A 72089-nucleotide genomic window follows, 5' to 3' on the forward strand; every position below is an offset into this window, starting at 1 on the left:
ATTTTTTGAGATGCATCTTTAATTCTATATTTTAAGGTTGCAACCCTATATAAACTTTTTATGTTTTTGATAAATAACCTTATATAAACTTTAAAAATATAGCAAATTCAAAAATCTTCATGCCGGGGAGCGTGCAATGTCTTGCATTCCATGTAGCATTGCAGAAACTAGTGAGGAGTGCTCCTCAAGATATCCCTGATCTGCTCAAAGATGAGGACATTTACTTAATCTCCTTTTATAATTATGTCTTTTTCTTCACACTAAAAAACCAACACCTCCTGTAATAAGCTCTGGCCTTTGCTCAATAGCTAAACAAACTGGCAAGGGTCCACAGTCTATCAATTTGACAGTGCCATTTAAGTCGTTGATTACCCTGCCTTGGATTACCCATTGAACTACGGTCCAAATTGAGTCCAATGGGTATTCCTGGTTTCTGATCTCCGGCGTAATCGAAACACCTTTTATATTTTCCAAAGCCAGCCAGTCAGCTGGGTTATTTGTGAATATAAGAACTTTTGTAGATAAATAGCAGACACACTTGGGAAGAAAGATTTTTGGAAAAGTATACATAAATGCTATTTATTTTTAGTATAAAGAGGTCACGATCTCTCTCGTCAATCAAGTTTTAAATCATGTGGTTGCAAGTGTATAATTAACTAGACTCAAAGCTTAAAAGAGTATGTTCTCGAACTTCTTGACAAGCCCTAAGTGATCAAATATGACATTTAATGGTTAGGAGTGATTGTGACATCCTTATAACAATCTTAAATGTTTTCATAGTATATAATCACAAGATTTTTATTCCAAAAAACACGATGGGAACTTACAAAAAAGTGATACTGATTAGGGAAAACATAAGTAAATGAACGATAGAACAAGCTAAACGCAAATACACATCAAAATATAAAGTACATAAACAGTAGACCAAGCTCTCCATAAATTGAAATGTCAAAATTAAGGGATAGTTTGGTGGATGATGAATCAAAGTGAGTTCAATTTGATCTTTTTAAGACAAGAACAAAATGATTCAGCTTCTTTTTCCCTTCACTTCAATAGCATGTCCATGACTTTCTCTCCAAATTGATATTTGATTAGGGGCTCTATCGCAGCTCGCAACATCAATGCTCAGTCTTTTTCCATTCTTGTTGGCTTCCAATGGAGCTATTCGTTTTTGTTCGAAACGTGAGATTGTAAATGAGCCTTCTTTCTTCAGCTCTTCCTCAACTTCTTCTGCAGATGAACCTAGTATGGCAAATGAAAAGAATGCAGCTTCTCCTCTTCTACAAATCCCTGCATCAACACACTTTCAAGAGTTTAGATGAGGCGACAGACATGTTCCAATAAGTGTTTGCACATTCACAAAATGCTGCCACTTTGTAATAGAGATGAAAATCACAGATAGCTCTTTTGTTCACTACTCACAAATCTCCGGCTTTTACGACTTCTATTTGTTCACTTCCCACGTTCACAAAAAAAACACACGTATAGCTCTTTTTTTTTTTTTTACTTGTCAGAAACACAAATATAGCTTTGTCCTAGAAAGTACCATATAGAACACGAAGATATGGGGGAGCACCTGAGAAACCAGATTCTTTATAGCTTGACTCATAGGTGTCCATAAATGGCCACCCTCTTTATCAGCAGCTTGCTTTGGCCTTCGATCTAGAAATATTAACACCAAGTCTCGGACTACCTCTTGTGAACGGAACTCGAGAAATCGAGAAAAGTCGTTCTGGAATTGGCGAAGAAAGGCATGTGTTACACTTGCTGGGCTATCTTCAGTTATTTATATATTGCCTTTGTTAAGGGGCTTTCCATACTCATCAAAAAGTCCAGGAGGAACCTGCAAAGACCTTATTATTAGTTACATAATTGATTTAAAATTTTAATATTTTTAGAGATGATTTTGAAAAAGAAAATCGAATTAGGTTAATATAAAATTACAAGATTAGATAATTAACTATTGATATTTTTAGGGATTAGCATACTTAAATCATAAAATAAATACGAACTAACTCAAATTTTTGGAACTTAAGTTTTTCTTAATTTTACCCAAAAAAAAAATCCTCGTATGTATATCTAATATTGTACATAAATTACAATATTTAAAAGACTAGGTGAGCCCATAGATCAATATGAATGAACCAAATATGCAGTTAATAAAGTTTTGGTCCCACAAATAATCCGAACTTATTCTAGCGCATGTCGGAAAATGTATATGTAAAGATGAACCTAAATTTATTTCATAAAGTTTCGGGTCAAATGATTCCAACTTCTGGGTTTTTGACCATGTTGGAATGTATATTTGGACATGCGGGACCACCACATATGCCTTTGGATTACATTTTTATCTACATTTACGATAAAATACCATTTGACGTTGGTGCAAGTGAAACTAGGGCCGGTAATCGGCCCGAACCGGCCCTAACTCCTTAAGTAACCGGCCTTAACTGGGCAGGTATTGGCAGGGTTAAAAAGGGTTAAATTTTTTTTTTTTTTTTAAATTCTCCAAATCTCTAAAAAGCCTAAAATTATGTTTAAAATATAATGAAAAAAAAGTACATTCAAATGTGATTCTAAAAACAAGTGAAAAAATGGATTTTAAAAAATCAATTTGTGCCAGAGTGTTTTAGAAATATTTCAAAAAGGAAGAGAAATGTAAAATTAAGTATTGAGATTAATTACAAAAAGACCATTTATCTTTTATATAAGGATGTCACAATCATTCTTGTCTCTTAGATTTCAAGATGGGTGGTTGTAAGAGTGTAATTAATTAGACGCAATGTTCCAACAAAAATTCACAGACTTCGTGACTCACCCCAAGCCATCTAATTTGACATCTAATGAGTGAGAATATTTGTGACTTCATTGTACCAAAAGTAAATAGTCTCTTTGTAGACAATCCCTTTAGTATTTATTGCAAAAAATCTGATTAATCGTTTTCAAAACAATAGAATTCATTAAAAAAGATTACAAACTAATTTCTTTTTTTTTTGGGATGTTTTATGGAAGAAGTTTATATACAACCTATGCTCTAAACAATCAAATTAGAGCCTACCTCAAAAATTTCACTCGAAGGGGTTGTTTTGATGCCCAAATATCTTCAAATTGATCATCTTGACATTAAGATGCATGGACATGAGAAAAAAATGGATTTCAAGTTTTGGAAATAGTCCATGTTGTAACGTATTTTTGGACCGTCAATTTTTTAAGATTTTGAAGTTTTCATAGATCTGCTCAATTTACACTATTTTTGAAGCTTTACATTTTATAATTAAAGACAAAAATATATTTTAAGGCTATCACAAAGATTTCCAGTTTTGAAACCACATTTCTCGACTTTACTTCGATTGTTTAGGGCCTTGGTTCTATACAAATCGCAACCCTTATTTTTTTTTTATTTGTTTTCCTAAAGTTCTTGACTTGAACACCTTAAAACTGGGAACTACCACGACTAGTGCCTGGATGGTTCTGTTGTGTTCGAAAGCTCTAAAACTGATGGGATGATTTTTTGGCAAATAAAGTACGAGAAATAAAACCTTAAACACATACCACAGAAAACAAAGACTTATGTGGTTCACCGAAGTAGGGATACATCCATGGGCACGGTAGACATAAATCCAATATACCAATGAAAGTTACATCAAAGATTTTGGAACAAAGAGTTACCTCTCTAAACCTCGACAAAAACCAAGTCGAGCAAACCCTTTTAAACTTGCTCTCTCAAACGACACCACTGTGGATCTCTAATATTTATTCTATAACTAGACCACTATCTAGGAAGAAAACTTTGAGAGCCAATGAGACTTTATTTCATTTAAAGGGAAACCACCCAAAATCTATATAAGAACTGCTTTTGTACAAAAAACCAACATTTCACTTTGTAGGAATCTTCAAGAGGCATCTTACGTAGCATGAGTCTTCAAAGGGCACCATCAATGTTTCTCATTGTAAGAAGCTCTCTTCACTTAGAGGACCTTGTATCTTATGCACACGAGGCTTTGCCCCCCACTTTCTTTAGAGAAACCACCATTTTTGAAACTCTCTTATCTAAAAGGACCTTGCATCTTATGCACAGGAGGTTCTGCCCTCCAATCTCTCTACCTGTTTGTATAGAGCCGAGGCTCTAAACAATCAAATTGGAGCCCACCTTTAAATAGTGTCGAGAAATATGGTTCAATGCGGAAAAGTTTTGTGATAGCCTTAAATTATATTTTCATCTTTAGTTATAAAATATAAAGCTTAAAAAACAGTGTAGATCGATCAGATCTATGAAAACAAGGAAATCTGAAAAATTGACCGTCGAAAAATGTGTTACAGCGATGCACTATTTTCAAAACTTGAAATTCCTTTTTTTCTTATGTCCATGCATCTTAATGTCGAGATGATCAATTTGATGATATTCAAGTATCAAAACAACTTTTTCTAATGAATGTTTTGAAGTAGGCTCCAATTTGATTGTTTAGAGCCTAGGCTTTGTATAAATTTTTCTATAGATATATATATATATATATATATATATATATATATATATATATATATATATATATATATATATATATATAAGATTAGGAATGTAGCTTTCTATGGATGTTCTATATATCTTAAAAAACCAAAAGATATATCCGAGAGTCCTAATCATTTTTGGATTTTTATTTTCCTAAAAAAACTTATCAATATCAATCTCGATTCTACGTACTAGGAGAATATCTCAATTCTACATAATATGAGAATATCTTAATTTCACATAATAAGAAAATATATCTATTCCACGTACTATGTGATTTTTTAATGTGGTTGATTTTGGATAGAATCAAATCCAACATATTCCAAGTCGACTTAGCCGGTTCTGCAAATACTAGATGAGAGAGAGAGAACTTGATCACTTTACTTGTTCGATAAAAAACTGCTTACTTGTGATAGCCAATGCAGACGGTAAGAAGAATGAACAAAGTGTAAACTATTTGAGGGAAAGCTCGTACAATACAAAGAACTCCCAACAGCAGTGACAAAGCAAGAGCCTGAAACTCTTTTCTCTTTCATCATCTCATAGAATGAAGGGAGTGCTCTGAAAACGAGTTGAAGTCATTTCCAGGCAGGTCATTAAGGTACAATCGCAACTCCAGCATTGGCACAGAGACTTGCTGATATGTGGTGCACACCACTTCGATGATGGTGATTAAAGCTAAGAATGTGTTAGGGCCAAAAGAACAGCCGAGATCAGCAATCCCTAAACTCTCGGGGAAATGTGTAGAGAGCATATTCATCACTGCCTCCTTGGTTATAGGTTTAATCACCTCCAATCCATGACTCTGCGTAGAAACCCATCAATCATAGTGGCATACAATGGCATCGAGAGAGAGAGAAAGAGAGGGTAAATAGGGTGTATAGAGAAGAAGATGAGAGAGAGAGAATATAAGAGTAGAGTAGAAGAGACAGAGTTCATGTATATGAGGACACGGTTTCTCTGAGTCATGTAGAAATGAGTCTACTCTTACAAATCTATTTTGAGGTGAATTTTTGGACTAAAGTTTTAAGGACATGTAATGTCTAACAAGGAGATCATGAATATAAATAAATAAATAAATTTTAAGAAATAAAAATAATGATTTTATGAAAGAATTTCAAGCGGTTAGATTCAATTCTTTCTAGATAGACCACCTATTTGCATCTATCTTTAAGATGAAAGCTTTGTACCTTGAGACCACATATCGTAGAAATGCGGTCTAGCCCACATGAAACAATTTTCCTTTATTTAAGAGTGAGGTTTCTATAGGATGCTCACTTTATACCATACAAGTACAGGGATATCTAACTTTTTCCATAAAAAACCATATAATGGCTAACTATAAAATTTAAAACTAAAAAAATGGTACATATTGAGCATATTTATAGACTCTTCAAAATCTTGAAAATATACAATCTAGTTAATTCATTAAAAAATGAAGTATTTTTAGGGACTTAAGATTCTTTTATTTTTTCTGAGTGAATTACATATGGGCCTTAAAATTTTAGATTAAATATGAAATTGCCCCTCAGTTAATCCACATTTTTTATATTTTTTTTAAAATTGCCCCTCAGTCAACCCAAATTTTGATTTTTTTTGGATTTTTTTTGGATTTTTTTTTTTATTGGTAGGACAGTATCCCAAACTTTAAGGTACTACCCTACTAACGAAAAAGCTAAAAAAAAAAAAATCAAAATTCGGATTGACCAATGGGCAATTTCGAAAAAATAAAAACAAAGTGGGTTGACTGACCATCTTTGTAATTTTTACCTATAAATGGAATATTTCATATTTTATCTATAATTTTAAGGTCCGTACATAAATAGATTTTTTTTATATTATACCGTACATCTCTAAGTAGAGATGATCAATTAGAAGGTTTTCTAATTGGTTTTCTAACTTCTAAAGCAGAGATGCTGTACTTGTAGAGTTTGGTATTCACTTTTGGGACTTTACTCGTATGTTTCATGGGGAATGCACAAGGGAATGCCATTGATGGGGGACCACAGCTTTCGTTTTGTGGTCCATTTTAGGTTTGACGTCTCAAAATATACTGCGATATTCGTGACCGCAAATTACTCGTATTGATTGAAGGTGTGCTCTGATCATGGTAGTACCACCTGAGCTTTAGCTAAAGGTCACAATCATCATTATTATTGATACTTTTAAAAAAATGAACTTTTTTCAAAATGGTTAGGCGCTTGTAATCCCCACTAATTTACTAAAAGAATGAAAAAAAAGAAGAAGACAAAAATCATTATATTGATAAATGCAAAACAAATACAACAATGTCATGATTGCTGTGACTTTCTTCATGCCATGGCTGTTCGAGTTTCTTCATGATAACTTATGTGAGATTATATGTATTATTTGGTTATTTAGATATCCAAATCCGTTATTTTGGAGCAAATGGGAAGGCTAGTTATTCTAGGCCGAAAGACCCTATATCGCCTAGTTTTTTTTTTTTTTTTTGAAGTTTATCAAAATATCCACAAGAGATGAATTATTTAACAATTTATCCTTTTGAAACTATTTCAAGTCAATGCCATGTGTTATTTTATAGGTATTTTGAAATTAAATCAGAAGTCACGGGAAAAGCATTAACTTTGTTGGAAAAGTATACGATAAGATCATTTACCTTTGGTACAAGGTGGTTATAATTAATCTTGACCATTTGATGTGGAATCAGATGGATGCATTTTTTATTTTATTTTTTTGAGTAAGTTGCATTTATTCTATTGACTTAGCTCAAAGTTCAAAAGAAATTTTATCAAACTTTGTGATATATCTAAGCCATCAGATTTCACTTCGGAGGGTTATAAGTAATTGTGACCTCTTTGTATCAAAGATAAATTGTCTCATTGTATTCAAACCCTTACTAAATTATTTGTCATAGGTAATTTGATAAACTTGCCTTTATTTTTAAATAGCTCCTAACTGACTCGACTAGGGAATCACTCGAGTTAGATATGAGATTCAAACTCGAACACTCGTTTGGCTCAAATTTTTGAATCACTATTACTCCATGGTATTTTAATATGAGTTTTTATATTTTGGCATTTTAGATATTACTTTTTATATTTTGGTATTGTTGAATCTCCCTCTCTCTCTCTCTCCCCTATATAGATGTTAGAGAGAGAGGTTTAGTAGACAGATAAAGGTGTTTTTTTTTGTTTTGTTTTAGGTAAAAAAAATGAACACTCAAAAACAGTAAATTGGGTTCAGAGAATTAAAAGATATATTTTTTAGATAACCTATACTGCTAGAAAGTTTTCAAAACCCGAAGTCTATGGGAAAATAATTCACAAAAATAAGATGCATGGAGATATTTTCCATTCATTTAAAAGGTGACGTTTTACAATACAATCGTGCTTCCATTGATCAAAATTTACTTTCGGAGTTGATGTTAACGTGATATAATATGAATAAACAATGGAAAATTATGCCTACATCATTATATTTTAGCGATATAACAGTATGGTCCATAAATATGTAGAAATTACACGGAGGCCCTCACTCAACAGTATGCAACCCGATGTCTAAAATATCGAATTGCTCGTGACGTTAAAACAGGTGAAGGTCGGTGCAATGTTTGATGGACTGCCACACAAATAGGTTGGATGTTTTACATGTTGTACCTCTTTATGAGTTAAAAAAATTGAAAAAGTAAAAAAGTTATTATACGCTCAAATGTTTGAATCAGCGTTTTAAAAATCGCCGAGTCGAACCGGACTCGCCCGGTTCGACTCGGAATTCACGAAAAAGGGACCGGATCGGTTCAAAAACCGGGAATCGTCCGGTTCTAGAGAGAACCGGACGATTCCGCACAGTGACTCGCCGATTCACTGTGCGGAATCGGCGAGTCCGTGAAGAACACGGGTTGCACAGTGTTCTTCACGGATTTTTTTCAAATTTGTCATTTTTTGATCATTTTTTTTGTTTTTTTCGGCACGTGATCTGTTTTTCAGGCTGTAAAAAGCTTTATTCAGCTTTTTTAACGATTTAATGGTGGAAAAATTGGTTGTTTTTGGATCAAGAAAAATTCGGGGTTTAGGGTTTCCGCCATTTTTGAAATTTCATGCCAAATAGGGCATGAATCTTTCAAAATTTGTTGGCATATTGATCTTAAAGCTGTGAATCAAAAGATTTTGTTACTAATTTGTGAAAATCGTTGAGAAAAACAGACTTTTTTGGAGATTGAAGGCTTCGGTTCACAAAAACAGGTAAGAACTTTGGGTTTTTTTGTTTTTCCGCCATTTGATTTATTTCATGGCATATTTTGAACAAAATGAGTTCAATAATTAGGGTTTTTAATCTTTATTGTGTCTAGTATGATTTAAAATTTTTAATTTTACGTAATCTGGTCAATTACAGCAAGAAATTTGATATGAACAGTGAGATGCCAGGGGAAAAAAATTCCGCTGTTTTTTTTTTTTTTTTCCGCCTTTTGATTTTGTTTTCATGATATATTAGAAATAATGTGTTAAAAATTTAGGTTTTTGATTCCTTATATTGTTGTTTATCAGAAAATATAGTCAATTGGATGTAATTTATTCACTTGGAGGTGAATTTTTGAGTTAAAATCGCTTATGTAAAACGACTCTGTGAAGAACAAATATTTTTTTTTTTTTTTTTTTTTTTTTTTTTTTTTTTTTTGTAGCCCATGATAGAATTTTTTGTAATCTATGATCGAATTTTTTGTAATCCATGATCAAAATGTTTGTTTTTTTTTCTTGTAATCCATGATCGAATTTTATTTTTTATTTTTTATTTTTGTAACCCATGATAGAATTTTTTGTAATCCATGATCGAATGTTTTGTAATCCATGATCGAAATGTTTGTTTTTTTTTGTAATCCATGATCGAATTTTTTGTTTTTTGTTTTTTATGTAACCCATGATAGAGTTTTTTGTAATCTATGATTGAATTTTTTGTTATCCATGATGTAATTGTTTTTTTCTTTTTTAGTAATCCACGATCGAATTTTTTGTTTTTTTTTGTTTTTTTTTTTTGTAATGCATGATCGAATTTTATGTAATCCATGAACGAATTTCTTGTAATCCATGATAGAATTTTCTGTAATCCATGATCGACTTTTTTGTAATCCATGATCGAATTTTATGTAATCCATGATCGAATTTTTTGTAATCCATGATCGAATTTTCTGTAATCCATGATCAACTTTTTTGTAATCCATGATCAAAATGTTTGTTTTTTTTACTTGTAATCCTTGATCGAATTTTTTGTGTTTTTTTTTTTTTTGTAACCCATGATTGAATTTTTTGTAATCCATGATGGAATTGTTTTTTTTTGTTCTTGTAATCCACGATCGAATTTTTTGTTTTTTTATGTTTTTTTTTTTTTTTGTAATCCATGATCGAATTTTATGTAATCCATGATCGAATTTTATGTAATCCATGATCGAATTTTTTGTAATCCATGATCGAATTTTTAGAAAATTTATGAATTTTTTTTTTTAATCCATGATCGAACTTTTTGAAAATTTGTTAATTTTTTTTTTAATCCATGATCGAATTTTTTGAAAATTTGCTGTACTTTTTTTTTTTATTTCTTTTTATCCATGATCGAATTTTTTGAAAAATGATGATTTTTCGAAAAGATGTGAAAATCGTGATAAAGTTTTGATTATCATGATGTATTAAACATTTAAACCTAATTTTTAATTTTTATTGTTTGAGTTTGCTGTAATTTTTTTTTTTTTTTTTTTCATGATCGAATTTTTTGAAAATTGATGATTTTCCGAAAAGATGTGAAAATCGTGACAAGGTTTTAATTATCATGAGGTATTAAACCATATTTTAAATTTTTATTGTTAAAGTTTTTGTTGAAAAAATTGTATGTTGATGGATTATTTATGCAAAAAAATGCATGTTATTATATTTTCAATACAAAACTGTATTTTTTTTATTTGTTGTTCATGGATTTTTAAGTTGGAATGACTGATGTTAGCCGGCTCTTTGAAGAATTGTTTTTATTATTAATTTTTTAATGCAAAAAATGTATGTTCTTGATAATTGAGTTGTAGCCATGTTTGGAGCTTGCATTTTGTATTATTCTAAATGTTTGTAATTGATATGTACGAAATATTATTGTCAAAAAAGGTATTTTGCAATAACAAATAACAACGAATATGACTACATGAACTACCGCAACATATTATCACTACATATTGTGATTATTTTTCTTTTTGAACTGTCAGGTTAATTTAAACTTTTTACATCTTAAAACAGTTGAATCATGTCAAGATCTATAGAAGACCCTGCATGGCAACATGGGGTCAGACTTGATCTCAACAAGAAAGACAAAATTATTTGTAATTACTGTCAAAGAGTGATAAGTAGTGGGGTACATAGGTTCAAGCAACACTTGGCAGGGGTTAAGGGAGAAGTTTCTGCATGCACTAGTGTCCCTAGTAATGTAAAAAAACAGATGGTGGCAATTCTTAATGCTAGCAAAGGTAAAAAAATTGCCAAACATAGGACATATCAATATTCGCATATTCATCCAAAAACATGAAAATTCTTAATGGAGTACCCTCATTTTTTATTGAATTCCTAAAAAACAATATTTATAATGAATTTTAATAATTTTTTCGGATTTTTTTGAAGCTTTATTCTGACCGATTCACCCGATTCCGATCCGGACCGCCGATTCGCCGATCCGGATCGCCGATTCGCCGATCCGGATCGGTTTTTGAAAAGCCCGATCCGGGTCACCGATCCGGTTTTTAAACCATTGGTTTGAATTATCGAACCGAGAGCAAACTTAAAGAAAAACAAAAAATAAAAAGAAAAAGAGAAACCGACATGCTAGGACGTATATCTATAATATAAGGACAGATAATTTTCGAATAAACAAACTTAACATCCGATAACTCCTACCAAAATGTTTTCCCCCCAAAGATGAGAGAAAGCATTTACAAATGAATCCATGTCAAAGTCTTTTTGAAAAGATGATGTCAGGTGCCACACGTATTGTTCTTTTCAATATGATCCTTGTGCTCAGTAAACAACACTACTATGTGGATCATGTTGTTACACGTCAAAAACAAGGGAAAGCTTTCCATGTTTCCCTACAACCTAGAAGTTATTTCTTCCACCTTATCCAACCCTCTATTTTTGAATGGAGGGTTAAGATTGTTTCAATCACAATGTCATGTTTATACACTATTTTATTTTTAATTTTTTATCTATAAACTGTCTTGATACCAAATTTTGGACGTCTATTCCTCTATTAAAGTCGCACTAATGAAAATATATATAAAAAATATTTTTAATAAAATAAAATGACTAAAATACCCCTGAATGATTCAAGGGGGATTTTAATCATTAAGTTTTATCGAAGAATTATTGTTAATATTTTTTATAGGTGCGCGTGCCCCAATGAGAAGATAGCACGTAGCAAATTTCATATTCAAAAAAATTGTATTAAGAAAACTAAAAATAAAATATTTTGAGACGTCGGATCTAAGATCAAACGGTGAATGGCTCTCTTGACAAAAAATGGACTGCTGGATGGTAGAGGGAGGATAGAACTTGTATAACATAGGGGTAACATAGAAAGCTTTCCCCAAAAAATGGGTTGGACAGCGATGAGGGAGTAGTTGCCATGAATCATGTTTTTATTTCAATTGTACCTCCAATGTTCCTAGTGTCTTTGTAATGGCGTTCATCTTTTTACTACGACAAATGATCATGCTGCATTTCTCCAATGACACAATGATAAAAATATGTTCATTTTCATTTCAAAGAAGGGAGGTTTCTCCCTTGACAGAATGCATAAAATGGAGCTCAATTTCATTTCAAAATAGTATTTTAAGAGAAGACAAAAAAAAGAAGAGAGAAAAAAATAATTTCATTTATTTAAGAACATACCCAGTTTATCCAAGGAAAAATTGTGAATAAGCTGCCAACCTAATACTATAGAAGTGAGGTGCACATTAAAAATCTATTCAATTATTTTGTTTTAGGTGCTAGAAAACTTCCCAATTGAGTATCATGACCTCGAGATGCTAGATATGAAAAAGAGGGGAGAGTTTAGCGAGCTGTATTAAAGAGTACGCATTCCCTTTCTGGCCGGTGGATGATGAGTCAAAGTGCATGAACAATAGAACAAGCTCAACACAAATAGACCTCAAAATATAAAGTACATAAACAGTAGATCAAATTCTCCATAAATTGAAATGTCTAATTTAAGGGATAGTTTGGTGGATGATGAGTCAAAATGAGTTCAGTTTGATCTTTTTAAGACAAGAACACAATGATTCAGCTTCTTTTTCCCTTCATCGATATGCGATTGAATAAGTTCAGCATTTTCTTCAAATAGAATGTCCATGACTTCCTCTCCAAATTGATATTTGATTAAGGGCTCTGCTGCAGCTCGCAACATCAATGCTAAGTCTTTTCCATTCTGGTTGGCTCCCCATGGAGCTATTCGTATTTGTTTGAAACGCGAAATTGTAAATGAACCTTCTCTCTTCACCTCTTCTTGAACTTCTTCAGCAGATGGACCATAGTATGGCAGATCAAAAGAATCCAGCTTCTCCTCTTCTATAAATCCCTGTGTCAACACGATTTAAAGAGTTCAGAAGAGACAAACTAAAATGCAATTCGATGATGGCACATTCATGGTTAGAAATTATGTGAGCATTTTTTTTTTTTTTGAGTTTTAGAATGCGACCCTTTTAACCACACACAAGATTCTGCCACTTTGTGAGATAAAAATCGCAGATAGCAGGTTTCCTCCTACTCATAAATCCTCGGCTTTTATTTGTTTGCTTCCCACATGTTGAAAGAAAACACACACATAGCTCTCTCCTAGGAAGTGTCAAAGATTGGATAACTATTGCAGACAGAGATATGGGGGAGCACCTTAGAAACCAGATTCTTTATAGCATGACTCAAAGGAGTCCACATGAGGCCACCCTCCTTATCAGCTGCTTGCTTTGTCCTTCGACCGATAAATACTAACACCATGCACCGTCTCGAACCACCTCTTGTGAACAGAACTTGAGAAATAGAGAAAAGTCGCCCTGGAATTGTTGAAGAAAGGCATGTGTTACACTTGGACTATCTTCAGTTATGTATAAATTGCCTTTGTTAAGGGGCTTTCCATACTCATCATAGAGTCCAGGAGGAACCTGCAAAGACCTTATTATTAGTTAGAGAATTTATTCAAAAATATTTTGAGAGATGATTTTGAAAAGGAAAATCGAATCAGGTGAATATGAAAGAATGAGATTAGATAATTAATTATTAATATTTTAGGGATTAGGATAATTAAATCCTAGAATAAATATGAACTACTTACTCAAAATTTTGAAACTTATAGTTTTTCTTAATTTTTCTCAGATGAAAAATCCTAGTATATATATATGTGGTATTGTACATAAATTTTAGTGTTTGTAAAAGACTATGTGAGCTCATAGATCCATATTAATAAAGTTTTGCTCCCACAAATCATCCAAACCTATTCTAGCCCATTTCTGAAAATGTATATGTAAAGTTGAACCAAAGTTTTAAGTTTATTTGATATAGTTTCACGTCAAACAAATGCTTCCAACTTATATGTTCTTGCCATGTTGGAATGTATATTTGGACATGCGCGACCACCATATATGCCTTGCACTAAACTTTTATCTTCATTTATGATCAATAACATTTTATGTTGGTGCAACATGTAAAATTTCTATGGTCTTTCTAACAATTATTTCAGTTAAACCTGTTAGTCTGATAGAGGAAACCATTAGAGCATATCGGTACTGCCAAATTTGGAATGGACCTATAATAATGGAAGCATAAAAGGGTATTGTTTGCATAAGGTTGAAACCTTAAACAATCCACTTAAGGTGCACCTCTAAATTTGATCATAAATGTAATTTTGATATAATTTTTTTTTAAAATGGCTTGATAATCTATTTTTATCTCTAGATATAAAATTTTAAACTCTATAAATGGTTCAAATCAAATAGATCTATAAACACATGAAAATCTTGAAAATGGACTGTTCAGAGAATGTGTACTAAGATACACTACTTCACAGACTTGAAGCTTTTTATTCTTTTCATATTCATAAATCTCGATGTCGAGATGAACAATTAGATGGTTTTCCAACTCTAAACAACCTTTTATGTTGGATTTTTGAGGTACACCTTTAACTCTACATTTTAAGGTTGCAACCTTGTCTAAACGTTTTTTAAAATAAAAAATTACATGTGTTCATAAAAACAAATGAAAAAGTATAGAAAGGTACATATTTTCCCACCATATACCTTCGCCTTATGTTATTTTATTTTCCCAGTTTGCCTGTTGCTTTTTATTGTGTATTTTTCATTTTAAATTTTTTATTTTTTTTATGAACATAGGATTGTGACCTAGGTGTATTAGGTTACTTCGGGGCCAGTTGATTTGATGTCAAAAATATTGGACAGGGAGATTAACGCTAAGTTTCAAACTAGTCTGATGTCTCCCACATCGAACAACCCACTATAGGGAAATTCAATATTTTAGGCATCAGACAAGCCCCGAAGTGACCTAAAACCTAGGCCATAACCCTATGTTCCAGAATATTTTTTTTAAAAATTAAACCAGCTCGATGTTGATAACATCAGACCAAGTGGAAAATTGGAAAAATTTAAAAAACACAAGGGGACCAGATGTATGCATAATATTTAGGAAAATATGGAACTTTCCATATTTTCTCATTTATTTTTGTGTGCGGATGTGAACTTTCATATAGTTGAAAACCTGAAATATAAATATAAATTCTGTCAACATTGGAAAATATCACTGATTCATGGGGAATAGAGACCTTATAAAAAAATTTATTTATTATGTTTTGTAGACATCCACTTGAAATTCTCGTTAAAGAGAATTCCTAAAACATTGATTTTAAGTCTAAGGGACCACATAAACCCTAAGAGACCACAGACAACCTAAACCCAATAAAATTATCCCAAAATTATCTGAAACTTATCCCAATTCACATTGTCAACTTAGACACCCATGAACCTTGTGAATCCAAAAAAAATGACCCAAACATTGATCGAACATTTAGAAACTTGAAACCGAGACCCTAACGGCCTTGTAAACGCTTCAAAAGTATATCAAATTTAGTTTCAAATTATAAAGGAGGTTGAAAGCTTTCAAATGGTCCAAGAATCACTTATATCGGATTTATAGTTAGAAAGTTATAGCCTTGAGGAATTTATTAAAAAACTAACAATTTAGTCCCTGTTGTGTTGGACATGTGTCCGTGCGTGACGTGCTGCACGACCCAATGGGTCAATACATGTTTTAAGCCTGTTTTGACTTATTTTGGGTCTGTTTTTTACCCGAAAAATATGGAGCACGAAAAACTTAACCCCTCAATCTTTAAAGATCTTAAGAGTTCCACTTGAGCCACCCTCACCAGATTTCCTCAAAGATCTCCCTATTTGGTATGAGGAGTTAAGCCTAAAGTAGTTAATCAGACCGTTCTCTAAATCCAATCCATAAGAAGTAAAGGCTCCAAATTTGATCATTTCTAAAGATTCAACACATTCGCAAGAGTTAGAACCCCTAGATGTTCTAAGGGGATCACTTGGGAAGCTCTCACAAGTTTTCCTGGATAATCTGTCTGTCTGGAATGAAGAATCTCAAGACGAAAACAGGGACAATGGGCACGACTCCACTACCTGTGGCACCTCATATTCAAGAAGATTTAAACCCTTGAAACCTAAAGTGTAGATGAAAAATCTAGTAGGGCAAATCCCATCCACCAGCCAGATAGGGATCATCCCATATGATTAAAATGGCATAGAAGCAATTCCATCCAACATACTTATAGGAACAATCTCATTAAATGGAGAAGACCCTACATGGGCAAGCCCACAACTTGTTAGGGGCACTTCCATCCAATAATGAAAATATAGTAAGGGCATCCTACAACTCCCAACATGCCTCAAGGCCATATACTCTTGAAGTGCAACATGAGGTTGCAAATGAGCAAGATTACTGAGAATGCATGGAGTGATCACTTGCTCATCCCTTTCAAATAAGCCAAGTGGGGCATCTACGCTCTACTTAGGCATCTTAGTCCATGACATTAGTAGCCTAAAGAGTTAGTTAAAAAAAAAAAAAAGCAAGAGAAAATGAAAAGAAGAAAATGAGCTTAGCCAACCAATTAAGAGATTGAAGGAAAAACAGAAAAAAATAAATAGAAAATGAGCTTGGCCAACCAAACAAGAGATTGAAGTGCTAGGAAGCTGAGAGTGACTTTGAGCTTGAAGACAAAGCTCAAGTGAAGCAATTCAAGGAAGGAAGAGTCAATAGGAGTGCAACAACCACTATCAAGAAAGTACTGCATACCAACTAGGGACATGAAAAATTTGAAGATAACCAAGACTAAAACCTCCCGGCCACTTGGAGAAAGGAAGGCTGATCGATTTCTCAACTAGATTAAGTGCCAAGAGGGAAAAGTAGCACTGACTCTTCTTCTTTTCCTACTCTTTCTTTATCTGCTTCAAAATTAAAAAGAAAAAACAGAAAAGAAATTCCGCATGGGTGAAAATCCAAAAAGAACCCTGAACATTGGAAAAAAGGCCATCGCGCTAAACACCTGAAAGGGACCCTTGGGGGCAATCAAGAAAAAAATAAAGAAAAAGTAAAAGGAAAAACAAAAAAATTTCTGTCGGGCTGAAAATTCAAAAGGAGCCTCGAGCATTGGAAAAAAGGCCACCGCCACCGAGTTGAACATCCGAAAGGAGCCCCCAGGAAAAAAAAAAAGGAAAAAAGAAAATAGAAAAAAGAAGTTTATCGGGTTGAAAATCCAAAAAGAACCCCAAATGTTACAAAAAAGACCATTGGGCTGAAGACCTGAAAGGAACCCCGGGTTGACAGAAAAATAAGTTTCTCTCTCTCATTTCGTCTCTTCTCTTCCTAAAGTCAGAATGGTGTCAGAAAGGAATGTAAAGACATCGGTACGAATAAATCTAAAGAGGCTCGACTATCTGAATTTCAAAGGGTTGACAATAGAGGGACGAAATTGGAAGTCCAAGGAGATCCCGAGTACTTTGGGGCAATATCCAATATTATCCAAGACACCGGTTTACTAAAAAACTTCAAGAAAAACTCTCCCTTGAGTTGCATCACAAAGAGGCAAGATTGGAACATGAGGAAGCACCTGATGACTCCTTGTCCTGAAAATCCTAAATAGAGGCTCGACAAGCTCATGTTGGAAAAGAAAAAATAAAAGGAAAAAAGAAGAAAGCTCAATGGTAGCATGAGCCTAACACTGCTTACCAATGTTGCTTTTCTAACTTCTCACCTATCTTCCAAATTTCCCTAATATGTTCATGTGAAGTTTTCAAAAACCCTTAAGTTGTTTATTTAAAATCGTAACTCGGAACTCTGTATTTGTTTCAAAATCCTACAGATCTTCAAAACCTTCTAAAATGTTTTTTAAAAATTGAAGGAGCTTCAAGGAGGCTTGGACATAATGTTCCACCGCCACTAACACCTGGATGTCATGCTTACAAACCCGTAGGAAAAAAAACTAATTCCTAAGTTCCCAAAACAAAAGCCCGAACATGTGACCCCAAGAATTAGAATTGAAGGCAAAAAACGAAGTTCAACAAGCCAGAATTCATTATTCCATTATTTCTTTTAAATTAATACATCATTCGATTGGAGAACCAGACCCCCAAGAAAAATGGTCTAAAGCCTAAGATGATTACACTGGCATCCTAGGTAATATTAGGGTGACTACAACAAGGAGTGTTACCTGCTCAAAGATAGCACGGTATGTGTTCACTATCACTTTGGATCCCAATTGTCAGAGATATCTCAATGACACTAGTTCAAAGATAGTAGTATCAGTTCGATGTCTTTCAGATAAAAAACATCCATCAACATACTATTTGCCCAAAGGGTAATTGTCATTCAAAAGAATTACTCATCGAAAAAAGTCTCATTTTCATCGTGTCCTAGGTATCTACTTCTTTGCCATTCACCTGTTCCTAAAAGTGGGGCAATTGTAGACACTAACATCAAAATTATGGCTAAAGAGAATTCCTAAATGCTTGATTCAAGTCCAAAGAACCACACAAACCCTAGTAGACCATAGGAACCTAAACCCAGTAAAATTATCCCAAAACTACCTAAAATTTATCCTAATAACTTCACATAGTCACCTTAAACATCCATTCGGCTTGAACCCATAAAACTCACCTAAACACCGATCGGACGTCTAGAAACTTGAAATCGAGACTCTAATGTCCTTATATATCCCTCTCAATTGTTACAATTTCGTTTGAAATTATAGAGGAGATTGCAAGCTTTCTAACGGTCTAAGAATCATTTGAATCAAACTTATGGTTAGAAAGTTGTGGCCTGGGGAATTTGTACGAAAAAATAACAATTTAGTTCCTGCTGAGACTGGACACATGTCAGTGTGTAACTCGCCACATGGCTCCACGGCCTGTATGCATTTTAAGCCCATTTTGACTTATTTTAGGCCCTTTTTTTACTAGAAAAATTCAAAACAAAAGTCAAGAAAAAGTCTAATCATAATCCTAATTGAAATAATAGATTACAGCAATTAATTTCCACCCTAACCCTAGCTCAAACTAATAAATAACTCCCTTCAAACTAGACCAAAGAAAACATAAAAAATAACCCAAAAAATCCCCAGGAAATTCTCAAAAAATTCCAAATAAATGGGAAAATCATCTAGGAAAATTAGGAAAAGTCCTAAACATCCTAGGAGAGTAGGATATCCTCTCCAAATGTATGAAAATCCATAGAAAATGGGAGAAAATCCCAAAATAAGAAAAAATACCAAAAAATAGGAAAAAAATCTTAGAAAATTCATAGAAAATTTGAAAAAATCCTAAAAAGTATCTAAAAATCACCACGAATCCCGAAATTCAGATTTTATCTTAGGAGGTCAGGATACAAACTAAGGAAATCCGCCTCCAAACCCAAAAAAAGCCTACCTACGTAGACCAGACTAAAAAATCTTGAGCTTTTCCACAGCCTTAGGAACCCTAGATCCAAGTGAAAAACATTCAAATCTACTAATTGTAGCGAGCAAAGGTATCCAAAAGGAGATGATGGTGCAAATCAGACGAGCGGCTTAATCCAAGCCTGAAATTCCAGGTTTTGGGTCTCTAAAAGTTAATAATTTTTTATTTGCTTAATTTAGTTTATTTTCATCATTTAATTCTCTATTTTGTTTTATTTTTCTGAAATTTTTTTTTTTATTATTAGATTTAGTTAAATTTTAAGAAATGTTTTTTTAAAAGTTCAAAATATGGATTTGGAGTTGGTGCTTCCAGTGAACTCAGAAAAAGGCTAGATCTGTATAATTCTGTGATGTTTTCGAGCTTATAATTTGAGTGACCGTCTCTATCCTCTTACAAATTAACTAAGTTTTGCAAAGATTTGAGTTGATCTCATCTCAGAGATTGGTGCAAATCAGAGCATAAACATGTTTCTACATTATTGAAAGAGAAACACAAGGGTAAGAGAAAACAAAAAGAATTCTTTAATGTTTCAATTTGATTTGGCTACCCCAATTGAAATATATATGAGCAGTATTAGAAACCGCATCTGGGGAGCATAAATAGGCCATGGGCTGAAACCGGTCCGGGTAATTGGCAATAACCAGGCAGGTCCTGGCAAGGCTAGAAAGGGTTAAAAAAGTTTAAAATCTCAAAAATCACAAAAAGTTCGTTTAAAGTATAATTAAACAAAATACATCCAAATGAGATAAAAAAACTAGTGAAAAAATGGATTTTGAAAAATGCTGGAGGATGTTTTAGAAATAATTGAAAAAAAGGGAAAATGTAAAAATAAGTATTTATGGTCAAACTACTTCCCTATTTTTTAAAACAATAGAAAACAATAAAAAACTATTGCAAACAAATTTCTTATTTTTTTATTTTTATAATTTTTTTTTTTTGAAAATTTTCTAAGTTCTTGGCTTGAACACTTTTTTTTCTAAATTATGGGTAACCTGGTCGGTTCCGGGTCAACCCAGCCGGTTCTGCAGACACTAGGATAGAATTACTTTGGCTGTGCAAATTGGAATGGAGAGAGAGAGAGAGAGAGAGAGAGAGAGAGAGAGAGAGAGAGAGAGAGAGAGAGAGAGAGAGAGAGAGAGAGAGAGAGAGAGAGAGAGAGAGAGAGAGAGGGAGAGAGAGAGAGAGATTATACTATAAGGGTGAGGTTTCTATAAGATGCCGACATTATACTATTCAAGTAAGGGGATATATAAATTCTGTTGTAAGATGTAGCTCCGGTGCCAACAACCCTATGATGGCTAATTATGAAATTTTAAACTAAAAAAATGGTACAGTTTAAGTGTATTTATAAACGTTTAAAAATCTTGAAAATAGGTGATCCAGATAATTTATTATAATATTGTTTACGATGAAAATATGACAGATCTTCTGATGAAGATCTCTTGAATTTTAGCACCTTAGACTAATAAAATATATGTAAATAAAGTCGAGAGAAAGTGAGTCTGATCGAAATTAGATTTGAGGCCAGATCTACCCAAAAATGAGTAGATTTACTATCAGATCTATGGTAGAGCCACCATGATCCAAAGCATTAAAATACGATTTTAAGACAAAGTTAACATATCAAAATAAATAAAAACAGAAAAAAAACAATAAAAGAATAAAAAAGAGAGAGGAAGAAACAATACCAAATCGCGATGGATGACCGGGGTTCCCGAGCCTTCGAGGGCTCGCCCGTATCAGAACCGGTCCTCTTTGCCTCTCTGATTCAAATATTGGTCAGTAGATCTCCGTTGTAGAAATGTTAGATCTAGGGTTGTTGTGCCCTTAGTCTAGTTTTGATCTAGGGTTATTGTGCCCTAGGTCTAGGTTTTCTCAAGCTTAGGGGTTAAGGTCTCAGGAGGTTAGGGTTTCTATCTTTCTAAAGCTTTAAGGTTTCAATCTCTATCTGTTTCTCTGTATTTATCTCAGGTTTAGAGGAGAATTTCTTTTGTTTTCTAAGGGTTTTGTAATCTCCAGAGGTTGAAAATGAATTATGAGATTTTCTTTAATTTTTTGGGATTTTTGGAGATTTGTTTTCTATTTTTAGGAATTTTCTAAGGGTTTTTTCTATTTTAGGTATTTTTGGGTAATTTTCCTAATTTGAGAAATTTCTAAGGCTTTTTTTTTTCTCTTTTTCTCTCTCTTTTTGGATTAGGGAGATGGGGTATTTATAAGATTCCATTGGAGTTTTTTCTTAAATTTTTTGGATTTTTTTCGAAATTTTTTTGATTTATCTTGAAGTTTTAACCTTATATAATTAAAGAAAACGCGTTTACTACATCATCAGATGCATTGACTGCATCATTAGCCCGCATCTAGTCCTGTCGAGTTCGTTACAGTCCGGCCCGCAGCCTGACAGCTCGGTCTCATAGGGACTAAATTGTTATTTATTATATGTCTTTTTTCGTAGGTCTGATTCAGGCGATTCTTGGATCGTTGGAAAGCTGTTGGGCTCTATGTCAAATTGGGATAGGATTTGGGTAGTTTTTAGGTAACTAAATTGGATCTATTAGGATAATGTAATCCTAAGACTTCAGAAAACCATAGAATTTGCTAGATTTTAAATGGTGTTTAAAGTTGGCACTCCCTGTCCTTCGAAGAACAGGTGAGTGGCAAAGAAGTAGACACTTTAGCATTCCCTGTCTTTTTGAGGGGTAATGAATGTCAAAGATAAAACAGACATTTTCAATTTCTTCTTGAGGTCACGTGGTCAGGGGGCACACCAACTATCCCTCCAAGTCATTGTGCTCATTGAGCTTACCCACCTAGGGCATTTTTCCTCCTAGCATTTTCAGCGTGAGATATCTATGAGTTACACAAGCTTGAAACTCGAGTTGGATTTTCTAGCCATGCCACTTAACTTTAGGGGTTTTGTAGTTTGAATTTTTAACTCTGACATTTTCTTTGATCTCCTTATGGTTTCTTAAGGCTGTCTATAGGAAAAGGCTTTCTATAGGAAAAGACTTGTCTAGCCAAATTCGAAGTGAGAGACGAGGCAGCAACACGACAATTGTGGCAACGCGGTAATCATCATATACGGGTGTCCAAGCTCCTTCGTTTTTTTAAGACTTTATTTAGAATTTTTGAAAGTAGGGGGAGATTTGAAATATAACCCTCAGCAAGGACAGGTTATGATTTTAACAAAAAAAATTAAAGTTTTTGGAAAACACAAGACAATATAGTGAAAATTTTGAAAAGAGAAAGATATTTCGAAAAACAAGGTTGGTTAGCAGTTTTAACTGCTGCCCGTCATGCAGCAACGGACCATACACTCGACCCTTTTACGTCAATACGGGGATAGATGGAATCCATCGAACATGGTTGTCATGCCCTAGATACACCCGACCTTTTTGCGTCATATGGGGCTAGATGGTACCTGCCTCAGCTCTTTTACATTGCATGAGTTTGACGTTTTTCATCGAATAGGGTGGTGGTGCCCTGGATACACCCGACCTTTCACGTCAAACATGGATAGACGGTACCTGTCTCGGCTCTTTTACGTCGCACGAGTTTGACATTTTTCCATTGAACAGGGTGATTGTGCCCTGGATACACCCGCCCTTTCACATCATATTGGGATAGACGGTACCTGCCTTGGCTCTTTTACGTCGTACAAGTTTGACAGTTTTCCATTGAAACATGGCGGTTGTGCCCTTGATACACCCGACCTTTCATGTCATATGGGAATAGACGGTACATGTCTCCGCTCTTTTACGTCGCACGAGTTTGATGTCATTCTATTGAAATAAGGTGGTTGTGCCCTGAATACACCCGACCTTTCACGTCATATGGCGTTAGACGGTACCTGTCTTGGCTCTTTTACGTCGCACGAGTTTGACATTTTTCATTGAACATGGTTGTTGTAACTTGGATGCACCAGACCTTTCACACATACGGGGCTAAATGATACTTGTCTCGGCTTTTTTACGTTGCACGAGTTTGACATCTTTCTTGTCTCATCTCTTTAACGTCGCACGAGTTTGACGTTTTTCTTGTCTCGACTATTTAATGTCACATGAGTTTGATGTTTTTCCTGTCTCGACTCTTTAACGTCGCACGAGTTTGGCGTTTTTCATGTCTCTGCTCTTTAACGTCGCATGAGTTTGATGTTTTTTTCCTATCTCCGCTCTTTTAGGGTCGCATGAGTTTGACCTTTTTTTCCTGTCTCGGCTCTTGAACGTCGCACGAGTTTGACGCTTATCCTGTCTCAACTCTTTTGCGTCACACAAGTTTGACGTTTATCTTGTCTCGGCTTTTTTACGTCGCACGAGTTTGACGTTTTTCTGAATTGGACTTTGGGACATCATACGCACACACGGGGATGAGCTTGCCTTATTTCGCCTCAGGGGATCCAATCGAGAGAAAAATGCTCCCAGACTAGCCAATAACATCATTGGCGAGGTTAACCCATCTCCGATATGTGGTAGTTGGTAGTTATACTCATACAACCATGGAGTGCTTGACTAGTTTCAAACCTTCATAACAGGCGTAAGAAGGTAACTTCAAGAACGAGGCCAGATCGACTAACAATTTAACCTCTTGTAGTGATGGAGGAAGTCCTTCTTAAAAGGATTTTGGAAATGAAGGGTTTTAACAATCAGATTGAAAAAGTGCTTTTAAAAGGACGGGCCTTATAGTTTTGCCACCTGTGGCCCCTTTGGTGGTCCTTATGTGAGCATATCGGATCCTTGCTTGAATCTTCTAGACGAGGAATCATCGAGTATTTCTTTATCTTCAAACCTTAGCTCTTGTATTGCAATTCAAGGAGAGTTCTCTGGAGTTTCGAGCAAGACAAAGTATTGAAAATACAGGATACCGCCCCTGGGTGTTCAGAATCTCTTTGGATTTCTGATTTCATTCCTCCACCACTCACCTTTCGAAGTTTCAGACGATAAGATTATGAACAATGTTTCGTCAAGCTAATATTTATTGATATTCTTTTAACACCACTTAGACACAGGGGAAGGAAGAGAAGATGTTTAGAGAGAAAAGAACTTGGAGTGTAGAAGGAAGGAGAGAACTTCTTCTTTTTCATTGCCTCGAGGTCCCTTTCGGGTGTTCAGTCCGGTAGCGTTTTTTTCCAACGCTTGGGGTTCGTTTCGGATTTTTAGCTCAGCAGATTTTTTTTTTTTTTTTCCAGGGTCCCTTTCGGGTGTTCAGCGCAGTAGCCTTTTTTTTTCCAATACTTGGGGTTCCTTTTAGATTTTCAACGCAATGAATTTTTTTTTTTTACTTTTTTATCGCTCCGGGGTCCCTTTCGGGTGTTCAGCCCTGTTGCCTTTTTTCCAACGCTTGGGGTTTCTTTCGGATTTTCAGCTCAGCAGATTTTTTATTTTTTATTTTGAAGAAGAAAACAGTGACAAAGGAAGAGGGGGAGGAAGAATAAGAGTCAAAAGGTGCCCCCCCCTTTTTTTTTTTTTTTAGCAACTCACCTTAAGATTATGTAAGAATTCGATCATCTTTCCCTCCTCCAAGTGACATGGAGGTTCAAATATCGGTCTTCCTCTGTTTTCCTTAACCCAGTTTGGCATCCAAAATCTCTTTGACAATGAATGCTTAGTCTCCATTGAGCTTGTCTTTTTAAACTGCTCCACTTGAACCTTGATTTTGGGACTACAAATCACTCTCAGCTTCCTAATCCCTCAGTCTTCTGTATGGACGGATACGCTTGTCAGGGTTTTCCCATTAATGGAGTATTTTATGTTACACATTAGGCATTAATGCCTTTTGAAATATGAGGCATGAATGCCTCATTTGGTTATTTGAAAGCGGTGAGTGATCACCCAACTCCTTTTCGATAATCTTTTTCATTGCAAATTTAGAATTGCTTTTTTGAGGTTAACTCCGTTGTAGGCTCCTGCTCAGTGCTCGAACTTAGGTGAGACTTTCGCCCCAGAAGAGTGATTAAGTTGGTATCAGTTGTCCTTATCGCATGTTGGGAGTCAACTAAGAAGGGTTCAATCTCATTAGTTGCCCCTATTGTATCCTCTTCATGAGAGGAGTTTGCCCCTATTGAATATTTTGATGGGGTTGCTCCTGCAGGGCTTTCTATTATGTTGGGAACTTGTTCTTCACATAATGAATTCTCTTGATATGGTGGTGTTTCGATTTTCAGAGTTGTGCTCATGTTGTTAATGACTTTTAGAGAGCCTACCTCTTGAGGAGGTAATATAGTTGGATTTCCAATATCCAATTCTTGATCCCAGATTGGTGGATCATTTAAGAAACCTTGTGAAGGTGGTTCAGGTGGGCTTCTTAGAATTTCTAAAGGTTCGAGCTCTATCAACTCAAGTGAAGATGTCAAATCTTTGGGAATAGTCAAATTTGGGCTCTTTGCTTCTCCATCATCTATAACTAGGTTCACCTCAGGAGGTGACTCAGTTAAATCTTTTAAGCTTGGCTCCTCATCCCATATAGGTGGGTTGGCGAAGAAGTCTGGTGAAGGTGGCTTAGGAGGGCCCCTTAGAATTTCCAAAGGTTTGACTTCTTTTGATATTTGAGGTGTTAGCCCCTTGTTTGGAAGATGATCCCTTCTCATTGATCTAGATCACATCAATTTCTAACACGTCGTCCTCATTATATTGATTCCTCTTTGATGGGTCATCAAGGTTGTGGGGTAAAGGGCTTCATTTTAGCACTTGCTCATTTGCCCCCTCACGAGTTATTGTCCCAGAATTAAGATTTTTCTTATCGTCATAGGCTTAAGAATCCATAACTTCAAAACTTTGGTTGAGCTTATGCTAGAGTTCATATTGCTCTTGCGAGTTTGATTTGTTACCACACAGGTGTGAACCCTTTATTGTGTTAACTTGGTGGGTTCATATGCCCTAGTGTGGCTCTCGATGATGGGGAATTTTTGTGCCACTTTTGGGAGTGTATATTGGAGTGGAATTCCATACGCGATACCCCTGTCTTTCTCCTTTTTTCGGTTATGGGCTTGGAGCTAAGATCATCCTCGCTGATTTGATATTTAGTCATTAACTCTTGGGTGAGGTTATGCTCGTTTTGTTTTTCATCTACTGGACTTTCTAGTTGATTTCTTCTTGTACTCCAAGTCCTTTTTGGATGGTCTTCGGGTTTGGGCACAACTTGTGATTCTCTTGAGTTAATCAGGTTGACATCAGATTTGTTTGTCGAAGCATCTAGAGTTTCTAGTTTTTTTATGTCATCAACCTCTTTATTTCTAACATTTATCATACCATTATCAATGAGGTCCTGAACTTTATGTATGAAAGCTCGACATTCCTCAGTGTTATGGGCATAGTTTTGATGCCAATCGCACCATTGAGATGTATCGCCTCCATAGAAAGGAGGAATCTTGGCTTCTGTTGGTAATTCTATGAGCCTTGCCTTAAGCAACTTCTTCATGACATTGGTCATAAGCTCATCAATGAGAGTGAATTCCCTTGGTGTAGAAGTTTGCATTCTCCATGTGGTAGAAATAATTTTAGTCTTTCCCTGTGAATGGTTTGCAAAAGGATTGCTTCTCTTGATAATGTTCACTTCTCCTTCTTGATAGGGTTTTTCGGCTACGGCCTTATCTTCCTTAGCTGGCTCATACCGCGATACTCTTTCAAGAATAACATTAAATGAGTAAGGGACTGCCCCCATACTGAAGAACGTGGCATATTCTGGAGGCATGTTCTCTAATGGCAGGCTTACCTTCGCGGCTTAAGGGAGTGGAGTTTCGATAACCCACATAACGGCCTCTCTTAATCTGGTTATAAACAGGGAAAGAGACTCGCCTGACTTCTGTTTGGTAGAAGTTAACTCACCAAGGGTGAGGGGTCTTGATCTTCCTCCATTATAGCAGGAGAAAAATTTCCTGAATATTTCGTCAAGAGTTGGTTGAGGGTCATCTTTCATGAATCTTCGGTGTCACATCAAGGTTTCTTCTGATAAGCTATGTAAGAACATGACCTTAAGTTGGTTGGGTCAGTCTGGCAGTGTGTGGACCATCAATAAACAGGTGTTGATGTGTGCCTCAGGATCCTCTTTTTGAACTATGACATCACAAATCCCACTAGTAGATCTTCTAGGTGTCCTAGAGTTTATTGTACATAAGCTTTAGGAGTTGAGAAATCCCATATTTTCATTTTCTCTAAAGAGTCTTGAAGGTGTTTCATATGAGCGAATTGAGCCATCATTATAGCTGTGAGCTGGCTCGATTGTATGGCCTGTTGAATCTGACTTTGTGGTATGTGGCTCGTATAAACTGGCTGAGGTTGAACTTGAAGTGCCGATTGTCGGCTTGTAGACTCACCCGAGCTAAGTTGGGTCAGAGCATACCCATTCACGCAAGGACGTCTGTGGGATAGGATCACCATTTAACTGGGATGGACGACTCAAGCTGCTATGACGACTAGACCTCTGACCTCGGGTGGCTACGTTTACTTGACTCTAACCTTGGTTGGATGATCTATCCATAAGGTTAGGGTATTCTCTAGCCTCAGCACTAGACTGAAAGAGTGAAGGAATGTCATAACTACTGCCAGATGTAGTTTTTCCTCTAGGTAGTCTTGGGCTCGAGTGATGATTAGAACTAGACCTCTGGCTTGTAGTGGATTGGATTGGCAGGCTAACAGCCTTAGGATTATCTTGATTTGAGCCAAATGTTGGACTTGGCCTAAGGCTTGAGCTTCTGACCCGACTTTCATGGATTGAGTGCGCTGTATGGTGTATCCTCTATTGAGTAGGTATTGAAAGTAAGCATGCACTTTAGGATTGTCTTTATATCTAGTTAGATCAAAACTCTGATCTTCATTAATGATGAGTTGCTTTGGTAGACTTTCCCTAATTGTATGTGAACCCAGTAGCTCATTAACTGGCTGATTGCCAAGACTGGAATGTTGGGCTACTACTTGACCATCAGGGTTCACACGGCTGAGATCGGCTGACTCAGTGATTTAGGTCGGGGCCTTATTCTTGTTGTGCTGGCTGGATTTGAGGTTAACCCCTATGTCTTGGAGGATCGGCCTGACCCTATTCAGGGTATTACGAACGTTATCAACCTGTTGGCTCGTGACTTCTAAAAGGTGGCCTTGAAAGTGGCTTAGATGGCTAGGTTTGGTTCAATGTGAGTCAAGAATCGGCTCACTGACACGAGTGCTATAGATGATTTGCGAGGGAGCACTATGACGGTGCCTCTCGGACTGACTAGGTTCACTAGATATAGACTGAGCTAGGGCCATAAGGTTGGACCTTGCTCTGTTATGATCTTGGTTCATGATTCCTAAACTCGGTGAGATCTAGACTTGACGCCTCAGGGTAGACCTAGTCTGACTCTAGGGGAAAAAACCCTAACTAAGACGTAGGCTAAGACTAGACTGGAACCTAGACTTGCTAGATTATGCTATTTATTTATTTATGTTTTTACTTATTTTAAAATATGATTTTAAGACAAAGTTAAAAGATCAAAATAAATAAAAATAGAAATAAAATAATAAAGAATAAAAAAGATAGAGGAAGAAACAATACCAAACCAAGTCGGATGGCCCGGGGTTCCCGAGCCTTCGAGGGCTCACCTGTATCAGAATCGGTCAACTTTGCCTCTCTGATTCAGACGTTGACCAGCAGATCTCTGGTATAGAAGGATTAGATCTAGGGTTGTGCCCTAAGGTTTCAATTTCCATCTGTTTCTCTCAGGTCTGGAGGAGAATTTCCTTAGTTTTCTAAGGTTTTGTGATCTCCAGAGGTTGAATATGAATTCTAAGATTTTTTCTAATTTTTTTGGAATTCTCCTAAATTTTTAGGAATTATCTAAGGTTTTTTCTTATTTTTGGTATTTTTGAGTAATTTTTATAATTTCAGGAATTTCTAAAGCTCTTTTGGTCTCTTTTTTTCTCTCTTTTTGGGTTAGGGAGATGTGGTATTTATAAGATTCAATTGGTGATTTTTTCTAAATTTTTTGAAGTTTTTTCGGATTTATCTTAAAGTTTTAGCCTTATCTAATTAAAAAAAACGCATTTACTGTATAATCAGATGAGTTGATTGCATCATCAGCTCGAGTCTAGGCCTGTCGAGCCTGTTACAACTCGACCTGTAGCCTGACAGTTGGGTCTCACAATGACTAAATTGTCATTTGCTATATCTTTTTCTCAATAGGTGTGATTCAAGTGATTCTTGAATCGTTGGAAAGATATTGGGTTCTACTTTAAATTGGGATAGGATTTGGGTAGTTTTGGGGTAATTAAATTGGGTTTACTAGGATAATGTGTTCCTAAGAGTTCAGAAAACCATAGAATTTGCCAGATTTAAAATGGCGTGTCTACAAATATGAAGTATATTTAGGGATTTAAGATTCTTTTTTATTTTTTCCCCTTCTTACTATATATCTCGAGATCAAGATGATCAATTATAAGTTTTTCCAATGTTAGAACACTTTAGCATTAGATTTTTGAGGTGAGCCTTACTTGTATAATATTTCCCCGTAGACACCATTTGATGGACAAATGGATGTTGTTAGAGATTGTGCCCGCTAGAACATGACATGACTGTGGGTTTAATGAGTTTTAAATTTATAATGTAACATGGTTTCATAGCGTTGCAGCCCTATCAAAATAAGTAAAGCCTCACCTCATAACTTATCAATAATTGTGATTCAAACATTGAAAAATATTTACATTGATCATCTTGGCTTGAACATTACGGTTATAAAAAACAATTAAGATTTTTCTCTAAAAATGAAAGAATGCATATTGTAACAAATTATCTAGACCATCCCTTTCACCCAAAAAATAAGTGTTCATAAATTTCCAAAATCTATATCCTTTTTTGAGTTTCAAATTTTATTGTCGGTGTTGTAAATTGATGTTAGAGCCATCGTAGAGATTTATATGGCTGAAAGTGCTTTTCAAACAAGGATTTTAGGTGGGGCTTTATTTTGTTTTCATAAAGCCTAGGCCTTATAGAAACTTCATCTGTTTATATTACGGACAAACGATTTTGACCTCATTTGATATGAAGATTGGATTTTTGAAGCAGCAAATATGAAGATTGGATTTTTGAAGCAGCAGAAAATACGCTGCTTCTTTGTATTTGCACACACACAACTTACAACACAAAACCATAAGCGAGAGAGCACGAGTGTAAGAGAGAGAATTAAAGGAGTAAAGGTAGAGGGAGAAGGAGAGAACTAAAGTGATCAGGGTAGCAGGTGCCACAGTGTGACCTGTAGTTCCATTGCCATCAGGTCTCACGTCAATATTCAAAAAAAATGAAAAGGTAATGCTAGAGATTAGTAATTACTTGAAGCAATGAATTTTGTGGATAGCTCAGCTTCCGTGCACCTTCATTCTATGTGCAGAACATTTGGGACTTCCATCACTCTCTCTCTCTAGACTGCAACACTGCCTGAAAATTTTTGTTTAGGCCAACCGTATGGTGGAAATGGGGATGAATGTGAGATCCTACATTTGTACAGGAGTTTGGGCTTCACTTTTGGGACTTTAGTCATGCGTATCACGTGGAATCCATGAGGAAATGCGATTATTGGGGAACTAGAATGTCACTAATAAGACTTGCGACATTCACAACAACCAAATACCCAGTAGGGTGGCAATGGACCCCATTAGACCCAGGACTCGATGGGTACGCGACCTCAGGTCTGGGTATAGGTATAGACGCAAGCGCAATCAGTACCCGCAGTCATAGAGTATATGATGGCAGTCATGTGTTTTCAGGCGCGCTCCAGATGTTCATATTGTCACAATATTGGTAACATTTGCAATATTATTGGCAAAAAAGTATGAAGCTCATAATCATAAGGTATATGATAGTGAAAAAATGAAGCTCGTAATCATAGCGTATGTGATAGCAATATTATTTGCTTGAGAATAGGGTTTGGGTCGTAGTGCTAGTTAAAACTTAAGGCCTCCATTGTCAGTAACATTTTAAAAAAATTAGCCCTTTTTTAAAAACAAACAAGAGCATGTAATTGCCAGATGTACCCAAAAAAAAATGGAAAAAGTTCATATAAATTTCACACCTTAAAATGTAGAATTAAGGCGCACCTTTAAAATCTTTCGAAAAACTGTTTTTTTGATGATGGAAAAATATCTAATTTATCATTTCGACTGGGAGATATATACATAGGGAGAAAAAAAAAAAGATTTCAAATCCTAAAAATAATACATTTTGTAACATATTATCTGGATCATTTATTTTCAAAATTTCAGACAAGCATGCTTGATTTGAACCATTTTTAAAGTTTAAAGTTCAATAATTAACGATAAAAATAGATTCTCGCACTATCTTAAAAATTTTCGGCACCAAAATTGCTTCATACCAAATTTTTGTTGTGAGCCCTAATTTACTAAGTTTATTAGCATATGCAAAAAAAAAAACAAACAAAAAAAAAAAAAAAAAAAAGGAAAAAAATCTGTAAACTCATGGTCTAAGATTATGTCAGGTACCATACGCACTGTTCTTTCCAACATGGTTCCTATTCACTACTATGTGGATCATGTTGTTACACGTCATAAACAATGGATTGGACGGCAATGACGGAGTAGTTGCCATCAATCATGTTATTATTTGTTCAATTGTACCTTCAATGTTAATGTTGTTCATCTTTTTATCACGACCAATGATCATGGTGCATAAAATAGGGTTCATTTTCATTTGAAGATGGGATTTTAAGAAAAGAAGAAAGAAACAAATGAGAAAAAAAGAATTTCATTTGTTTAAGAACATACCCAATTTATCCGCGCTATATATGGTGCCAACAAATAAAAAAATTGCCTAAACTAGACTCCCTTATTTTTACCTTGCCTCTCTCTCCTCTATCCCACTAAAATAGGGGCTCTGGTACTATGTAAGTGTGGTCTGGCAGTAGGGATCCAGTACGGCGTAAAGTGCGATAGGGCTACTACACTGTGTGAAGTGCAGTTCGACAGTATGGCTCCAGCACTGTGTAAAGTACGGTTCCGCAGTTGCAAAGAGCGGTTAGATAATTGCAAAGGGCAGTTTGGTAGTAGATGTTATTGGATTCCAGGGCTCGAGCAATATGTAAAGGGCGGTCCGACAGTACTAAGTTTTAGTCAAGTAGTTGTCTTAGGGTGGTCCAGTACTTATGTACTTCAGCAATGTGATGGTGCACTTCGGCAATGTGCTTCTGGGTCCCAAAGTCAACGCCAAATCTGGCCAAAATGATTTTTGTATACAGGAAGAGCCTTTCTGTCTAAAAAATAAACTTTTTCCTTTTGGGAGGGTATTTGCATAGAAAGTTTGTTTTGAAGAAAAAAGTGAGAAAAAAAGTTAGGTTGGGGTAGGTTGCATAAAAAGTGTGGCCTTGGGGTTTTTTTGTAATTTTTTCATTAAAAATCTACTAAAAAAGATTATTAGGGTGCTAAAAAACTTGTCAATTAAGTGTCTTGACCTCAAGATGCTATATATGAAAAACAAGATTTGAACTCTAAAAATAGTGTATTTTGTAACATATCATTTGGACTATTTATTGTCAAAATTTTCAAGTGTTTATAGATATGCTTGATCTCCACCATTTTTGAAGTTTTAAATTTGATAATTAGTTGCAAACATGGATTTTGGAAGGGTATGAGTTGGGGGCCACACGGAATATTGAATGAAGGTTTGAATATTTCGATGAGGTTTTCCTAAAAGGCCAACCCTGGATATTTTTTGTGATTTCAATGTCAATCAATATTATACTTAGATATTTTTGATCGATAAAAAATTTATTTATTATTAATTTATTATTATTATTTTTTAAAATTTTTATAATTTATAAAAAAGTCTATTTTAAAATTAAGAAAATAAATTTGAAGCCTTCACTTGAATTAGCTGAAATGCCAAATTGCTTTATTTTTTAAACTAAATCAAAGCAAAGTTCGAAGCGAACTTGATTTAAAGTGAGCGCCTTACGCAAACCCCACCCTTTAACAAAAGAATCATGGCATCAAGGAAAATAAACAGCAAACATTACCTAATGCATGCCCAGTTACTAGTTCATCTGCTACACTAACTATGTGAAACTAATTCAGCAACATCACGATATCACATGGAAAATCCGCATTAAGATGGCTTTAATTGATAGCTCCAAACAAAGAGCAATAAAAACATTTACATGGAAAATGGAAATGTACAATGGTTAATTAAAAATCCATCTCTGAAGATTTTACCACTTTGTAATTATGATTATTGATTCCTTTGGAAGTTAATGCAAATTGAAATCCGTGGGACACAATCAGATTTATACTTGTGATGTTCTAAATGATAGGCACTACTAAGGAGGAGCGGTTCATCGCGTTTAACTTTTAAGGGGTCTCACCGGATGTGGCTTTTTTTTTTTTTCTAAGCTAATGTGAGACTGTTTTTTTGCTTTATATACAATGAGATTATTTATCTTTGGTACAGGAATGTCACAATTACTTATAGCTATCTAATGTGAATTTTGGACATTTTGTACAATTCGAGAATTTTTTTTTGAACTTTGAGCTTTGTTAATAAAAATAAATGTGGCCACCCAATTTCACATCCAATGGTCAAGATTTATTGTGACCACCTTATACCAAATGTAAATAGTTTTATTATATATTTTTCCTTAAAAATTTAAGTATATATATATATATATATATATATATATATATATATATATGAGGATCTATACAAAAGGTCACTAATGCTCTTAATTGACATGTTCATTTGGTGAGGATATTAGCAGTTAAAGAGGTGGGTTCAGAGGCAGTACGAGAAACCTATCATGATGACCTATACTTCAAGGACATAATTGAGATGTGCCAAGCAAATAATGTATAACCAAGTCCATATGTCGGATCATTATTTATTTTATGATGCTCATTTATGTATGCCTAACACTACTTTAAGGGAGTGTCTCATCAAATCTCATTGATGATTTGCATTCGAGTGGTCTCGATGTACACTGTAGAAGGGAATGTTAAAGATAGGCATTGCTAAGTTCCATTAAGTTAGAAGTTCTATTTATTAGGAGTCCTATTAGTTGGACAATTATTAGACAATATTTAGAACAAAAACCAATATACCCATAGAATGAGTGTAGTTTAAATGAGGATGTTGAGATGGATGAGTAGCAAGACAAAAAGGGTTCGAATTCGAAATGAATTCATTCAGAAAAATTTAGGTGTGACGTTATTTGGCGATAAGATGAGAGACAGTAGACTTCGGTGGGTTGACCATGTGTAGCTCTTGCCTAATTCAATACATGTTAGGAGGTGCGAGTTAGTTCAATTAAAATGATTGAAAAGAGCAAGGGGTAGGCTCAAAAGATTGGGGTTAGAAGTAGTTAAGAAGATGTGAGGACATATGGCCTTACTGAGGATATAGAATTTAATATAGCAGATTGGTAGGCCAAGATTCGTATAGTCGACCCCAAATAATTAAAAAAAACTATGATGATAATGATGATATGGGATCAAAATAAATCTATTACCAAAGTTATCTTATTGGAGTTCTATTGTAGGCAAAACATAAGGGTATACCTAATCCTATTAAAAACAGGAAAAGTAAAAAGTGCTATAACAAGGTGGTGGTAGATAGCATAAGGGATATATGGATTTTTAAAAGAGAGAACTGGATGTATCAAGAGGGAAAGATGGGCAATGTGCGTGATTGGGCGTAAGCGCTAGAGAGACAAAATAAGAGGCCATTGAGGTTAGAGACAAATTGTAGGAGAAAGAGTGCGTAACATCCCAAGGCGGCCAAATATTTTTGAAATAAAAGTCTCTTTTGCAGCGGTCTTTTCCTTGTGCACATCAAATCGTGTCCGTCAATATTCAAAGCTGTCTTGTGTATTTTCAACAAGGTATCATAGCAAGTTTTTTAAGATTCAGGACTCAGCAATTAGAAGTTAGTTATTCTTTCCGATATTTAATTATTTTTTCTTTAGTTGAATTTTCATTAAAAACAAAAAGGAAGAAAGAAAAAAAAAAAAAAGGAAAGAAGAAAAGGAGAAAAACATTAAGTACCATTGTTCCCGAAGTTCTAACCATAAAGAATTATAGAGACTAAAAAGTGTGGTTGATAAGCTATTTGATAGGGCCAGATCTATGGGATGTAGTCGATGGGATTGAACCAAGACCAATTGCACATGACATACTTGTATCATGGAAGAAACAGAATGATAGGGCTCTACATGCAATTTAGATCTTTTTTTTTTTTTTTTTTTTTTTATGTTTTTTTTTTGGATGAATCAATGGGGATGTCATGCGGCTACCCATTTTATTCAAACAAATAAGAAAGAGTTGCAAGACAATCCTTTTACAACCCTCGGGAAGGGGAATGGGACATTGGCAACATCAGGTAAAAGAGAAGCATTAAAAAATCTGGGGGGAGTGCAAGTCAAACCCTTGCTTTGACTTTGGAAACTGCCTCTTTGCCCAAGAGATCAGCAGTCATAGTAGCCTACCTGAAGGTATGTAGGATTTTCCATTGATGGGCTGCAACTCAGATCTCAGGTAAGCTAGTTATGTTCTACAAAAAAAGCCTGGGATCGGTTAACTACTGTGCACAAACAGGTGAGTAGAATGAGGAAAGGCATTCCTGGAAGCAAAAGTTAACGGCAAGTAAGCAAAAGTAATGGCTCGATTGTAGAATTTTCTCATCAAGCTAAGCATCTATGTGATCAATTAGAAGGAATTGGTGTTAAGATGGAGACTGACACTCTGAATTGCCATCAACTATGAAAATCTAAGGACAATTTGATGCAATAAGGGTGATGATTCAAAACCAGGCCATAAGCCTATAAGCCTATTGCTTCAAGAGGAAGCATAACTTGAAAGAACGAAATTGAAATCAAACAATTATCCCATGAAAGTAAAAGACGGGAATGAGGCCTTGTTTGCTAATTCCCATGGAAGCTCTCGCATCTCCACCATCAATAGTTATTAGGGATGTGTTCATAAGCATTAATCTTCTTATTCCTAGGCCAACTAGGCCTCTAGCAGTATGATTTCATCCTAGTTGATGAGGTGGTACTTTTTTTTTTCAACCAGATTTGTTTCATAAGGTTTATTTATTTATTTATTTTTATGTTTTTGCTATCTGACAAGGATGAAAAATAAAGACATAGTTATGAGGAGGGTCTCGAACTCCGATTCTATGAGGATATCTGTTTCCAATCTATTCCTTCCTTAAGCCAATTGATTTTTGACCTCAATTTCCAGTATACTTCCACCCCCCAACTAGTGATATTGATGAGAAGCATTGAACTCTGGCCATTCCCTTTTATAAGCATGTGTAAAACCTTGGAGTGTTTCCTTCTTCTTCTTTTTTTTTTTTTTCAATGGGGGAAGACCAGTGTTCGCAAATCTAATTGGAAATAAGTTTGGAAGCGGTTTAACCGGCCTAATTGGTAAATTGGCTGATTCAACCACTCTAACCGGGCAAGTCCCAGGTGGTAAAAAAAGTAATGAAAAGAATAAAAAAGATACAAAAAAATATACTAAAATATGAAAACCATATAAAGAATAATTAAAACAAAACACATTCAAATGAAGTTGAAAATTAATGAAAAAAAATGAATTTTAACGCATTTTATATTTTTTCTAGAGTAATTTTTAAATTTTTTTTAAAAAGATGGGAAAATATACAAGTGAGTATTAATGACCAAAAAAATTTTCAATGTTTACCACAATGTAAAGAATATTTATAAATGAATTACAAATCAAATTCTTTATTTTTGAGAATTTATATACATTTTTTTATTTGTTTCTAAATACCGATTGATCACCAAAACTGCCCAAAATCGGAACCGATCTAACTAGATGGTTAGCAGTTAGTTCGGCTAGTTTTGTGAATACTAGGAAAGACAGACCTCTACACTGTTTTTTCAAGTAAATTAGGAGTTGGCTTTTTAAAAATATTAATAGAGTGGTTTTAGTGGTGAGAATATAAACCACAACATGATGGGGAAGGTGTGGGGTACTATCACCATGACGCCAGCGACTTTCCCAATAAAGCCTTGGTTTTCTTACTCAATAATTCCCAATAAAGCCTTATTTTGTTTTTGATGTTCCCGAGAGTCCAGAGTATTTGTTTCTAATCCGTAGGTCTTCCCTTAATAATTGCAGTTTTTAGCAAAATTAAGTCCATCTAACATTATTGTCGAGAAGGTAGTTCTTCGAGCTCATCAGACCACACTAAAGCTCACCACCGAAATAGCAGGAGAATTAGCATTGCACAAAATAGAAGAGAGAATGTTGCCTAAAGCAGTGTAACAGTTGGCCTATGAGGCCATATAAATTCACCCAAAACCACCTAAAGCCAAAAAGTGGTCCCTCAAAACAAACAAACACAAACTTGTCGTAAGGGCAGACACCCTGACTAGAAATAATAATAGGATCCCAAAGCATATACAAACCTCTTGAGAATTCTGTTGCTGCTCCACTAAAAAACACCAGAGAGCAAGAACCCCAGATAGCTCGGGCTCGCTAGAGCCCTGGTTCTCGGTGTTTTCTCTCTTATTTTTTTTTTTTTTTTAATTTTTTAATTTTTTATTTGGTGAGTCTGTGGAGGGAGAGCCCTTACCCTGGTAGGAATTGAGCCTAGAATATAGCGTTGCCAATCATCAAGCCCTAACGAATTACACCCGGGCTCTTTTCTTTAAGTAGTGAGATGTCGCACCCTTCTTTAAAAACTCAAAAACAAACGTTCTCTTTTTCTTTTGTTGCTCCTTAAACCTCTAACATTTTTGGTGACAAGCTTCATTCTGACCTATACCGGATGTTCCAACCCATCTTCCTATTAAGAAATAAATAAAAAATCACAAGTGTGAGGGTTTGGACATTGTTACCAGGACCGACCCTAGGGTACATGGTTCGGGGTCTGGAATCCACCTTTCCACAAAATCTCTATTCCTAATTTGTAGTGACCTCAATCCCACCTAATCATGCTTCTCGATCCCCCTATTTTATTGATCCTGATCCATAACATATTCGTAATGTAATCCATGATTTAATCATCTCAATCCCAATATTTATGGATTTCCATCCTTGTCGGGATCTCAATCCCTATATTTGTGGATCTCGATCTTTTTTATGTATTGATCCCAAACATAAAGAATTAAATTATCTAGATTGCTACTAGAGTTATTAACACAATGGGAAGAGGAAACCCCATCTATTGCATAATAGGATCTAGTTTACAATAGCATTGGGACTACGATGCTTCATATTTATGGATTGAGGAACCAAATTTATACAGATTGCGGTCCCTGGGTATTTAGGGTTGAGATCCCATGAGAAGTGGGAACCACAGTCCTTGTGAAATCGGATCTCTCTCCCATGAACATTGAGAACAAGATACTCTATATATGGGATCCAGCTTCAACATAGATACGTTGTACGAAGAACGCTCCCTGAATGTTTGAGCTCCTGATACCCTTCGATCTCCGGTTCCCGCACTGGCTCCCGGTAACCATGGTTCGGACCCCAAATATCAGAATCCACCCCTTTCAAAAAAATAAAATAAGTGCATCTTTGTACATCAGTATCTCAATCCATCTTATATTTGATAAGATTCCATTCTCGCCACTTTTCCTCATTCCAACTGATGTTCCTTCCATCTTCCTCTCCCCCCTCCCTCATCTTTCTCTCTCCTTCTCCCCTGTGGCTTGTACCTATCATCTTTCTCATTCTCTCTCCTCTTCTTGGTTTAGAGCTGATATTTTATGAAAACTATTTGTGTTTATGAAACTCTAAAGGTATATCTTGGAATCTTTCTTTATTGTCAGGGTTCTAGTTGGTTGGATTGTTTGTGAATATAAATAATTTTATATATAAACAACGGACACACTAGTGAAGAAATATTTTTATTGCAAAAAAACATTTCATGTAAACTTACAAAAAACTTCAAAGTGAGGTCCACTGGAGAAAAAACAAGTAAATGAACTATAGAACAAGCTCACCACAAATCGACATCAAGATATGATGTACATAAACATTAAACCAAGCTCCCCATAATCTGAAATGTCGAATTTAATGGATAGTTTGCTGGATGATGAACCAAAGTAGGTTCACTTTGATCTTTTCAAGACCAGAACAAAATGAGTCAGCTTCTTCTTCCCTTCGTCGATATCCAATTGAATAAGTTCAGCATATTCTTCAAATAGCATGTCCATGACTTCCTCTCCAAATTGATGTTTGATTAAGGGTTCTGCCACAGCTCGCAACATCAATGCTAAGTCTTTTCCATTCTGGCTGGCTTCCCATGGTGCTATCCGTAGTTGTTCGAAACGCGAAATTGTAAATGACCCCTCTCTCTTCACCTCTTCTTCAACTTCTTCGGCAGATGGACCATAGTATGGCAAATTAAAAGAATCCAGCTTCTCCTCTTCTATAAATCCCTGTGCCAACACACCTTCAAAAGTTTAGAAGAGACAGACATCTAACCCTGAAACATGGATCGGCTTTGTAGGGGTGGCATTTTTTGGTTCTGCACATTCATGGTTAGATTGCGAGCATTTAACAATACTTGGACTTAGTTTGCCAATTTACCAAATGCTGCCACTTCGTAACAGAGATGAAAATTGTAAATAGCAGTTTTCATCCTACTCACAAATCTCTGGTTTCTATCTGTACACTTCCCATATGTTCACAAAAAAAACACACATATAGCCTTTTTTTTTTTTTTCTTTTCTTTTTTTTAGTAATTGTCAAAAACACACATATTGTTTTGTCCTACAAAGTGCCAAAGCTTGGATATGTATAGTAGACATAGATATGGGGGGAGCACCTTAGAAACCAGGTTCTTTATAGCTTGACTCAAAGGAGTCCATATAAGGCCACCCTCTTTATCACCTGCTTGCTTTGTCCTTCGACCTATAAATACTAACACCATACACCCATCTCGGACCACCTCTTCTGAACGGAACTCGAGAAATTGACAAAAGTCGTTCCGGAATTGTTGAAGAAAGGCATGTGTTACACTTGGTGGGCTATTTTCAGTTATGTATATATTGCCATTGTTAAGGGGCTTTCCATGCTCATCATAAAGTCCTGGAGGAACCTGCGAATTTATTCGAAATTGTTATATTTTTATAGACGATTTTGGAAAGGAAATTTAAATTTTGCATGATGCAGTAGTTTTGGTGCGAAAATCTTATGATGGCATGAAATTTTATTTTTATCCATAGTTATGAAATTTAAAATTTCATAAACGGCACAGATCAAATAGATAGATAAACACTTAAAAATCTTGAAAAAATAGACGGTGCATATAACTTGTTATAAGATGCACTATTTTATATCTTAAAATTACTTTTTTCATAATATCTATATATCTTGAGCTCAAGATAATAGGAACACACTCACTTCTTGAGGATTTTTTATGTGCACCTTGTTTCAATAGTATAAAGTGGATACTTTACCTAAACCTTTTCAAAAGAAAAATCTGAGAACATGTGTAGTTGAATTTATAGTTAGTTGCACCAAAATGAATATAAAAGGATGAACCAAAATGATTTCATAAAGTATCTGATTCCACAAAACATGTTAACTTCTGTGTTCTAGCCCATGTTGAACTGAATATTGGACATGCGGGACCACCATATATCTTACATTTCGGATAAATTGCGTTTTATGTTGGTCCGACACATAAAATTTATTGAAAACTGTTTGCTTAGCTTAAAACCAAAATTCCATTAAACCTGGTATGTTTGAATCAGGCAACCATTTGAGCATATCGGTATTACCAAAATTAGATTGGACATGTAATAATTGGTTGAAAACCTAAAATATAAAAATAAATTCACAAAATATATTGAAAACATATTTGTTTCATGATCCCCTTTTTGCACTTGACTGAACAAGTTTGTGATCCGGAACATCAGTCCAACTAGTCTAATCCGGTTCCGGCAGCATTTGAAAATATCATCATAAGGATTTTTCCAAGATTCATGGTAAACAAAAGATTATAAAATCCTTGTAAAAAGGTTTCTTTATTTTGTTTCGACATTAATGAAAGAGATAAACAGAATGGCAGGAGAAAAAAGAGTGGCTGCTTACTTGTGATAGCCAATGCAGACTGTAAGAAGAGTGAACAAACTGTAAACTATTTGACGGAAAACATCTACAAAAGAAAGAACTCGCGACAGCAGCCACAAAGCAAGACCCTGAAACTCCTTTCTTTTTCACCATCTCATAGAATGAAGGGAGTCCTCTAAAAATTGAGTTGAAGTCATTTCCAGGCAGGTCATTAAGGTACAATCGCAACTCCGGCATTGGCAAATTGACCTGCTGATATATGTTGTGCACCGCTTCAATGATGGTGATTAAAGCTGAGAATGTGTTGGGGCCAGAAGAGCAGCCGAGATCAGCAATCCCTAAACTCTCAGGGAACTGGGTAGAGAGCATATTCATCACTGCCTCCTTGGTTATAGGCTTAATCAACTCCAATCCATGTCTCTGTGAAGAAACCCATCAATGGTAGTGACATACAATGGCATTTAGGGGCAGAGAGAGAGAGAGCGGAATATAGAGAAGATGAGAGAGAAGAGAGGTAGAGACAGTATACGAGAAAAAAGATTACATTTATCTCAGAAATGTGTCACGGTGCTCCTGAAAATTCCTCTTCAAGAGAGTGTTCCAATGTTGGAAAATCCTCCGATTTGATCATCTTGGCATCAAGATGCGTGGAGATAAAAAAAAAATTTTGAAATCCTAAATGTTGTGCTTGTTGCAACAAATTATCTTGATGTTTATATTCAAGATTTTCGAGTGCTATTTTAAAATTTAAAATTTCATAATTAGAGATAAAAATATATTTTCAAGCCATCTTAAAGATTCTAAAACCAAAACTATAGCTCCAAAAAAAAATTTAGTGGTACACCTTATTTATACTTTACAAGGAGAGTGCCTTGTATAAACCTCACCCTTTTTCCAAAAGCATGAAAAATTATTTTCTTATAGAATAGCTGACATATTAGGGAAAATTATGGATATCCTTCTAAAATGAACTTTGTAGATATTCTACCCCCCAATGCTTTTAATATCAAACCTATGACCGAGTTACTATTTTTTCCTATTTTTACCTTGCCCCCGATCAAAAAGTTTCTATTTTTTTTTGCTTTTACCCTGCCCCAGTCAAAAAGTCATTGTTTTTAAGAGTGAATTATGTACTGGCCTTAAAATTTTAGGTAAAATACAAAATACTCCCCTTATATGTGAAAATTACAAAAAATATAAAATAAAAAATTAAAATTCGAGCTGACCGAGGGGCAAATTTAGAAAAGTAAACAAATGTAGGCTAACCGACCTTCTTTGTAATTTCTGCCAATAAGCAGAGCATTTTGTAGTTTACCTAAAATTTTAAGATCTGTATGTAAATCATTCATGTTTTAAAGTCTAAACTACATTTCCCTCTTTTATCCTACCCATTAAATCTCTCTCTCTCTCTCTCTCTCTCTCTACCCTCTTTAAAATTCTAAAATTGTATGGAATGTTGGATTTATGTGGCCTTTAAAGGCCTTATGAGAGCTTATATGAGCATTATATATAGTGAAACATAAACTCAATGGGAGTGTGGTCCTCTTATAGACCATACTAGGCAAATACAATTTGCCAATATTCGGATTAGGCTTGACATGCAAGGCCAGCCGAGTTAGAAAACCTAAGGTACCTGAGCATAGAGATATAGTCGAGGAGGGTTTAGTGGGTTAGCCCTTGATAAAGTCGAAGTATGCCCGGATGAAAGCCAATGGACTGTGTGACCCTTATGTGCGATGAATAGTCTATAGAGACAAGACTAAAACCTCATCGTTGTATCATCACACGAAATGTAAATAAATAGCCATACTGGTAAAGTAATCCACTATTGAGGGTGAAGTATGTACATGTGTGAGAGAATACCCCTATGCACCATAGTGTCATGATTGCATCATGGTTTGGCGGATCATGGTTTGTCTCTAGGTGAGAACCTGAAATCTACAGATTCTGATTTTCTCCCCAAGTCAATTGATTGACTTTGGCGATCCAATCATAAACCCCTGCAATGGACTATAAATCATGGGAACTGCTGGGTTAGTTTGAGAAAAAACTAGTGTGGATCGTAGTGAACAGTTGAATGTAGAGTGCTCCTATGCGTTGATTAAATCCTAAACCTATTTGGATTCGACTCCTATCAAAATTAATTTAATTTAATTAATTTTATGTTATTTGATTTTTAGATTGCTTATTTAAATTTTTATGAATTTTTTTATATTTTAATTTTGTCATTTGGATTTATAAATCAAGAGAAATTTATTTCTAAAGTTTTAAATGAACTAAGAGGTTTGAAAATTTTGAAAATCAATTTTTTTATTGTTTATAAAATATGTGGGATCCTCCATAATTATTGGAAGCCCATTTAAATCACATGGGATAATTGGGTGGGGCCCATGAGTGGCCATCAAAGGGTGGCACGCCCCACCCATAGGGGATTGCCTTTTCATGCTAAATATGGCGAGAGGCATCCCACCCTAGTTGGCTTTCCATTTTGGAGAGAAGCCTACTTGCATTAAGGAATGATAATATTGAGTTTTAGAATATCTTTTTAATCAAGAAAGTTTTATTTGAAAAGTAAGGAATAAATATTTACTGATAAAAAAAATAAAGAGATAATTTCCTTATTTAACTTATTTGATGGGAATAGGTTTATGAAGGGGAAGATATGATTCTAGCACCTTCCTTAGCATCTTGATGGTGGATCTAGAGAATTGATGGCTCACATCTCTCATCCCACAAATCTCACTAAATCGACGGTCAAGATCTGCTCCTACGATTTTATGGCAAACCGTAATGCATTAAAAATCTATAAACGAGATCATTCTCCTCCCTTGTCTCTACACTTCTTACTTATTCTCACTTCTCTCTCTAAAATGTTCTCTTTCTCTCAAACCTCTCTAAGGGGCATGTCCCACATAGGTTGTCTCTCTCTCACTCCAAGAAACCTAAGGGAAAACGCCCCACCCTAGCCTACCTCTCTTTCTCTCTCTCTCTCTCAAACTATCCTAAGGGGGCACACCCCAACCTAGCAAGTCTCTCTCTCTTTATTGTAGGCTCTAAGGAAGCACGCCCAAGCTAGGCTAGGTCAGTTTGACTCTCTCTCTCATGGGTTCTAAATCAAGCTAATTTCGTTATAACATTTTGTGGGTAGCAAAGGGATCATCCTTAGTTGGTAGTTTTCTTTCTCATTTGTAGATTTCTATATCTTATAAGGATCAAGCCAAGGGGGTTAAATTAGGTCTAAGCATTGAGGCTTTAGATAGGTGGCTCTAGATCGATTTCCATGTGCATTGATTAGGTTTTGCCATAAAAATGAGAAATCAAGAGATCGATCAAAGATCTCGAGTACCATCGAAAAGAGGAGACTCGACGTGGGGTGTACTAAGCCCGATTGAGGTAATCTCCGGCACCCTCTTTTGCTTATTTCATATTTATTTATTGTGTATTTTATTCCCAAGCATAGATTGTGTCTTTTTCTTTGTTATTGAAAGAAAGGTTTTGAATAGCTACAAGTTCTTAAGATCCTAATGTATTATTTTATTTGAAGTTATTATATTGTAAAAAGACTACTTGAAAGTGATCTAGACCATGAAGAAAAGAAAAAGAATTGAAAAAGAAAGAAAAAAATTGCTATATACTCCGGCTAGATCACATATATATCCTTCTTTCATAGAATGACTAGCTCAAGGCCCCACACACCTCTTCTACATTATAATTTAATATTCAAAGATATTCAAACCCAAAAAGTTCTAACTTCAATACGAAATTCGCATCAATTTTACTCATACGAAGAGTAACCCGTGAAAAGTTCCCATCAATAATACCCATGAGAAGTACCAATAATTAACAAATAAAAATTGAGAAAATCTAGTATACTTAAAAACTTCAAAACTATAAAAATAAAACCTAAAACTTAAATTAAAATATGCATCCTTTGAAATTAAATAAAAATAAAAAATAACAATAATTTAATCCTAGATCATTCTCCTCTTATTAGAGAAAACTCATCCTAAAGTTCAAACGTAGGGTAAGATGAATTCCATATCAGTTCCATAATCTTCTTCAACCCATATATTATGCTTTGAATTCTTAGACTTGTTGTTTACTGGGGAAATCAAAATACAACAATTATACATTGATGTTGGATCTTTGAAATCAATTGACATATTTATAAATACTTTAGAAAAATCGTCAAGGAAATGATCATTGTATGTTGATAGAGTCTGTTTAGCCACAACAAGATGTCAAACTAATAATTTGAAGAAACCCAGGGTTTCCTCCTCATCCCAAGCTTGGCTTCCAAAACGCCTAAAATTTCATTTCTCTTTCAATTTCTGAAAATCATCTCGAATAATCCCCTCAAGGCCCTACACACCTTTTATATTTTATAATTTAATATTCAAAGATATGAAATGTCTATACAATAATTAAAAGGGTGCAGTTGGCATACAGATGCATCCATAGCTGTAGAGGTAAGGTACACCTTCAAATTTTATCATTTTGATGTAAAATGTTCTTAGGATTATCTCATAATCTATTTTTACACCTAATTATAAATTTTTTAATTTAAAAAATGGTTAAAATCAAGTAGATCTATAAACATATGAAAATATTGAATATGGACGGTGTAGATAGTATGTTGTAAAATGCACTATTTCTAAGACTTAAAATCTTTTTATTTTTCATGGTCATACATCTCGATGTCGAGATGATCAATCAAAGGGTTTTTCAACATTAAAACTACCTTTTCCGATAGATTTTTGAGGTGCATCTGTAGTTCTACATTATAAGGTTGCATCCTTATATAAACTTTTTCCTAATTAAAATGAACCAAAAAATCCTCACTTAAACATAAAATTTGTAATAAAAATTTTACCCATGTGAACATTAATCCGTGAGTTGTACTTGTGAAAGGTACCTAAAAAACTAGTGAATAGTAAATAAAAATATTAAAAAATCCTAAAATGTATAAAAGAATTAAAAACTTTGAAAATAAATCCTAACACTAAAATTAAATTTTACATCCTTAAAAAAATAAAAATAAAAATAATTTTATCTTGCATCAGTTAATTATCCTAAACCCATTGGATTACACAACTTTGAATTAGCCCAAGACATTGGGAAAAAGCCTTTCTAACTTTCCTAAACCATACGTTAAAAAAACCATCCAGCACAATTAGGCCCTAGCTACTCTTACATTGGAATAACCCCAAACCCTAAACATAGCCCCTTGAACAATAAAGAAGATCAAATTTAACTTTAAAACATTAAAAAATACCTTGAAAACTCTAGTAAATTCCCTAAATGGACCAGAAATATCTCCATGAGGCCACATGGGATGCGTGGTGGGAACTACTACTGTCCAGGCCCAATTATGGGACAAGACATGGACTATGTCACGAGAAAATGAACGGTCTAGATTTGGCCACCATTTCGGTGACAAGAATTATGGGCCTTACACGCAGACCTTGACTTCAAACCTTCAAAAAAATTTCAATCAAAACAGATCTTTCCAACCAAAACAAAACTTAGACCTTAGGTTGACCCTAAACTACCCGAATCATTGGGACCCAAGGCCCTTAACTCCCTGCCAATTTTGTTCAAAAACAACTTTTTTCCATCTCGCCATACGGCCTAAGCTTGATCCAAACTCTAACTCTTTGTGGGGCCTAGTACGAAGGCCATTTTATTTTATTTTAATAATAATTTTTTTTAAATTTAATTTTTTGTCAATCTCCTTAGAAAGGTTGCAGCAAACTTTTAGCCGATCTGGCCAGTGGTTTGCAGAAAAGAAGTCCCTTTTTGCTGCTCGTATCATAATTTTACAAAAAGATTGTCTACAAAAAGAACATTTATCTTTTGTACATAAATGTTATAACCATTTTTGTCCCTTAAATTTCAAAATTGGTGGTCATAAGAATGTTATTGAATAGACACAAAGTTTTAAAAAAAAAATTATCGAACTTTGTGACTCATCCCAAACCATCCAATTTGATGTTTACCGAGTGAGAATGATTGTGACTTCCATATACAAAAGATAAATGGTCTCTAGACAATCTTTTTTACAAAACCCCTTTCTTCACAAATTACAAAAAATAATAATTGATTTAGTTGAAGTGCAAATGAGGAGAAGTCTTGTATCTTCTCATCGTAGATTTTTGCATGGAAACAATATTGTACATCAACTTCCTCAGTCAAAGAATACTTAAGAGGATTTTATCAATCTAAAATTTTTTAGTCCACGTTAGATCTACCGGACAAGTATTTTTACATGAATAAATTGGATTTTGAGTTCCTAAACACTTATATAAGATCATCTTAAAATAGATAGTCTATATTCAATCATAAATTTTTTTTTTTTATGGAGGGACATACATACAAAGCAAGATTCTATTTTATCTAGTTTTTTAGAGTGTCGCTATATTGAGGAGCTTACATCCCCGAATATTGGGGCCTACAAACATTCTTAACTAGGTTTTATTCCAAAAAAAAAAAAAATAATAAAAAAAAAAAAAAAAAAAAAATAGAAAAGAAAAGAAAAGAAAAAAGAGTGAGATAAAGAGAGAGAATTACTTGAAGGGATGAATTTTGTGCATAGCTCATCGTCCCTCTACCTTCATTCATGTGTAGAACATTTACAACTTCCATGACTCTCTCTCTCTAAGGTGCAAGACTGCCCCTAAATCCTTCTTTTGGGGTGCGAAAATGAGAATGGTAATAAATTGAAAGAAGTGCAGTGGTATATTTATAGGGGAGTTTGTGCCTAACTTTGGGGAGTTCAGTCATGTGCATCACGTGCAATCCATGAGGAGTTGCCATTGATAGGAACCATACATTTTCCTTTGCGGTCCATCATAGGTCCAATGTCACAAAATATCAGTAATATTTTTCCAAACATTTGGGACTAACACATTCACGGTAACTAAATCCTCATCCTCATAAATGAAAATCAAATGCTAAAACGTAATAACAATTTCTGTCTCTTCCTTTACGACACGGCTCTTCGGTTTCTTCACGATAATTGATAGGACAATGATATGAGTGATTGTGATCTTTTTATATTAAAAATAAATAGTTACCTTATATACTTTTTTTATCCAAAAAGTAGTTTATGTACAGGGGGACTTATTTCTAAGTATTGGTCCCTCCAAGAAAAAAGGTAAAATTAATGGCTCCAATATTTCTTTCTAAATAATATAAATTTGAGGTTTAATTTTTATTTATTTATTGCACATTAATAATCTTCATGTTAGGGATTGTACATTCCTTAAAAATCAAGATAAAAAAAAAAAAAAGGATTATTGAGGGGAACTTCTTATAAAGCCAAGGCCCTAAACAATCAAATTCGAGCCCATCTTAAAAATTTCACCAGAAGAGGTTATTTTGATGCCCAAATATTCGCAAGTTGATCATCTCGACATCAAGATGCATGGACATGAGAAAAAAATAGATTTCAAGTTTTGGAAATAGTGCATCTTGTAAGGTATTTTTGGACCGTTAATTTTCAAGATTTTCAAGTTTTTACATATCTACTTGATTTACACTATATTTTAAATGTTGAATTTTAATTGATGGTCTAGATGATTTGTTGCAATATACACTGTTTTTAAAACTTGAAATCCTAATTTTGTTTTTCACAATCATAATGTTCAAGCTAAAATGACCGATTTAAAAGTTTTTCAACACTTGAATTGCAATGTTTGATAAGTTACGAGGTGAGGCTTTACTTATTTTAATAGGGGTACAACCCCTTGAACATTATGTTAAAAGAAATTAAAAGTTTAAGATCTAAAAATAATATATATTGTAATAAATTATCTACATTGTACCTCCATTTTTTAGATGGATCAAAAGTTACTTTCTAAAAAATTGATGTCAAGGTGATGTCAAAATGAATGCACAAACTTCATAGCCAACCAACCTCATCAGGATTGGAAATTAATCAAGCAGATCTAGACCTCATTAAATATTGGAATCTGGCTAGTTTCTCTCATGAACTAGCCCGTTCTCTCAAAGCAGTACAAAAATGCATGCCTAGCAAGGTTTTAAAAAGTTGGTGATTTGGATCCGAACCGAGATTGGAAATTGATCAAGCCCATCTAAACCTCATTAAATATTAAAATCTGGCTAGTTTCTCCCATGATCTGGCCCGTTCTCTCCCATACCGCCAATCCAAAGCGGTTTTTCGGACGGGCGATCCTGAGTCACCAAATGGTATTTTTTCCTTGGATAAAAGTATTTGGAAATAAATCCATAACAGTCTCTGGTTTGCCATTCACAGTCTTTTGAAAAAATGATGTGAGTTGCCTTGTCCTTATTTTTTCAGCCATGGTCGGTGTGGTGTGGGGTTATGTGGATCACGTTGTTACACGACAAAAAATGGGATGGACGGCAGTTAGGAAGTACTTCCATTGACTTTCACTATTCGAATTGTACCTTCAATGTCCCTCGTTTGTCTTTCTAATGGTGCTAGTAACATTTTTCATGTTTTTATGATGGCCACGTGATCATCCTGACATTTCTTTATTCACACTCATAAAAAACTGTTCATTTTCATTTCAAATAAGGGAGCACTTCTTTGTGATAATACATAAAAATGCATTTGTTTACAATTCATGATAATTCATGATTGAAATACTTTATCAGGACCATAATGTTAAAGTAGTGCTATGAAACACGACTCGGCCGGGGTACTAGGACCTTGGCACGAGGCAAGTTGCTCAGGCGAGTTTGATTAACTCACCCGAGTCTATCCTGAATTAAAAAAATAGGGGGGGGGGGGGGGGGGGGGGGGGGGAGGGGAGACTCCCATCGTTTAAACAAATTAAAAATTGAAATCTCCATGTTGGGACATATGCGTGGCACTACCCAAAGAGCCATTCAAGTGTATGTGACCTAGTGTATGTGACCTAAACCTCCCATACTAAGGTAAATAAATTTTATAAAGATGGTGTACAACCTACTCACCCAAACCTCACCTCCCCCAGAGGGCGAGACCGAGTAACTCGGCCGAGTCCGAGTGGCCTTGGGCGAATCTTAGAACATTGTTTTAAAGTTTTCCAGGTGTTTAGAGATATGCTTGATTTACACCATTACTTTAACTTTAAATTTTATAATTAGTAGCAAACTTGGATTTTAGACCATTATAAAACTTTTGGCATGCAAACTATATTTTTTGACAAAGATTTGAATATGTGTCTTACTTTGATTGCTTGACGTATAAGTAGTTTTATTACAATACTTTGCTACAAAGAAAATAAAACTAGAAAACCTAAGTTCTGAAAAACCTTGATGCTACTAAACCAATTTCTTTAAACAAAAAAGTAATCATAATTCTTATGCTTGGAAACATAAAGCCAATATAATTAAATATGGCAAGAAACAAAAAAGAGAGTACCATATATTACCTCAACCGGGCTTATTACACCCCACACTGAGTCATCTCCATTCGATGGTACGGGATAAAAAATCAACCTTTGATCTCAATCTAGGTAAAGAAAGTTTAGGCCAAACCCTCCAATTGAACTTTGAACTCCTCTTGATCATAAATCTCAAACTTAGGTGTAACCCATAAAACCTAGTTTAAGAGAGATAACATCTACTTACTTCTACCCAACCCTTAGGATCAAGATATTGTAACATAAGAGAGAGGGAACTTTCTTTCTTAAGTGGAGCATGCCCGCTATTTTGGCATTCTACAAAGAGATAAAAATTTTAGAGAGAGAAACTAGATTTTTGGTGTAGAAATTTATGGGCATAAGGTCCTCTTTTTATAGTGTAAAAATAGGATTAGGGTTTCTTAGGGTTTTTTATGACTTGCTTCTTATTGTGATATTGAATATGCATTATTGATTTTGGGTGACTTGTGGGGTTAGAGATTTAAGCCCTCAATTCCATAGATGGATCATCAACATCATATGGAATGTACTAGAACATTTATCCCCCAGTTCCTATAAACCATTTTCTCATCAATAGAAATTAAACAAATTAATTCAAACATAATATTATGCTTACCAAAAAATATGCATAAGCCTCCTCATGATTTCCAAAAATCCATTCAAAGCTTCCTTAACGTAAACACTTTCTAAAACATCACAAACTTTTTTCTTCAAGCCCAAGCTTGATCCAACAAAATTGGAAAGCTGCTTGGAGTGGGGCATGCCACCCTAGGTGCACTCATGGGCCCCACCCACAATGCAATGGTGGGCCCATATAGCTTATTAGTCCTCCCATGCAATAATCAAATTAATTAAAATATTATATGATTTTTAAAATTTCATAAAACTCAATTTAAATAATTAAATCATTCTAAGATCAATATTCATGTTTTTATAAATTCAAATTTGATAAATAAAATATCCAGAGATCTAGAAAATTTCAAATAATAATTTTAAAAATCATATATCAATAAAATAAACATAGTTAAATTCATTCATGAGAAAAAGATCCATATGGTTTAAGAATTAAATAAATAAAACATTGATGCACTCCACCTTTAACTGTAGGCTACAACGCATGCTTGCTTTCTTAAACCGACCCAGTATTGCCCACAACCCACAGTCCATACAGGGGCTCATTAGTGGGTCACCAAAGTATAGTTAATGGGCAAGGAATTGTCATATCAGTTTGTGAATTTCAAGTTCTCCTCTAGAGATGTACCAAGGTCATCCAAACTTGATGTGACCACAACTCATATGACGTATAGGAGTATCTCTCGCACATATATAAGCTTCACCCTGAAATATGGTTCGCTTTCCCGAAACAACTACCCTATATACATGTTTGTGATGGCATGCGGATGAAGCTTTGCCTCGCCTCTGAAGGCTACCATCACACATAAGGGCTACACAATTCATCGGCTTATAAATCCAGACAGACTCTGACTTCATCAAGGGATGACCTATTAAAACCCTTATCGGATAGTTTTTCATGCTTAGGTAACATAGGTTTTTTCCAAACGTCTGGCCTAGTTCATAAAGCTCAGTTCAGTATCAACAAATATTATTTGTTTAGTATGGTCCACGAAAGACTACACTTCTACCGAGTTCATATTTTATTATATCAAAATGTTTATTACAAGCATTCATAAGGCCTTTAGTAACCACACTCACCACCATATATAAACCACACCCTTTATCGAAAAAGTGTGTGAAACTTTACCTAATGCTTGCCCCTGTTACTAGTGCTTATGCAAAACTAAGTGTGTGGAACTAATTAAGTGACATCCCAAAATCACATGGAAAATCAGCACATTCAGATGGCTTTAACTTGACATTTCCAAAACATTTACATGGAAAATGGATATGTACAATGTTTAATTTTCAAAACATCCTATCTCATAAGATTTTAGAATTTTGCAATTATAATAATTGATTCCTTTGGAATTTAATGCAAATTGAAATTCTTGTGATGATAATTGATTCCTAGCTTTATCCTCGTGATGTTCTAGGTGATAGGTACTAATGAGACGCGGTTAACTGTATTTATCCTTGTGGGTGGGTTCAATGCAAACCCACGTTAGAAAATCCGAGCCATCTAACCGGTAACCTCTCAGTTAGATCAGAGCCGACCACTGGCCGGTTCTGGTTTTCGGCTGTTTTAGTGATCGACAGGTATTTTAACAAATAAAATTAAAAATAATTTATATAAAATCCTAAAAATAAGGAATTTGGTTTGTAATACATTTTTTAATATTCTTTATATTATGGTAAAGATTAGAAATTGTTTTGTCTATTGATACTCACTTTTATCATTTTTCATGTTTTTCGAAAATTTTTAAAAATAACCCAAGGCACAAATCAATTCTTAAAATCCAATGTTTTCATTAATTTTCAATTTTATTTGAATGTGTTTTGTTTTAATCATTCTTTATATGCTTTTTATATTTTAGAAGCCTTTTTTTGTATCTTTTTTATTCTTTCAACAATTTTTTGAACGTCCAGGACTTGCATGGTTAGAACGGTTGAATCGGCCAGTTTACCGGTTAAGCCGGTTAAACTGCTTCCGGCCCCATGTCCGATTAATCTTTCCGGTTCGATTTTATGAACACTGATGCAAACAGAGGAGGATAAAAAATTATGACATATGAAAAAAAAAAAATGATATAGAGCTATAAATATAATAAAATATGTATTTAACTTTGACATAGAATGAAGTCATTATATATTACATTGTTCACAAAATCGAATCAGAACGGTTAACTGGACATGGGGCTGGAAGCAGTTATAACCAGAACCAGACTAATCGGGGTGGTTAACCGAACTAACATGTCAAGTAGATTTTTAAAAAACAAATGGGTCTTTTTAAAAAACAAATGGGTCAAAAACCCACAAAAAAAATTTAAAAAAATAGAAGAAAAACTTAGATTAAGTGTATAATATCTTATTACATACATTTATCTTACAAAAAAAAAACAATTGAAACAACGTTTTATAAATTAATATTTGAATACTATGGTCCTGTACATGATCCCAAGCAAATCACATAAATATTTTTGTTTCTTAGAATTAAGTCTGATAATAAATTTACAACACCTTACCATAAATGTATTACCCAGTGTAAATATGCACTCTAGATATTCAGGTGTTGCAACTAGGCAGAAACATTACATTAGTCTACGTTTATTACCAAAAAATATAGGCACACATATATGTTTACGCTCTCCAGTTTCAAGTTTTACACTACTTTAAGATATTGCTAATCACAATTAGAAACAATGAAAAAGAAATTGACCCACCAACGTTTACATGTCCTTCTAGAATTTCATCAGTAAAAGACAAGATGTCACAAGGTAGAGAGGCTGATACATATAGGGTTTGTCATATAAATCAAAACAACATATTTTTATCAAAATAAATAATTTTAATAAAAAATATTATTTTATTAAGAAAAATAAAAAACACTTCCCATATTCATAAAAAATAATAATTTTATAAAGTTAAAGAATTTTTTTTTTAAAAATCGATTTTTCAAAAACTCCTAAAATTGAGTAGCATTTCAAGCAAGGAACGACCCTCAATGTTTGGATAATCGAACAAATCAACACACATGCACTATAAAGGCTGCAATCACCCTTTCAAATGCATCATTAATAACAATAATAATAATAATAAAATCGGTAGTTTTTATTTATATGAAAAAATCGTGGAAAATTCAGACCTGTGAAATTGAGCAACAAAAAAAGTCATATAAAAATATTTACTCAATAATAAATAAGCATACCTAGTTTATGTCATAGATGAAGATTTGATGATCAAAATACACAAATCAATTTGATAAAAAACGACAAAAAAATCGATCCAAAATCTTTTTTTTTTTTGATTGAACACCTGTTCTTCGAGTAGCAACTTTTTGGGACAAAATCAACCCCCAATCTTTTGGTTTTTGAACAAATTGAAAGAGGTATATGATTAGATGATTCGATTATGATTAAAAACTCTCAAATTTCAGTGAAAACCATTGGCAATTGAAGGTGGTATTGATGAAATGGCGGAATTTTCAAAAGGCGTGAAATCCGCCATTTCAATCCATAAAATTTCTTGATTTTTCAATTTTGGGTGTGAATTTGCTTGTTTTACAGACAGTAAATAATGTTTGACTACCATAAAGCATAAAAAAACCACAAAATGGTAGAAAAAAGAATAAAAGGAAGCTGAAAAAAAATCAACCTATGAATTCCTACATCAAATAACGGTTTCAATTGAAAATAACGGTCATTATTTTAATTACACCATTATTTGTTTATAAAACCCATTATATCCACTAACTGGTCGGTTATATGAAAAAATGGTTGGTTTGATCAAAACACAGCCAATTCAACCCCTAACCGGCTGGTTTTGGGCCTGAAAATGTATAGGGTTGTACCCTAGGCTAGGAGATCACCAAAACCGTCCCTAACCGGACCCGGAACCCTAGCTGTTCTAAGCTAACCGGCCGGTTCTGATTCTAACCAGCCCGTTTTTCCAACAATGATATATTATAATTACTTCCTTTTTGGATATAGAGACGTAGTTGTTGGTATCTACAACTTCTTGTTATCTCTTTTTTCTTTTATATACTCTCGCGTCTTCTTTCTTTGTTAGGTTTGGTGATAGTCAAAATCATCATACCTATATATGAAAGCAAGAAAGAAGCCCAAGTAGGGCTTCAACTTGTGAATTCCTACATCAAATAACGGCTTCAATTGAAAATAACGGCCGTTATTTTCACTATACCGTTATTTGTTTATAAAACCCATTATATCCACTAACCGGTCGATTAGTTGAAAAACCGGTTGGTTTGATCAAAACACAGCCAGTTCAACCCCTAACTGGCTAGTTCTGGGCCTGAAAATTTATGGGGTTGTACCCTAGGCTAGGGGAGATCATCAAAACCTCCCCTAACAAGACTCGAAACCCTAGCGATCCGGAGCTAACCAGCCGGTTCCAAGCTAACCGGCCAGTTTCGATTCTAACCAACCCGTTTTTCCAACAATGATATATTATAATTACTTCCTTTTTGGATATAGAGACGTAGTTGTTAGTATCTACAACTTCTTGTTGTCTCTTCTTTCTTTTATATACTCTCATGTCTTTTTTCTTTGTTTGGTTTGGTGATAGTCAAAATCACCACACCTATATTGGAGAGCAAGAAAGAAGCCCAAGTAGAGGTCAAGGAAGATAATATTCATCCTTTAAGTGTCATCATTTTTGGGGTTTATAGGAAGGAATCTCTAAGTAGGATGTAGGTCTTCAAAAGAGAGAGACATAGCCTCATACAGAGGTAATTTTCCCATGAGAGTTTTGGATTGGTTAAAGTTTTACTTCTATAAAAAGAAAATTGGTTTCTCTTAAGGTTCTCCCTCCGGTAGCAGTATAGCACTACAAAATATGAGAATGATCGATGGTGTTATTTGGTTGGGAGAGCAGATTTAGAAGGAAAGATAGGCGAGGGCTTCTACTGATGTGTGGATAGAGGTATATCTTTTATAACCTAAAATTGTAATCTTTATTGAGAGAGTAGATTTCATTTGTCAAGGCCATGGACATAGCCTTACGAGGTGAACCATATAAACCGTGTGTCGTTGTAATGTGGTTTAATTTTTTCTTTTTATCGTACACTCGATTTTTGCTATATATCTTGCACTCGATAATAGTTTTATTCACCTATTTTGTTTTTAGCTAACTATGTATACGATATTGGGTGAAATTATGGTGTTTGGGATTTCTAATTCTACAAGTGAGGGGTTGACAAGGACCCTACATTGTTAGCTACTATTTCACCATTTTTTACCCTACATTGTTAGCTACAATTTCACCTTTTTTCTTTGCCAAAGATAGTGGGAGGTGCGGAAGGAGCTATGGATTCATTCCCATTGTAAAAATAATGGTTGGATTCAAGAGAAGAAAGATAGGTAAAGGTGCACCACCCTTTGCATAATAGTGACCCACAAAAAAAATTCAAAAAAAAAAATAGTATTATTATTATTATTATTATTATTATTATTTTCTTAGGGATACAAAGGTATAAGTTAGGTGGGGCATGAGTTATTTTTATGCCTGAGCTGTTTTGAGAAGCCTTATTTTTAAACCATAAAAAATCCCATAGAAAATCATAAGATTTAAAGATATCTAATGTAGATATGGGAAAAGATAAGGGATTGAGAAAAGAGGAAAAAAATAGGGTGGGTGTGTGTGTGAGAGAGAGAGTTTTAAGACGTGGGAGAGACAATTATAGAGAGAGAGTGTTTTATTTTTTGGGCTTATTTTTTATTTGTTTAATTTTTTTCAAAAATCTATTTAAAGGGAATAAGTCCCTCGTTGTAAAGAGAATAGAGATATTAAAATTGAGTAAAGTTGATCAAAATATGTTTTTGAGGTGGATTCCCTTCTCTCTTGCGGACTTTTTGCGGTGGATTCCCTTGCAAACCTAGAGATGGATATATTCTCTCAAACTTTTATTTTATTTATTTAGTTTTTAGTTTGTTATTATTCTCCGTGCTTCAGTTGGTATTAAAGAGAAATAATAATAAACCAGAAAATAAAAATAAAATAAAATAATAAGTTATTATACTCTCTCTCAAGGTGTGCAAGGGAATCCAACCCAAAAAGATATTTTTACCAGATAAACTTTACTCAATTCCAATATTGTACTCATTTTATAATGAGTGACTTCTTCCATTTAAATAGACTTTTAGAATAAACAAAAAAATAAAAATACCTAAAAAATAATACTTTATGTCTCTCTTTAAAACTCTCTCTCTACCACGCTTTAAAACTCTCAGCCTATTTTCCTACTATTTCTTCAATCTTTATCCCTTAACTTTAATGATATCTAGATCTCCTTAAATTTCTCGTTCTTCTTATGTGATACCCTATAAATATCTAATTAAATCTAACTTAATCTCTTAAGTTCACAAACAAAAACAAAAACCGGACCTAACTTATCTCTTCCTAACCCTAAGAAAATAAAATAAAATAATACTAATGTTCTTATCGAATTTTTCTTAAAATAAAATAATATTTAATTGTCTTTTTGAATTTTTCTTCTGCATCAAATAGAGAAAGCTATGATAGATATGAGAGAGCATGAAAAATTTTGAGTCTCAATAAAAGGGGGACATAAGGAAAAGATTCCAATTTTGATTGTATTCGATCATGAAAGTAAATAAGATAGATTTATTGTCCATTCCTTTCTTAATGTGATTTTTTCAACTGCATGTTTCTAACTTCATCTCTCTATATATATATGTATTAAATTATGTCTCTTTGTCTCTCTCTGCATGCACTAAATTATGTACGTCTCTCTAGGTAAGGTCCCTTTTGTCCTATATCCAAAAGGATTTGTACTATAATATCTCTACATTTCCACCCCTTAATTTGGGTTTAATAATATAGTAGGATAGTATAGAGAGTTAAAAACGAAGATGGTGATAGAGAGATATGAGGTACATGGAGATCAGCGGCGATCCTATCATCATTTTCAGGAAAGGTGATAGATATTCTAAATTTTAAGAATTTATATAGAAATTAGTTAATTAGGTTAAACTAGGATAGAGAGAATGATTGAGAGCTGCATGGAGATGAAGAGAGAGTGATAATGGTTTCCTAGTTTTTGGAGAGTGAAAAATGTAGAGAGATATATTTAAGATATCATTTCTAAAAAAGATGATGGCACTACGGTCTTGCTTTCTGAAACAATTGGGAGGCACTCCATTAAATACATCCTTGACAGTGTTAAAGAAGAGAAAACGTTTTGAACTCTATTTTGTTTGATTCTCTTAACAATTTCTCAAAAGCAATTGGCAGTCGAAGCTAGGAGAGAATGGCGGTACTCTACCTTGTATTGCCGTTATTTGGATTAAAGAAGAAGGAATGGGCCGGAAAAAAAATAAACCAACAAATGCAAGCAAGAAAATAGATGTGCATTAGCACATTACTGGCCGACTGAACAACATATGGAATGCGTCTCGAAAAGAGAAGTAGAAGGATCAGTAGAGAAGTCCATGTCAGCTTCCTTCTTCTATTCGAGCGCTCGACCACCTACTAATGGAGAAGCTATCCGATCACGTACTTTTTCAGCCGCCGATTATGTTGTGATGGCAACCGATTCACCCATGCAATAGAATAGCGAGAAAGATGGATAGAGAGGTACATGGAGACTAAGAGGGATCCTACGGTTTATATCATACATAGAAAGAGTGATGATGGATATCCCAAATTGGAAAACGAGGTTTCTCTCGTTTGCTAGAAGACTGGAATTCGTTCGCTCTATGCTCAATTCCTACCAAATCTACACGTCTGCAGTCTTTTATAACAAAATTACGGATTTATATAGAAATTAGTTAATTACGTAAAATCAAGGGAAAATTTTGTATAGAACCCTAATTCATCATATTATTTCATAGTAGACCCGCATTCTTTTTTTCTTTCAAGCAACATAAGAAAACCCTTAAGGATTTCACCGTACCCCTTCATCTCTTATCTCCCTCTTTTATTGATTTTTTACCATAAAAATTAGCCCCAACAAATCTTTTTATACTATTTCATCCCAAAAACATTTTTAACCATCTTTTGCCCTTTCCACCCATTAAAAAAGTTTTTGAGTTGAAATGATATAAAAATATTTGTTGAGGTTAATTTTTATGATCAAAAGTCAATAAAAGATGAACATAAGAGATGAGGGGTTATGGTGAAATCTTTAGGGGTTTTCCTATACCACTTGAAAAAAAAAGCAAGGAGGGTCTACCACGAAATAGTATGTAGAATTAGGATTCTATACTAAAATTTCCCTAAAATCAATATCTAGAGGGTAATTGAGAGGTACATGGAGATGAGAAGAGTGATATGATGGTTCCTAAAAAAGATGATGGAGAGAGAGAGAGAGAGGTACATGGAGATCAAGAGAGATCCTAGGGCTTCTATCATTTTTATAAAGAGTGATAGATATCAAAATTACAGGGGAAGGATCTACAAAATGCCTATAAGTGAAGTTCTACAGTACTTCACCAACACCTCATCACCGTCCAAAGTTCATCACACGATCACAGTTGTTCAGTAGTATTTGAATTTTTATAATTACTGTACTAATTAGGTTTACCTAAAATTTGGGGTGTGTGTACATATAACTAAGTTGCACCAAAATAAAATATTTAAAAAATAATAATCATAAATAGAAAGATGAAATTACCCCTGAAAATTTATAGGGGAATTTTACGTAATGTTTATCATTCAAATTATTATTATATATTTTATTCATGTGCAACTCACTAAGGCGCACACACCTACAAAATTTCAGATTATTATGATTTGTAAAAAAAATATTAAAATTCAAACACTATCAGACATCTATGAATGTGTGATAAACTTTGAATAGTGATAAAACCGTAAGTGAAGTAATGTAGAACTCAACCTATAGACATTTTGTAGTGTTTTCGAATTATAGGGATTTATACAAAAATTAGCTAACTAGTTAGAGATAGTGAATAAGAGGTATGTAAAGATGGAGAGAGAGAGAGAGATAATGGTTTTTTAGATTTTTTTTTAGGGATGCAGTTGGCATAAAGATGCATCAGTAGTTGTAGAGGTAACGTGCGCCTTCAAATTTTATCATGGTAAATAATTTTGATGTAAAATATTGTTAGAATTATCTCAAAATCTATTTTTATATCTAATTATAAAATTTTAAATTTCAAAAATGGTTAAAATCAAGTAGATCTATAAAACATATGAAAATCTTGAAAATGGATGGTGTAGATAATATGTGATAAAATGCACTATTTTTAAGATTTAAAATCTTTTTATTTTTCATGGTCATACATCTCGATGTCGAGATGATCTATCAAAAGCTTTTTCAACATTAATAAATACTTTTTACGATGGATTTTTGAGGTGCATCCGTAGTTCTACATTATAAGGTTGCATCCCTATATAAACTTTTTCCTTTTTTGAGAGTGATAACACTAGATGTATTTACATGATATCATTTCGTAAGAAATATCTAGTGAGAGTAAATATACAAGGATAAATGCAATAAAGCACATTAATTGTGAAATTTCAAAAGTCAGATTTCTATTTCTTCCAATATTCTCTCATGATGCCTTATGAAAATTCCAAACCCATGTGTCACTCTCATCTTTCTCTTCTAAATTCTCTCTCACCTGATCACCGCTCCTTTTTAACCCGACGATTCTCTCTCTATCATGGATGTTATTTTCTCCCAGCTTTTTTCCCATCTACTTAGATTTCCTCATTCTCTCCAAAGCCAATATTTAAATAAGACATGTTCCATTTTGTCCATCATTTTTAATTTTTTTATATGAATTTTATTTTTATTTTGTATTTTTATCAATAGAAAGCTATAGATTGGATTTTTTGGATTTGTATTCAATTTGTTGATGAAGTTTCATTCATGTAATTTGAACCATTTTTTCTTTTTTAGACAATGTTTAATTTATTGATTGTTCTTTCACAATATTATCAATAATTTTGCTTTATAAGAAAATAAATTCTTCCTTTCCTTTTTTTTTTTTTTTGGATTTCTCCTATGTGTAAGAGGCATGTTTGGAATAATAAATTAGCTTTTTATTTTCTTTAGATATATGGTGAACAACTTCTTTATGTGGAGTTGGCTTTTGTGGTTCACGTTGCAAGACTTGTTTCTTTCTTTCTTTTCCTATTTGCACTTGGTATTGTTTAAATGTGTTCTTACTTTTAAATATTTATTTTACTCTCATGTTTTTAGGTATTCAAAATTTTATTATCATATTATTTTGTGCAGGTATCATTGTCCATTCTATAAGCTCAAAAAACAAGTTCATCCATAAAGGTGAGTTGTTGTATTTTGTTTTCTTTATTTTTTATATTTGTTATTTCATGTGTATTGCATATCAAGGTTTAGAGTTAGTTCATACAAGATGAATATAAAGTATGTAGTGAATTCTTTTCTTTTTTTTTTGAATTCCATAAGCGGTTGATTTGTATCAATTTTGGCTCATGATCTTATTTTCAGGATAGTTTCTCATGATTGTCAATAATTGTTATGCTACTACCTATATTAATTATTAATTATATTTTTGAATTTAGAGTAGCTTTTCAGTTGATGCTTAATTACCAATAAAGATGAGAAACTAACAAAACTTAAGAAATTGTGCAAACACTTTTGTGAACAATTGGTTTGATGGTTGTTTTATTTGTTTGTTAAAAATATACTTTTTAATTATAGATTTTAATTAAAAAATTTAAATTGAGCTATGCTTCTCAAAGTCATATGTTACTATTTTCATATTCTGTCAAAAATATAATTGTTTCGAAATAGTTTGTGTTTCTTACGTGCGCAGTTTCACTTTCAATTAAATTTTTAGGATGTACTTTTATGTTATTTTAGAGAATTTTGTCATTTGTGATCAATGCTTTTGATGGCATTGGTGGTTTTTACTAGTTTATACCTATATTATACTATATTATTAAGCTAAAGTTAAAGATGGACACCTATCACAAGATTAAAAAAAGCCTACTTCTAGACATATTGTAATTGTAGAGTAAACTTTCTTAAAAATAATGTGTAGAGAGATATGGAAACTCCCTATGAGTAGAGAGAGAGGAAGACATAAAAAAGAGAGACAAACTGTGTTGGAGAGAGAGATAGAAACATGAAGAGAGAGATAAAAACCACCTAAAATTAATAGGTATAAGAATGTAATATTTTAAAATTCAAGAGATGTAATTCTCCAAACTATGAGAGATCATCCGCCATTAGAATATGCAGGAGAGTATCCACACATGAGAGGAGATTTGGAGGAAAAATATTTGGAGCAGAGATACATCTTTATCACTACTTTCTAAAGTGTGTAAAACTGGGGGTATAATATTCACTTACTCCCTCGGGTAATACTCCACCTAGAATTAATTTAGAACTTCAAATATTGGGGATGTAACTCGTTCACCTCAACTCATAGGTTAACCTCAATAAAATAAAATAAAATCCTAACTATTACCCTCTATGCAGTTAAAAAAATAATAAATAATAATGTTTCAAGATTGAATAGAGACCATTCAATTTTTAGATGATGAGATCCAAGACTTAAAAAACTCAAATTTTAAGTTCTTTTTTAATTCTTAAGCAGTGACTAAAATTTCATGAACAAAAACTCCTCTCAAGTAAGAAAGCACAAGTAAACTATGGAGCATAGTATACTTGTGCTCTTTTAAAATAGAGTCTAGATGTCCACCTTCATAGCTAAATTCCTTGAAAGGAATACTTTTTAGAGAGAATAATTTAGATCAATTTTTTGTCAACATTACGGTTCTTTAACTTAAAAAAAAAAAAAAATTCCCACATCAATTTATTTAGTCATAGAATTTTAAAATTAAAATTTCAAACTACGTGTTTAACTAGAGTAAAAAAATCGAAATACATATATTTTCGGTCTTTAAAAACCCGAAAATGGAAAACAAGTTATCTGATAGTAACATGCTTGAAAAGAAAAATGTGATTTTTGTTGTTCAACGACCAAAATTGTGAGAATATATGTGTTTTCGAACTTTGAAAAACAAAAAATGGTTCCCTATTTTCCAGGAATATACTGGAAAAGAGATTTACGATTTGGGTTGTTCAACAACCGAAATTAGGGGATTATTGGCTTTTCAAAAACTAAAATACAATGTACTTTCGGTATTTCAACAACCAAAAAAAGCAGTTCCGTTATTTTTTAGAAAATTGTTACAAAGGTGAAAAATGGGTATACATGTAATAACGGAAGCTTCTCAATGTTTATGTAATAACGTTAAAAAATTTATTTTTTTAAACAAAAATAATATTTTTCAAATAAAATACAATTCCATGTTAAACAAACAAATGACCCAAAAATAGCTATGGGATAGGGATGGCAAAAAAATCCAAAGGTTGGTAAACCAAAGATATATGCGCTCTGCTTTCCCCAAATTAGTTACATACCCATGTTGGACTGGTACAAAGGTGGCCCTAAAAGCTTGACCAGGGCCACCCATCCTCAAATGCCCTTGCCCAAACGCGGCCCTATAAGTGTATGGGCACTCCTGACCTGCCGTAGCATCTTGGAAGCATGAAATTCTTCACCTCTTCTCTCCTCAATATGCATATTTTGGTGTTTAAATTTAATACCATATAATGTGTACCCACATAAAGAAGGGCCAGTTTTTTTTGTATAAGGTGTCAATCCTGTATTATTGAAGTAAGGTGTACCTCAAAACTATGCCGAAAATGCAGTTTCGGCACTTCAAAACCTTGCAATGATATGAAAATCTATTGTTGCCCCCAATAAAGAAATCTAAAGTTCCAGAAATGCTGACGATCATGCAGATCTATAAACACTTAAAAATCTTGAAAATGAACGGCTCAGATAATATGTTTGATGAACTATTTTTAGGACTAGAAATCCCTCATTTTCATGTCTATGGTCGAGATGACTAATTTGAAGGTTTTCCTGCATAGGAACAACCTTCTTTAGTGGGTTTTTTAGGTGTACATTTTGTACAGATATTAGTCTGGAACCTTTTAGAAATTTTTCCCAATAAAAGAACACAATTCTTTTTAGGGTGCGGTTTGTATAGAGCCGAGACTGTAAACAATCAAAGTAGAGCGCATGTTCAAATAGTATCGAGAAATGTGGTTTTAATACTATAAATCTTTGTGATAGAATGAGCATATCTATTAAAACTTAAAAATCTTGAAAATTACTTGTTCAAAAATGTATTACAAGATGTATTATTTTTAAAACTTGAAATCCAATTTTTTGCCATATGCATGTATCGTGAGGGAGATAATCAATTTTGAGGACAAATTGGCCTTCAAAACAACCTCTAAAATTTTTAAAGTAGGCTCCGATTTGATTGTTTAGATTAACTTTCCTTTTTTTTTCCATTAACTTCTCTCCCCATTATTGTAAAGACCAAAAGTAAAGTACTGAAAAGTAAGTTTTTAAAATACTTTTTGAATCATGTTGCCAATCCTTGGAGGTTCAAAAAAAAGGATCCAACCTTTCTTACATAGCTTTTTGACCTACATCATCATATGCAGCCTAGTCCGGGCTTTAAGTTCGGGTCACTTAGGTCCCGGTCGGCCCTTTACAACCCCCTGCAAGTGCGTCTTATTTTAACTTACATTACCGTCATATCTCTCTTTGGGATAGAGATAGTGGACCATTGCGTTCTAGAATGTTCTCCATTAATTTGATTTATGGTGCCACACGTTTGTGATGGGTTCTTAAAAATGTCTTCTATATCATTATTATCTGGATTGGATCAGTCGTCAATTAAGTGAGGGCTCTGATCTAATCGAAACTGATCTAATTACTAGTCAAACTGGTTTTGCAGAATTTTTAAAATTTTAAATAAATATAATTAAAAATATATGATATATTAAAAAACCCACTTTATTTGGATGGTTAAACTGATCAAAACGGCCAATCAAGCTACCCAAAAATGGTCAAAAAGTAGTTTTGTCCGGTTGTTTACCAATCCCTTTTTTACTCTATATAATACCGGCAAAAGCACCGGTTGGCAATATAACAAGTTAGACTTGCCAGTCCGGCCCGGTGTTGATAACTATGTTATGTATTAATATTATTTTCTTAAACCGCTATTATTTTTCATATAGTGTTTGCATATATCGCAACTTTAATAGCACCACCAAACGAAGATCAACTTACTCGATAAAGGAAAATATGATCACCTCCCATTCTCTTCTATCTCTCTCTCTAGGGGTGGCAACTGGTCGGGTCCAAACAAACCCAGACCCGAATGTATTCGGTTTTGGACCCGGGCCAGACCCATCAGGTCACGGGTCAGGTCGAGTCCATTACTACCCTCATTATAAACTTCTTTTTTTGTTGCTTACAATGGTGAACAATAAAAAACTAATTTTTGAGGGGTGGGCGATTAGGGAGAGAAAGAGAGAGACATTCGAGATCCAGAGAGAGCTATGTCTCTAAGAAATTGAGAGAAAGAGAATTATAGAGAGAGAAGATGGCGATTGGTTTTGGCCATTTGGGGAATTAGGAGAAGACGAAAAGTATTGAAACGATTTAAGGGTTAGGGCTTTGAACTTGGGGTAAACTAAAATTCGGGCCCGGGTACTTGTCAGATCGGTTATAGCAGGACTTGTACCCGGACCAAGGACTATCCGGGTATCCTTTATTGGACCCGGACGCTATCCGCATGTCCAAACCTTGAACCCATGCCCAGACCCGTGTCGGGTATACTCGGTGGATATAGGTTGGGTACAAAACTGGCCAAACCACCTGTTGGCAATCTGACCGGTTACGCTTACCGGTCTATGTTATGTATTAATATTATTTTTTTAAACCGCTATTATTTTTCAAATAGAGTTTGCATATATGGCCACTTTAGTATCACCACCAAACGGCCATATCTGAAAAAGGAAATCAACTTACCCGAGAAAGGAAAGTCCGATCACCTCCCCTTCTCTCTCTCTCTCTCTCTCTCTCTCTCTCACTGAACTTTACAATCACAACCGCAGTTACAACTAAAACACCCCAGGAACATGATCACACAAACCGGGCAATCCTCATCGAATTAAAAAAATACCACTATTATTTGTCAACCAAAAAAAAAAAAAAGAGTAAAGAAAAAGAAAATACTAATATCCAAAAACAGTATCTAATTTTCAGGCGACCCAAGCTTAAGGGAACCACTTCTCAAGAAAAGTGGACTGGTAAGAAAGCATGACTAGAAGCAATACAATGAAGGCCATCACACCCCAAGGAGAACTACCTTCACTCTGTTGAGCACTCCGATACGTCTGTCTCCTATCTGATGAGAAAAAAATCCCTTGGCCATGGTTTTCGAGAGACGAGAGCCAACGAACCGCGAGCAAGAGAAGGATAGGGCACAAAGCCAAGGCTAAGCTCGCCTGCTCGACCGCACTTTCATAGACCGCCTCGAATGAGAGCCACGATGAGAACCCCAAGAAGAGCAACGCAAGTGAGACTATGAAGAGAACCGGGTAAGGAAGGGGGGAGAGGGTGAGAAAGGAGGAATTGTGTGTCGTGGCCATTAGAACTTGATAGGATTAGGCATTCTTGTTGGGACCTCAAATAAATACATCCTTGCTTGTTTTTTCATATCGGTTTTTTGTAATTTGGGGGTTTGGCTTCTTTTGTTGTCCAAGTATAAAGGCTTGAATTTAGGAAATGAGAAAAGATTTGGAAAGGAAAAATCAAAAGATTTGGAAGCGTATCTTGGGGTAATTGTAGAAATGCCGCCTTTTGCCATTTAAATAAAATATCATAACTAGCCCCCGTCTTTTCGGAAGCATACTATATATTTACTCCGTCGGGCAAAACACTTGCTTGGGAGTATTTTTTTAGTTGCAATTTTGGGATCCATCGAACTATAAGTAGATGATTTTTTCTAAAGAAAAAAATTGGATTTTTTTAAATTTTTTAAAATTCTTTTTTATTTTTTTTTATCAAGGTTCATTGGCGGGTTATGAAGACGAAACTCCAACATTTGGGATCCAAAAGATATTCCGAGTTTTGTCTGAGGGAGTAGATGGACAGTATATTCCTACGGGAGTAGAAACCTTTTTTGCTTTGTTGATTGGCATAGATAAGAAAGGAAGGTATTTTGAGGTGATGTGAGCCTGGTTTGATTCTTTAGGAAAGGATTTAAAAGTAGTGGGCGGTATTTAGGAAAAAATTGGTGGATGTGGTTTGGCCATGCGTGCAAAATGACAATGATAAAAATATATAAATAAAAAGGTGCAGATTGAGGAGGTCCCGAGCCTCAATTATTTTAGAACCCAAAGTAATGCTTGTCACATTAAATCGAATGATTTTTATGTAAGAGTTGGTATATGTTCACATCTCAAGCAATTCAATGGCCTAGGCCCAAAGCAAGTGCTATCTTGCACGTTTTAGGGGACTCAATTTCCTGGATCGATATCATTATATATGAACATTAGAAAAATCGCTGATCCGATTTCGAATTTCTTTGGTTAGATCTGGATTGAAGGAAGATTATTTAAGACGGAAAATCCCTAGAATCGCCTACCTTTTGTTTCTTAATATATTTTAATTTCTTTATAAATTGAACTCTGATTTGAGGAAAGTCCTTTTAGCCCATCCGATTCCAGTGTGAATGTGTGCGTGAGAATGAGTCTAAATTTTTTTAATTGATGGATTTTAAGGATTAGTAATGATGTGTCATTGGATAATACAACTTTCTCTTTTAAAATGAAAGTAGTGGCAAAGGAGGGATTTGTGGTTGACATTTGTTCTTACTTCCTCCTCCTTTTATATAAATTTTAAACAATTTCATTGCTTTCAGAAAAGGATTACAACATATTTACATGACTTGAAACCAAAAGCGAAGACAAAGAAACTCCCATCTTAGCCAACAAGTCAACCCAAAGGTTAGCTTCTTTATAAACATGCTGGAAAGAGATCGTGAGACATCTTGTTAAGTCTAGGATTTCACACCACATAAGCCTAAGGGTCCATGGAACTCTCTGCTTATTAGAACACCAATTGATGACATCCATAGAACCTCCTTCTACCACGCAGCAGGTGCCCACATTTTTGTCCTTAAATAGTTTCAAACCTTGCAACAAAGCTACATATTCTGTGAAATTAGCTGCGGCTTGACCCAAAGGCCATGAGAAACCAACTACTATTCTTCTATCGGCTTCTCTCATTACACCCCCAATACCTGTTTTTCCAGGATTCCCATAAGAACTTCTATCGAAGTACAATTTAAAAGATTCCTCCAATGGTGGTATCCATCTACCCACATGCTTATTTCTGATTACTCAAAGATGAATAAGATTGTGCAGATTTCATATTACATCTATGTGAGAAATTCCTTGACATTCTTTGGTAATACTTAACTAACTCTAATTAGAGTGTTGTAAAACATTGTTAATCACCCTTTCTACCATTAAAGTGTTGCCTTCAAAGACTCTCCTATTTCGTTATTTTCATACTTCCCATAACACTGCCCATCTCACAACTTTCTGAATAACAATGCGACTCCGAATTTCCCTGGTCAGATCTGGATTGAAGGAAGACAATTTGGGATGGAAAATCCCTAGAGTCGCCCAATTTTTTGTTTCTTAATTGTTTTTTAATTTCTTTATAAATTGTAGATTACTCTGACTCGAGGAAAGTCCATTTACACTGACCTCAACATGTGGACATCTAATTCCAGTGTGACTGTGTGTATGAGAGAGAAAGTATATAAATTAGTTTAATTGATGGGTTTTGAGGATCAGCACTGATGTGTCATTGAATAACTTAGTTTTCCCTTTTAAAAAGCAATCTGTGGGTAAGGAGGGATTCGTGGTTGAAATTGATTCTTACTTCTAAATATAAAACCAAACCAGCGTACCGTTTTCTCTTGGGTGAATAAAGCAGCTTACCGACCATAAGAAAAAGACTTAAACGTGATAAAATGATTTTTGGTTTCACATACGGGTTGGTATTGCGTCCACAAGCTGTGGAGTGTGGACACTTATAAAGGCTGAAGCATCCTTTGATGGTTCAGATTCAACCGGCCAAAAAAAAAAATCGTATTTTTTATTTTTGGATTTTATTTAAAAATAATATTGATCTGAAATTTAATTTTTTATCTGTTTTTATCATTAGAATTGAATTATTAGAATTGAGTAAAAATAATAAAAAATATTTTAAATAAAGATATTGATCCAAATGAATTCGAGGGTATTTTAAATATTTATATTTGAAACATTTTTTTATCATTTTTATTTGTTGTATTTAAAAAAACGAACCCACACCCCCAAAATTCAAAGAAATATATTATTTAAATAAAAAATAACATCCTGAAGTTGATTTTTAGCCGTTAGATTTGGCCTTGTCAAATCTCAACCACCAAAAGGGTGTTTGTGCACCCGTCCACGTCAAAAAAGCATTAGCATGGTTTTTATACATAATTTCAAGTCTGTCATTGGTGCAGCGAACGACACCACAAAAATGCACATATTGCTGTTTTTTCACGTTTGAGAGAGGGAAAAAAGTTATAAAAGGATGCAATCTTATAATGTAGAACTACGGATGCACCTCAAAAAGGTGGTTTTAATGTTGAAAACTCCTTTGATTGATCACCTCGACATCGAAATGTATGACCATGAAAAATAAAAAGATTTTAAATCTCAAAAATAGCGTATTTTACAACATATCTACACCGTCCATTTTCAAGATTTTCATATGTTTATAGAATTACTTGATTTTAACTATTTTTAAAATTTAAAATTTTATAATTAGATATAAAAATAGATTTTGAGATAATCCTAAGAACATTTTATATCAAAATTATATACCATGATAAAATTTGAAGGTGCACTTTACCTCTACAGCTACGGATGCATCCATATGCCAACTGCACCCTTTAGAAAAATATATTAGTAGTACCTCTCAAACTGGATCCAATAAAAACAGATATATTCTCAAATCAAAAGCAAATCTTTCCCCTTTGTAACATACACAAACCAATATTATCTCAAATCTCATAAAACATAAATAATTGAAAATAAACATGCAGAAAAAGTTATGATGGAAAAAATTAAATAGTATTTCATATAGTTTTGAAAGGGGAATTGGCATTCAAAATAAAAGAAAACAAAAAATATCCACGACTTTGTAAGAATGCCATGGAAAGTTTGTAATCCAAGAAAAAGAGTGGGTAAATTGTCATTTTCTCAAAGTTATACATATCGTTTATGTTGATTTTTAAAATCAATATTCAAAGAAAAATATTGCTTTTAAAATCACATAACATCTTAACAAACCATCTCAATGTAAAACGCTAGAAATTCCTCTATTTTTTATTGTTTAGAACTAGGAAAAAGTTTATATAAAGTTGAGGCCCTAAATAATCAAACAAAGACGCATCTTAAAAAATTTATTAGAAGTAGTTGTTTTGATATCATAAAACCCTCAAATCGATCATCTCAACCTTGACATACATGGACGTAAACGAAAAATGAATTTCAAGTCTTAAAAATAATACATTTTTATAATGAATTATAAAGGCTATCGATTTTCAAGTGTTCATAAATCTGCATGATTTACACTATTTTTTAAACTTTAAATTTTATAATTAGATATCAGAACAAATTCTCAAGCCATCATAAATATATTTTATGGCAAAATGACATCTGTCAACACTAGAACGTGCACCTTATTTTTGATTGTCAGCATATACAAACTATACCCTTAAAACGGATGGCCTCTCTAGGGTTATCTGATGCCGTCTCTAGGGTTATCTGAGTCCAAGCAATGGTCAGGCCCTTGGAAGAACAAAAGGTTTGGCATTGATACCATCAACAATGGCCATCCAATTCCTGATTGACGGTGATCATTGGCTTTTTCCCTCAATCTAAATCTTCTCGGGAGAAAAAACCATCAAGTGACATTTGAATACCACCCACCTCCTAGAAAAGGATACCTCGTCCTTAACCGATTTGCAGGAAAAGGGAATTTTGTTAAAGTGCAAATAAGATATTAAGTTATGGGATTGTAAATAGAGATACTGTTTACTTTTTATACAAGGTGGTCACAATTCTTTACAATTATTTGATAGTTGTATTTGTTACATAGTTTTAGAAATTACTTTTGAAGTTTGAGCTTGTTGAATGGAATAATTGCAGCCATTGTTCGCAAAATCTGTCGATCTAACTGGTAACTACCTGATTAAATTGGTTCCGGTTTTGGATAGTTTTGGTGATCAACCGATATTTTTAAACTTTAGATATGATACTACTTTGAATTTATATCAAATCGAACTTGAAACAAGTCATCTATTATTAGACCCACTGTCCAATACACCATTTACTATTTAGTTGACAAAAAGAATAGCCAATATTATATATAACTTAATTTTCCTTCATTTTCTTTTAAAAAAAAGAGTTGGTCAAGTCAATTTTTTTAACACTATTTTAATATTCTTTACATTATGGTAAAGATTAAAAAACATTTTGGTCAATGATACTTTTATATTTTCCCATCTTTTTTAAAAAATTTAAAATACCTCTAGGTATAAATCGATTC

The 72089-nt window shown here is 34.2% G+C and overlaps 3 protein-coding genes and 1 pseudogene across 4 annotated transcripts; all 4 read right to left on the reverse strand.

Moving 5' to 3' along the window:
* Window positions 1-1027: 1027 nt before the first annotated feature.
* LOC105421228 (putative jasmonic acid carboxyl methyltransferase 1) lies at window positions 1028-5280 on the reverse strand (annotated as a pseudogene).
* A 7293-nt stretch (window positions 5281-12573) lies between these two features.
* LOC110006354 (putative 7-methylxanthine methyltransferase 4) lies at window positions 12574-31059 on the reverse strand. Its single transcript, XM_088845980.1, has 3 exons — window positions 30822-31059; window positions 13399-13667; window positions 12574-13087 (listed from the first exon to the last, which is right to left on the reverse strand). Exons 2-3 carry the CDS (start codon window positions 13501-13503, stop codon window positions 12758-12760), a joined length of 435 nt encoding a protein of 144 aa, XP_088702106.1. The 5' UTR covers window positions 13504-13667; window positions 30822-31059; the 3' UTR covers window positions 12574-12757.
* An 8306-nt stretch (window positions 31060-39365) lies between these two features.
* On the reverse strand, window positions 39366-48271 carry LOC148780587 (putative jasmonic acid carboxyl methyltransferase 1). Of its 2 annotated transcripts, none has more exons than XM_088845981.1 (4): window positions 48122-48271; window positions 41573-41971; window positions 40302-40574; window positions 39366-39912 (listed from the first exon to the last, which is right to left on the reverse strand). In XM_088845981.1, the coding sequence occupies exons 1-4, from the start codon at window positions 48194-48196 to the stop codon at window positions 39583-39585; spliced, it is 1077 nt and encodes a 358-aa protein (XP_088702107.1). In that variant the 5' UTR covers window positions 48197-48271; the 3' UTR covers window positions 39366-39582. The 2 variants fall into 2 exon arrangements, with proteins under 2 accessions (XP_088702107.1, XP_088702108.1); XM_088845982.1 differs by lacking the exon at window positions 48122-48271 and adding an exon at window positions 42096-42373.
* An 18295-nt stretch (window positions 48272-66566) lies between these two features.
* LOC18425883 (uncharacterized) lies at window positions 66567-67172 on the reverse strand. The gene has a single exon (XM_006830414.4). The coding sequence runs from the start codon at window positions 67076-67078 to the stop codon at window positions 66704-66706; it is 375 nt and encodes a 124-aa protein (XP_006830477.1). The 5' UTR covers window positions 67079-67172; the 3' UTR covers window positions 66567-66703.
* Window positions 67173-72089: the final 4917 nt, after the last annotated feature.

This window comes from Amborella trichopoda, chromosome 9, assembly GCF_054954075.1.
Source record: "Amborella trichopoda isolate Santa Cruz 75 chromosome 9, AtrichopodaSantaCruz75HAP2 v2.0, whole genome shotgun sequence".
NCBI lineage: Eukaryota > Viridiplantae > Streptophyta > Magnoliopsida > Amborellales > Amborellaceae > Amborella > Amborella trichopoda.

What these genes read in the sequence shown, in the direction of transcription:
- LOC18425883 (XM_006830414.4), bottom strand. Translation starts at nt 67,078, where the DNA reads ATGGCCACGACACACAATTCCTCCTTTCTCACCCTCTCCCCCCTTCCT.
- LOC148780587 (XM_088845981.1), bottom strand. Translation starts at nt 48,196, where the DNA reads ATGGAAGTTGTAAATGTTCTACACATGAATGAAGGTAGAGGGACGATG. An exon ending in CACAAAATTCATCCCTTCAA is followed by an intron (nt 41,972 to 48,121) that starts GTAATTCTCTCT and finishes GTTTCTTCACAG; the next exon opens with AGACATGGATTGGAGTTGAT. An exon ending in GTCTGCATTGGCTATCACAA is followed by an intron (nt 40,575 to 41,572) that starts GTAAGCAGCCAC and finishes ATAAATTCGCAG; the next exon opens with GTTCCTCCAGGACTTTATGA.
- LOC110006354 (XM_088845980.1), bottom strand. Translation starts at nt 13,503, where the DNA reads ATGGTGTTAGTATTTATCGGTCGAAGGACAAAGCAAGCAGCTGATAAG. An exon ending in TAAAGAATCTGGTTTCTAAG is followed by an intron (nt 13,088 to 13,398) that starts GTGCTCCCCCAT and finishes GTGTTGACACAG; the next exon opens with GGATTTATAGAAGAGGAGAA.